The 72089-nt window shown below is 36.1% G+C and overlaps 2 protein-coding genes across 2 annotated transcripts; one reads left to right on the top strand and one right to left on the bottom strand.

Annotated features, from left to right (window-relative positions):
• The first annotated feature begins 4198 nt into the window (after positions 1-4198).
• TMEM207 (transmembrane protein 207) lies at positions 4199-25029 on the top strand. Its single transcript, XM_003256654.3, has 5 exons — positions 4199-4340; positions 6252-6289; positions 12607-12651; positions 13834-13976; positions 23957-25029. The coding sequence occupies exons 1-5, from the start codon at positions 4266-4268 to the stop codon at positions 24091-24093; spliced, it is 438 nt and encodes a 145-aa protein (XP_003256702.1). The 5' UTR covers positions 4199-4265; the 3' UTR covers positions 24094-25029.
• Positions 25030-36795: 11766 nt separating this feature from the next.
• On the bottom strand, positions 36796-62780 carry CLDN16 (claudin 16). The gene is made up of 5 exons (XM_012510779.2): positions 62211-62780; positions 47869-47971; positions 44066-44230; positions 40428-40619; positions 36796-39028 (listed from the first exon to the last, which is right to left on the bottom strand). Exons 1-5 carry the CDS (start codon positions 62322-62324, stop codon positions 38895-38897), a joined length of 708 nt encoding a protein of 235 aa, XP_012366233.2. The 5' UTR covers positions 62325-62780; the 3' UTR covers positions 36796-38894.
• Positions 62781-72089: the final 9309 nt, after the last annotated feature.

Below are 72089 nucleotides of genomic sequence, written 5' to 3'. Positions count from 1 at the left end.
TGTCTGAAATGCACCTCTCACATTTTCCACGTGGCTTACTTCCTCACTTCCTCAAGGTCATTGCTGAAATGCCACATTTTCAGTAATGTTTTCCTCAGCTGCTATATTAAATATCACAACAATCTCCTCCCCAGCCAACTGATATGGAGTTGACAGTTAATCACATGAGTTCAGGGGAAATATCTGGATTGAAGACACAAATCTCAGAGTTGTCACTTTATGGATGATAATCTGTAAGACTGACGGAGATTCTTGAGAGAGTGGATATATATGTAGAAGAAAAAGAGGTCTGGGAACTGAATCTCAGTGCATCCCTAACACGTCAGGTCTAGAGAGTTGAATAGAAATGGTCAGTAAACTGGGAGGCAAACAAAAACGATATTGTTCTGGAAGCCAAGTGAGGAAGGTAAAGGAGTAAGAAGTCATTAACTGTGTCAAATGTTGTCCGTTACTTAAAGTAAGATGACTAAAAGTTGACCATTGATTTGGCAATGTAATCAATATTTTCTTTCACTAGGGAGAAGAAGCAAATGGAGAAACTAGAGACTCCGACAGCTTGCTGCCTCATTTTATGTCCTCCTTATATTACTTCAACTCCTATTGTTTCCATGGATCTCTGAATTAATTTTGAAATTCTCATTTATTTTATTTTATTTTGTGGTGTTTTATGCTCCAGTAATCAACATCTTACATCTGTGCAATATCTGATTTCATGTTGATATTTTCAATGTGATCTTCAATGAAATTATTTGAGAAAGATAATTCAATATTCTTATTATTTTAGAAAATGCAGTTTTTAAAATAACTGTTTATTGTCATACTGCTGAATATTAGCAACCATGACTTCCTAACTCCTAGAACCTTAACTTGCGCCTTTAATTTTAATAAAGAGAGTAGCTCGTGATCCCTTGCTTGCTCTTTGGACCTTCCTTTATGCATGCCCACTTTTATTCATACCTTTTATTTATTCTCGCTTAATTCCTTGAATTTTGGTCCTCAATCCTTTCGAACAGCTGCATGCCATGACCTTTAAAGACAAATATTGATATGACTTCAGAGCTTCAGGGAATTTTGACTTATGTCAGGCTCCAAATCCAGAGGATAGTTTTCATATTTCTTGAACTCCAGCCATTTCGGGAGGATTAATTCCTTCTCACAAAGAAAAGAGATATGCCAATAACCAGAATTGTGAAGTTGAATATATGTGTGCCCATATGTAGATGTAGATAAAAGGTCCACCATCCAAGTACTGGGTGAATTTTATACACTATCACAGTGCATGTCCTCTTTCTTCTTCTACAGATTCTTTTCAAGTTTTGCTTACTTCTACTCTTATAATCAAACGTATAAAGACCCTAGAATCTTAGTGATCTAAGAGATCATATTGCTAGGTATAGCAGTCATCCAACTTCAGCTTGACTTTCCAGTGATGACAATTCACTACAAGTTCACATACATAAGGATGTAGTTGGACTTACAAAGTTAATCACACATTTTAAGTGATAAAATTTCACATGTACCCCATAAATATGAATGACTATTCTGTACATATAAATTTTTTTAAAATCATGCAGATGGTGGATTGTCTCCATGTCAATTTTCTGGTTGTGTTACTGTATAACAGTTATGTAAGATGATACCACTGGGGTAAACTAAATGAAGAGTATATGGGATCTCTGTAGTAGTTCTTAAGACTGTGTATGAATTTAAATTTATCACAAAACAAGCTCTTTTAATTTTAAGTATCTATTTAAAAAATTTTGCAGGTAAAATTGCGCTCATGGTCAGATTTTTGTATTCCACGACCACCAAATGGTCATGATGCTAGGAAGGAAATGTACTAGAAAAACTACTGTCTTAGAAACTATTATGCCGGACTTTGGAAGTGGCGTGGGAAAGTCACAGAAGTAAATGGATAAATGGCAATTTGGAAACGGCAAGGTGGAAATGAATATAAATTTTGATTTTAGAACCAAATATAATAGTGTGTTTGCGTTACTATTGTGATATTGTGACTATAGACTCCATCTCCATTCAGCTGCCATACTCCTAATCAGGCAGCTGCTGCAGAATCATGCCTTTTTTTTGACAATAATTACTCAATCCATGTATCTAGTTGGTCATTATTGCAGTTTCTGAAGCAAAACCAAATACGCTGCCCTTATTTCCATTTTATCTCTTTTCTAGTCATCTGGCCTCTTCCTTTCCCAGAAATTCTTAGGATCATTCACTCCACTGACAGAAGTCAGGCTTCTGACTGCCTAATAAATAAGTTCACCAGTGAAAAGCCTATTTTTCATTCTGTTTAATTACAGGCTTCAGAGACACTCAAAATGGAGGGTGTCTTAGGGATAAATAATACTGCAGGTTTGGTTTACTTTTCTCCTATTGGCATTGGCACCAAGCCCTTCCTCTGCTCTGAAATTCATGGCTGCGACTGTGGCTGCATACTAAACAGAGCGTGGGGACCACACAGACGGCTTCACCCATCCAGATGCAGCTCAACTAGTCCATATACCGTGATGGCCAACTCTGTGCAGTAGTTTAGATAACTAACACTGCTGGTTTGTTTCTAGAGCAATCTACAAGTGTGATCATAAATGGGTTCATATATTACAATTTGAATTGGATTTGGTGAACTACACTGGAGCTTGAATTATAATATTCTCATTCTGCATTGTGGATCATTGCCTTCAAAATTGGCTCTTAGAGGTGAATATATGTGTAAAATAATTAGATGACATATAGACATTGTAAAAAATATCAAAAATACAAGGAAGTAACAGTGAAAAGTAAATTTCCTTCCCACTCTGGTCTTCTTAGTTTGCAATTTCCCTTTTACAGTGGTTGCTCAGAGACATCGTATGCATATATAAGTATATATGCATAAGTTTTGTGTATGGAGAGAATACTATAGCTCTACCTTCCTATTTTTGCATACAAACGTAACATGATGTACACAGTATTCTGTGATTTTTGTTCCTTTTATTCAATAACTATTAGAGACCTCTCTATATCAGCATCTGTGATCTGTCTCTACATTTTAAAACAGATTCCTAGTATTCTGTTGAATTTATATAACCATTTTGTACTTAGTCTGTCCATTTTCACGAATATTTGCTGTTTCCAATATTTTGTTAACACCAACAATGCTTTGATGAACATCATTGCATATAATAATTTGTGCCATGTGTAAGGGGTACATTCCTATATCTTGCAAGGAGAATTCTTGCTCTAAGGGCATATTTATTTTTTATGTTGATGTATATTGCTTACTTGTTTTCCAAATAAGCTGTACAGTTTTCCCAACCATATATGAGAGTATTTGTTTCCCTGTATTTATCCCTTCTCCCTATATTATCAATTTTTTGAACTTGCCAATCTCGTTATAATTCTAAGGTATGTTTATCTAATTATGACTGAGGGTAAGCATCTTAACAATCGTTTGTTGCATTCCTTCCACATAACCATTTAGTTCATCATTATACCCTGAAATATATCCATCTTCTCTCCACTAGTTTCAAATGGAAGCTTAAATAAATTTGTTTATTTGAGTCGAAACTCTCCATTTCTAAACTCTCTATTCTTTTACATTTACCTTATTATTTACATGTATCAGTACTAATTTTTGTAAAATGCATAGATTAAGATATCTTCATGTACAATAGGTCAGTGCCTCTTCTTTTTCTCAGAATTTCCCTAGGTATTCTTGCTTTATTTTTCAGTGGTAGTGATGGAGTTGTTTCATAAAATAAACATTGAAATACACCTTGTTTAAAAGAGGGGTATTGTCACAATAAAACAGGGAAAGCTTTATGCCTAAGGTTGGGTTAGACCTGGAACTGAAAGTGGTGTGTAGGAGAACAAAGAGTACCAACAAAGGGAAGAAAATTGAATAAATGTTCCAAAAATGAGATACTATTAGAAACCCAGAAGTTCCCTGGAATAAAACATGCACTTGAATGTGGAAAGTTATTGAGTAGCCAGCTAGCTCTGTAGGTCAGCATTTATAACCCCTACTTTTAAAGGCCTTGACAAACAGTGCTAAAGTTCTGACCTTAAACTTAAATTCCTTGGGCTCTTAGTACCTGTAAACATGTACCCAACAGTCCTTCCCCTAGCATGCACTTCACCAGTCACAAGGAGCCATTATTAATGCACGTCCTGGTAGGAAGCATAACTTATAGAGAAGCTAGTAAGTTCTGAGAAAGAAGAAAATAAACACAGGCACCAAACCACTATCCTAAGCTGATTGTCCTTTAAATATGTCAAAATCCGGACTTTTCAGTGTCACTTCAGTGATCTCAACAATAGGAATCCTGTGTTTGCTGCTATTCCAGGTAACTACCTCTCTTTCTGGGTTAAGGTTTTCAGAGGTACTCTGAGGTACTCTGAGGACTTGATTTGCTATAGATTTATACGTGAGCAACTTAACTGCTTCTACATTTAAAAGATTTCCTTCAAGCGTTACTAGCGTCATATGATTTCTTGTATTCACCGGTCAGAGGGACAAAACAAAATGTCCATGGCATTAGTCTTATTTCTCCTTTAATTAGTTCTATTGCTACTGAAATAAAGTGATTGCAAAGTTAACCTTTGTTTAACTTTGCTATGCTGTTAATTTTTTTTTAATTCAAAATGCTATTGACACAGAACAAAATGCTATGGCTGGATTAATTTAAGACATGTTTACTATTGCCTGCAACCATACTTGATGCTTGACAGTTTTTCAATGCTGAGTGATGTAGACAGAACCATTTTTGGATTTATTTCAGTTCCTCTGCTCCAGCATCCCTTTCTGACTAATAACGTGCATCTCTATATCTGTGTGACTTCAATGCAAGGTATCTGAAAGATTTAGATCTAAAGTAAATTATAGCTTTTCTTACCTCTTCATAGTAACTGAAAGTTTGACAGCTAATGTGTTGGCAGTGAGGTGCTAATAATTTAATACTGTGTACTATTGCTAGGGTACAACACACAGAAAAGACATAGAAGTGACTTGAAAGTGAAATACTGGTTTTATTTGTTTATCTGTTAAGCTGGATCCCAAACGATTTCATCTACTCATAAATAAACTTTCTTTATGGACAAAATGTGAATGTTCATTTCCCTTTCACTTAGTATGCAAATCTATTTGCAGCATTCTAGCAAAATAATGCAACTCATTTTCTGTGCTTATAAATTGTTCATTACCATGCTCTCTGATGGCCAATTCATGGCTCCATCTGCAACTCCACCAATCTCTTTGCTCAGATAAACTTGGTGGAGTAAATACAAGGTGCTGAAGAAGATGCGTTTGGGATTAAGGGGGGAAAAGACATATCTCACACAGAACTCCCACGTCTATCACTTTACATTTTGTAACTTCTTACTTGTACTTTTATTTGCATGTTAGAGTCCAGGAAAATAAATACTTCAACTGACCTCATCAACTAAGTGTTTAGAGCTACATATAAATGCTGTTTAAAGACTTTCTCATTGTACAGGGAAGGAGTCCTGGTTCAAAGGATCAAGCAAGCAAATAGATAGTAAGATCTTTAGAAAGAAGTGCCTTTTTCCCTGTGATTTAGTGTATGAGATGTTGTAACCTATGACAGTGCAGAGAACTAAGAGCATTATTTTAGAATGTTTACAGTATTGGACTCTTCAAACAAAGCAACCAAGATGATTACTTTTTTTCTCTTCCCTGAAAAAGAGAAGACTGTAAATCTCAACTGGAATGTCATGTGTCATGTGATCTTAAATGGACCTTACCCTTAAAGCAGGTTAAAGTCACCCTTTCAAGAATATATATTTAATGCCCATTAATGCTAATAGGCTTAACTTCTGTTTCCATGTATGTACTTGGAACTTTTTTTTTTTTGCGTGAAAATAATACTCACTAATAATGAACCTCTGACCTCTAGCTAAAACATGAAAACAAAAAATGCAAGGTGCACAAAAGCTCTTTAGAGCAAGCAAAATCTGCTTATAGAAAAAGCAAAAATTGTTGTAAAATCCATTTATATTGGTATGTAGAAATGGAATCTGGTTCACAATGTATATCTTCTGCCACTGCTGAGCTTAAGAATCCACCCAGAGATTTTTTTCAATTAAAATTCTGTACCAACAATAAACTCCGCTACAGAGCTTTTAATTAAAAAAGCAAACGAAATGATATAAACCCACATTGTCTCTAGGCGCTGCTTGTATTAAAGGATTAGACTGATGAGATGTTTGGATTTTATTGTTCTAAACATGTATTTCAGTTGGTGCTCTCGGATCTACCATGTGAAGAAGATAAAATGTAAGTAAACAGCGAAAAACTCCATGTTTTTATTTAGCATTTAAAAAATTCAAAGTATAAAAAAGGCTCAAGCCATTAGAAAAAGCCCCGTTGAGTTTCAAATGATCATTATAATCAAAAGAAAAGTACATGGTTTGTAAATGCAGATGGCTCGATTTTTTTTTCTGAAAACAGGAAAGGTAATTTTCATTACGATCAGCTTTGTTAAATAAATAAGAGGCCTAGTTGATTTCTAGATATTTTTGCACACTGAATTTATCTCCCTCAAGTTTTCAAGGGTACTTTAAGTTCATAAAAGAATCACGATGTTATCTATGGCTGCATCCACACTCAGAAATCACAGTGACCAAAGGAGGCAGTTTTCTGTATAACTCAGTTTAAAATACAAGCAAACTAACCAAAGTTCTAACCTGCAATGTGTGTCTATTTCAAAGTGCTTGTGATATGAATTATGTGAACAATGGACTCAATTTTTTCACTTTTTGTGCTATAGACTTAATGGTTCTCAGAATTCTATTCAGCAGATGAAGAGAAGGTGCCATTAATAATGATACTGATAATTAATATCTGTAATTCATTGTGACTTAGTGTCAGAAAAGCACTTCCACCCAGCACTGTCTCCTCCTGGCTGCAGCCCTTACTGTTAGCCAGCTGTTTTCAGTTTTCATTGCCTGTTACCCTCAAAGCCATGCTGTCTGTATAGCAGGAAGCTATGATTGTATCGTACAGCAGGAATTGGGACCATTCACCTGTTTCTGGTGGATCATCTTATTGTTAACAATCTGCTTACTAAATTTGTGCTGCTCTTTCAGCTTTTGCATGGCTCTCGATTGCTATTTCTTTACGTTAATTTTGGAACTGCTTTTTCACTCTGTCATATGCTGCTTGTGATGTAACAGAGTATTTGATTGTTTGCACGCTTATCTGACTCAGGATTTCCTGGCTGCCCTTATCTTATCTCCTCATCTTCTGCCTTTGACCCAGACTAACAAAATAAAGAAGCTCAGAATTGGAAAGGATCTTAAATGCTGAATCTAACTCTAATCAACGTGACAGAAAAATATGGTATTAAGAAAGTTTTTATGCTGACTTTAGAGCTACTGAGGCTACCGCTCTCCCTTTTAGGTGAAGGGATTGAAACCTAAGAGAAATAGTAAATTAGTAGTAGGGTTTCAACTGGTACTTAGGTATCACATTCTTTGGCTACACCATTTTGCATCTAAGTGTCTATAATGGTTATCATTATTTAATACAATTGCTTTTGAGTAAAAACAAAAAAAAATAACCCTCAAATAAAATGTAAATTGGTAGAAAATAAAAACAAAAAAGAGAGTGGCTGGGAATGTAGGGTGGTCGTATAAGGTAAGTAAATGTATTGAAGATGTGCACAATATCTCAAGTCTTTTGTTATCACAAGACAGTGTCAGTGGAAAGTCATGCTGTTTTCTGAGGGAGTAAAAAGTCTCCTCCAACAAAATCCTCTTTCTCTTAAGTATATTTATAGAAGAGATTTCAGTTTCGAATCACTTCTTTGATCTGAGACATTATCTCCTGTTCAAATACACTACCCAGCCAAGAGACCATATTCATCCACTTGCCAGCACTGCTATAAGAGGGTAACACACAAACATGGCAGATTACAGTGAAAAGGACTGTAAAGCTGGCCTACTCCGAATGTCTTTTAGAAAATGAGAAACATAAAAGGACAGTAGCTTGTCCGAAGTTCACATGCAAAATGGACACAGGAAAGGGAGATTTTGACTGGAATGCAAGGAAGCAGCAAAGTAAAAACATGAAACATGGATCTCCTAGGTAGAGGCCCTGGTGGAGGAGGTGCTGATTAGCTAGAAATAAAAACATTTGTATTAATCAACTACTATGTTCCAAGGATTGTGCAAAACAATTTGCATATATTTTCCGTTAAAAACAAAACAAAACCAAACAAAAAACTGGTCAACCGGGCGCCGTGGCTAACTGTGTAATCCTAGCACTTTGGGAGCCAAAGTGGGCAAATCACCTGAGGTGGGGAGTTCGAGACCAGCCTGGCCAACATGGTGAAACCCCATCTCTACTGAAAATACAAAAATTAGCCGGGCGTGGTGGCACGCACCTGTAATCCCAGCTACTCAAGAGGCTGAGGCAGGAGTATCGCTTGAACCTGAGAGGTGGAGGTTGCAGTGAGCCGAGATTGCACCACTGCACTCCAGCCTGGGTAACAGAGCGAGACTCCATCTCAAACAGCGACAACAACACTGGTCTATTTTATTATTCCCTATTTAAATTTGTTTTCAAACACCAGGGTATGTTTTTCTGATCCAATCCAATTATTTTACTTTTCTAACTATATTTTTAACATAAACAAAACATTGCTGTGCTGTCTTTTCATAAAATTTAAATGCTATAAGTAATTTATTTTATGAAATAAAACATGACAGAGCCCCTCTTATCATACTTCTGACTTAGTCCTCTTTTGATTAATAGCCAAGGACACTGATGTGCATGAATGCACAAAAATAGATTGATTTATGAAACAAATATGACTATATGTATAAAAGATTCTGTAAATTAACTGCATTGATAGATTTTCTAATGATATACCACATCTTGCTTGGCTTGATAAAGTGAAATAGTTTACGCAAGAGTAGGAAAGCAAGTTAAAAGGCAGAGCTGGGACTTGGATACGGGACTGAATCCTGAGCCCAGAATTTCAACCATGAAGTTATATTGTATATCCAACATTTAATCAATTATACATCTGGTGAAATACCTGAGAGATACATAGTCCATTCATTCTTTGAGATACTATACAATTTACTACCAGTTTCTGGGTAATATGATTTGTGACTCATCCATCCCTCAAATTACTGTAGCTGAATTACACTTAGGCCTATGTTGAGGAATGACTTTTTAAAAATAAAAAAAAATCGTGAAATTTGTTATTGAATTTATTCTGAGAATACTATGGAAAACATTGTTCTTATGTTAACAGTGTTCTCTTTATGAGGCCTCATAGCTTGAATTTTTCTCTGGTTTCCATGCCAGGAATAGTTGTGCATCTGGTGAGTAATGCTGTTCATTTTGTTAATTTTAGAGGACACTATATAACCAATAGTCTCTCTCTTTATGTTAGCTGCTAGGAAGCTTAAGTCAGATCTACAGTTCAATTCAAATTTTATATATGGTATTCACTATATTCAGTTTACAAACCGATCTCACTATTGGCCTATTCTGTTTGTCTGATCCTCACCAGGCTCTCATTTCTATTTTTTTTTTAATTTTCAATATTTCCTTAAAGCATTTGGAACACGGGATATTGGATTCATTCAGGCAATACCCCACACAGTAATATGAGGTTAGAGCTGGCTATTACTGTTCCCAGTTGCACCACTACATGGTTCTAAGAGACATGGACTCTGCAGCCAGAACATTTGGGTTTAAAACCTACTTCTACCACTTCCAGCTATGCTAATTTGGGCAAGTTACTTAATGTCTCTGTGACTGAGTTTTCTCAGTTGTAAAAGGAGAATTATAATAGTATGACCCTACCGCATAGTGGTGTAAGTTTGAGAGTCCGTTGTTTCACATGAAGTTACGCATCTGGTTTTAGAAGAGTGTCTGCCCTAGAAAATGCTGAGTAATGTAACAGAGAAACCAATGAAGCAACTCTGCATATTTCTTCCTGAATTTATCAAATTCATAAATGTATAGTTAATCTAAGGTCCACAGATTCTCAGCACAGAGAAGAAGAATAAAGATCAACTCCTCTAACCATTTGTATAGCGCAGAAATCATCTCCACGACATCAAGGTAACAAAAGGAAATGGTTCTGATAAGGACAGAAATTATCTCCCTCAACAACGAATTCTAGATAGTTCTTATTCCAAATGTCTTTCTTACACATTATAGTCAGCTCTCACTTCCCCCGATGATTAATTTTCTTTTTAGCGTAATCATACCAATTTCACCAATCCCTGAGGAATAATTTCATTTTCAAAAATATAACCTTTCCTATACTGAATATCTTGGAAGTAATATTTGAGTAATTAGAATACTCTTACTTTTTTAGGAACTCAAAAAGTTTCTGTTTAAAACTTGAATTTGAGAGAGAAATGGAAATAATGGTTCGAGGAGGGGAGCATATGGAGCCAGAAGACACACGTTGCAGTGTAGTTCTCTGACTAGGTAGTGACCTCCCCTCTTCCTTTCTCCACCTTGAGTCTCAGTGGTACACTGTGCAAAATCCCAAAGGTCAATAAATGATCTCAAAGGTGCCTGCAGTTTGGAACTTACATGATTACTGCATTTCTCCAGCTAACTGCTTCCTAGCCATGTTATTTCTTATCAGAAGCTCCACCAGAGGGTGCACCAGCTCAGAAAAAAAAAGTGAAATAAAGTCGGTTTGGAAAATTGTTAGCCCAGGAAGGAAAAAAATAGAGGGCCTTAAAAATTAGATTTAAGAAACACAATGAGGTGGCTAATATTTAGAATTGAGTTCGACTATAAGTAAAGGGGCTATTTTAAAATAGAAAAAAAGTAAAAGAAGAGGAGGGAGATGAAATAATCCATACTCCTGACCATGAGCTTAGATGTCACAATTCAAAAAAAAAAACAACAACAACAACAACAACAACAAAAGCAGCAACAACAAAAACTTTCTGCTTTTTTAATTGGGTTAGGACACCAAGAGAATTTTCCCACATCTGCCTCTTAAAAAAATCTATATTTTTAAGGTTTTAATTTTTTAATATAATATTTTAAAGTTCTTTTTACTACAAAGTGATTCATGTACATTACAATAATTCAAACAATATGAAAGGGATAGAGTTCTTCATAATGCCATCTTCAAGAGAAGTGGGCACTTCAGTAGTCTGGTGTATATTTATGTCTGGTAGTAATTTTGGTGAAATCATTGTACTTGTGGAAAATAATATATACAAAGTAAGATTGAAGTCTCTATACTATTTTACTTAGCAAGACTTATTTATAAACATGTCTACATTATTTTTGATGATTGAATAATATTCCTTTGTAAGTAGGTCCCATTAATTATTTTTCACATCTTTTATTGATGGTCATTTGTCTTAGGATGCTTTTTAAAGTCACACTTCAGTTGCCATTTTTTTTTCCAGCCATACCTGTGAATTTTGCTGAACACTCTGGGCACTCAAAAGAACAAAGAGCAAACAAACAGAAAACAGACAGAAAAAAAAGACGCAGAGATTTATATGTGGAGGGGAATGAAATCATCTGTAGGCTGGGTGATTGGTTTTTGTCTTAAATGTTTGTGATAGAATTTTTAAATGGACACTTCACATATGTTAAAAGTCATTTCTGACTGGTATGATGAGGAGATGACACACTGCCTCCTCAGGGAAGCTAGATGCAATAAATTAACTGACATTTATGAATGTCTTCAAACTGAAATGAACTGAGTTATTTTAACAACAGCTGAAGAAGATATGATTAAGTATAGTGTCTTCCCAGAAGTGTATCTGACTGTGAATAACAGATTTCCACTGTTCAAGCTCAGCTCAGAATACCTTAAAAGTAGCTTGTATATTGAGGTAGGAAAAAAGTCCATCAGCTCACTTACATTTAGTGTGCCATGTTAGGCATAGTGAGGGACTCTATACCTACGGAGTTACACCTCCCAAAAATCACTCTGTGAACTTTGTCTGTCTGTGATCTTTTAAAACTTGTCTCAAGAAAGATTGAGTGTGGCCAGACACACACAGGAGGGTCAACTTCCTGACTGAAGGAGTCAACTTCTAACTCCTTGGTAAATGGTAGGTATGGCCACGTTCATTCATTTTCCTCCTAGCCTAATTTCTTTCCTCACCGATTGTATAACAAGAGGGCAAACAGTTGTCCAATGCCTCCTATTCTCTACCAAGATATTCTTCCCTGGAGAATTTGAGTTTTACGTGACTGTAGCTCTCTAGATGAACAGAATATAGCTGTAGTGGTTATCTACCTAATACCAAACACCTGTGATTTGTTGTTCCTGAAGAGTTAGTCACTGCCTTCTCAAAGCTTAACAGTATTTGTAACTGTAGAATCAAACCCATTATAATGCATTTATCTGTTTATATATCAGTCTGATAATTTCATATTTACTTGTATTCTTAGTGCCTTGAATTGAGTGGGCATAAACATTTGCATAATTGTGCTGGGTGAGGGAAGGTGTGGGCTGGTATGGGACTATGTAGGTGATTGTTCTGGAGAAACAGGTGTGATCAATGCCAATTTTATTGGGTGAAAGAAATAGGCTTTGGCTATCCAGAGTTCCAGGACTAACGCTCCTCCTTTATCACCAGGTGTGTAAATTATAATGACCAACAGCCTAATGGCTGGTATATCTGGTAAGGAATCTTCCATTTGTTTTATATGACAGTTGGTGGTATATACACTCTTTGTCCTAAATAATTTGAGATGGTACATGAAATCATACAGCTTAAGGAAAGATTAGGGGTCATGCAAATGAATATAGAAACATCACTTTCAGATTGTTGGCCAATGTTTACATAAACACTTCCTGTGACAAAGGGACTCACTATTTTAAAAAATAAGTTTATTTTAGAGTTGAAAATCTGTAACAGCAAAATAATTGTTATTTGTCTTGAAATCTCCCTAAATGACCCTCCACTGATATTAGTTCTGGCCTTAAAAGCCATTCCAAATGACCACTGTCTCTTCTATGAGATAATCCTTCAGATTTTTTTTTTTTCTGAGATACAGTTTTGCTCTGTCGCCAGGCTGCAGTGCAGTGGCGCAATCTCGGCTCACCGCAACCTCCGCCTCCTGGGTTCAAGAGATTCCCCTGCCTCAGCCTCCTGAGTAGCTGGGACTACAGGCGTGCACCACCACACCCAGCTAATTTTTTGTATTTTAGTAGAGACGGGGTTTCACCATGTTGGCCAGGATGGTCTCGATCTCCTGACCTAATGATCTGCCTGCCTCGGACTCCCAAAGTGTTGGGATTATAGGCGTGAGCCACCGCGCCCGGCCCCTTCAGAAATTTTAACCTCTTAAATCTTGACATTTGTATATTCTAAACTTAACATTGTCAGTTCACTCAGTTAGCTGGTTAGCTCCTTAAAGGCAAAGACCCTCTCTGCCTACTTTTGAATTTCTATCCCCAATATCTAAAGTGTGTGTAGCTGCTTAAATACTAACTGAATGGATGGATGGACGAATGGATGGATGGATGGATGCATGGATGGATGAATGGATGGATGGATGGATGTCTGAAAGGAAGAATGGATGAATGAATTAAGAAGCTGCCTTTTAGAATAACCCTCCAATTTCTAAGGAGAAAATGATCATTACCACCTGGAAAGATCAACCCTTTCTGAGGCCAAATAATATTTCCAGTTCAGTGGAAATGTATGGGTGGTGGTAGGAAATTGCTTAAGGAATTCAGTGTCCCACATTGCTTGCGGCCAGTCTAGCTGAGTCTTCACCCCACTTCTAGGTAGTAGTGGAAGCTCTTAACTTCCTTGCATGCTCTACCTCATTCTTTTCTCGGTTACTTTTGGAGTCAGGATCCTGCTGCTGGTTCTGGTGGCAGCTCTTCTCTGTGGAGCCGTGGTCCTCTGCCTCCAGTGCTGGCTGAGGAGACCCCGAATTGATTTTCACAGGCGCACCACGGCCGTCTTTGCTGTTGGAGACTTGGACTCCATTTATGGTGAGTTGTCTGCACACTTCTGGACTCTTTTTTGATACTTTGTGGTTTTGTGGTTAATTGAAAAACTGTTCTCCCAAAAGCAGATCTGGGAACTGTAGTCCCAGCTACTCGGAGAGGCTGAGGCAGGAGAATGGCGTGAACCCGGGAGGCGGAGCTTGCAGTGAGCCGAGATTGAGCCACTGCACTCCAGCCTGGGTGAAAAAGCGAGACTCCGTCTCAAAAAAAAAAAAAAAAAAAGAAAAAAGAAAAAGATGTGGCTTATTGCAGGCACCAAGGCCTGCATTGAGGAGAGTTTAAGGGAGAAAATTTCATAAGAAAGACAATCCCAGAAGAAAGAAAATGTGTCTCGGGAACTGACCCACAGTTAAGTATAAGGAAAGCAACTAAATATTTTGTTGTTCAATAAACAGAAGAGAAGAAGTATGCAGGGCTGGGCAGTCCAGGTGAATGGTAGGGTTTAGGGTACCGAAAAGCACCTCTGAGCTTTTATTGTCAACCTATCTTAACTTGTATTTATAATTTCATTTACTGAGCTTTCTATGCTTTACAGAACTCATCTGAAGTAACATTGAACGACACTTACCAGATTGTCTGCGGTCAATGCAGAATCTGAAATTCCATGGAATGGTCAGGGGAATGTCAATTTTCATGCCCTTTCCTCTCAGCGTTCTGATCCTGTCAGCTCCCAACCCCCCTCCCAAAACCATGCCCTTCCCTTCATTTTCTAGTTTGCATGAGGAAGTAAAGAAGGGAAGAAATTAAGGGCTTAGTTATTTGCAGCTGCCAGCCTTAGCCGTGAGTAGAAAAAAACAACCTACTGATTTCTGGGAGGCCATAATTGATAGCTATTTCTTCATCTTAAGTATCGTCTCAAGCAGGGACTGTTGTGAGACTTTATTCTAAGGTACTGCATTACACACTACAGTTACCTCGAGAGTGCTTAACAGAGATAATAGCCAAAGCCGTCTTTCAGAAACTGGGCCACCATGAAATTTGCAATAGATGGAGCAGGGTGTGCCCTGGGGAAAACTAACAGCAAGATGAAAAGTGGGGTAAAAATAAACAAAAATGTGTTAACATCAAACTTAGTTTTCTAAGATAATGATTATACTCACCTCCAGCTTTTTTTTTTTTCCTCCAAAGGGTATTACTTAACAGAGGCAATGCATTATCAGTTTGGGAAATGGTTCTTTTAGGAAGGATAATTAAAGTCACCAAAACAATAGTTCTTCCTCCTAAAATCAAAAGCACCTTCCACAGGACGTAGAGGGAAATAAGGTTATTGATCTTTTAACAAAATATGTTAGTCAAACGAGTCAACATGCTAACATTGGACTATTTTTCTTAACCTCGAGGTATTTAGTAAGTAAATGCAATTATGCTTCTTTTATCTGAACTTAAGTTTCTAAAAAGAAAAATGCAGCCTAGTATTTTCAGCTCTTCTTTCACTTTGAGAAAGACCTTTTACTCGACTATCTTGAATCTTAAAAGAATTTTGATTTTAATTTTAAGTATATTATTAAGCTAGACAGTTATACTGTTAAAAATTTTTAAAGCAGTTTATGTGCCATGGTTATACATTTCTTTATCTAATGCTTTTATATTTCTTGCATGGCAGTTTCCATATGTGCTCTTGAACTTGCCTGAACGTCATGGGTGTGAAGGAAGTGTCAAGGCTGATGTACTGCTTTAGCAATCTGCATGTGCTAGCACTGTGATGGGCAATAGACTCACATTCTCTGTTACTCTGAAACCATTCAGAACAGGCAAAAAAAAAAAAAAAAAAAATCCTTGGGGATAAATTCCTTTTTTTTTAAAAAAAAAAAAAAGAAGGTCACAATTTGTTTTACATCTGTCAAACGTTAAGCAGTAATTTGCGGATTTTCAGATATTATCTCTAATTCCTAAATATCAACTTGGTAAAGTGACTATTATTTATCTTAGAGGATGTTATTTACTTCTCTCGTTCTCAAAGGGAAACATACATGCATAGATGTTTACTGCAAGTCAACTAATCGAGTTTAAACTGCCCAGAATTGGGGCTAGGGAACCAGTGAAAATGTGGGTTGGTCACTCTCAGCCCCGCCCATCCCTGGACACTAAGTACAGCCTCACTATTTGAACACCTCAAGTTTTCGAAAGAGCAGCTTTTCAGTGGTAAGGTTTGTGCTCCAGGATCTTCATGCCCATCCTCACTCTATTCTTTCCTCCCAACTCCACTGCTTTAACTTCTGGATCTTATTTTGCTCAAGAAACATTTAAACTCTTCCATCCTGAGTTGCACTGCAGATCTCTCTACTATTGATTCCCATTAGTTACTCTGTCCTATTTATCTTTTTTTTTTGCCTATGCTGGATTGATTGTTAGGTTGTTCCACCCACTGCCCATGTTCCATCTTGTCCCAGGGATGCTCAGGACGGCAAGACAGGCAGGGAACAGCCATTCAGACAGTCTTTGATGTGGATAAGGTACCCAGAGCTGTACTTTTTGGCATTCCTGTTTCTCTTCTCCAAAACAAAATACAAAAGGGTAAATTAGGAAGGGGTGATCTCCCATCTCTAGTGACTTCTTACCTAGTAATTTCTGGAATTAAATTTCAGACAGTCAATATTTTAAGACAGTCTGAAACCTGGACCCATGCTAAATTTACGTTCCTCACTGGATCTTCATGATACCTTCACTTCTCCATACAAATGATTCTTCCTACCTAATATTTCTATAAAAAGAAGCTACTCTCCAAAAGGGAACTTAAAGAATCACTTGCTTTTGTGGCTACAGAAGGAGGTGAGGGTCAAAACCACAGCATCTACCTCCACAGCTCCCACAGAGTATATGCTCACAGCTGAGAACTGAGTCCAGCTGCCACAGGATTCATACGCCCACACCAAGGTTATGGGACTGTGCTTCTGAATTTCCCTCACAGTCCCTGTTCAGAAGAGAAAGAGAAAAATGAGAAATCTCTGGAATGACACTGGTGACATGTTAGAATATAAAATAAGCTTTCTGGACTCCCTGCCATTTCTTGAGCACAAAGGTGAAGATGGGATCTTCCCCACTGAATACAGAATGTGGGAAATGGGTCATTTGAAACATTTTAATAGAGACTACATTTGATATATTCACCTTGGGTTCCTCCCAGAACTTAATTTTTTAAATTTTTACCAAAGCTTATGTTACTTAATTATCACCATTTATTGAATATATTAATTGAAATAGCTCGGCTCTTCTGACCTGTGGGGCAAAGGTTTGACTCACAGGATCTCCGGGAAGCTGCCCTCAACTGAGCAGAACTCAGAGGAAACTTTTGACTGAGAAACTGAGGTGGACAAATTGTGCTAATGTTAAAATACATAAAATAGAGAATTTCTTTCAATCAGAACTACTGACACTATTACATGGTGCAGGTTGCCAGTTATTCTGATTAGAAATACGAAACAGAAAAAAGAAAACACTTGGCTTGGATCCTTATGAGAGGTATGTAAGGAGAGTGTTGCCAGCACAGCCCATCCCAGTGTCTGGTGGAATTTCCTGTCTGGGAGAGCTCTGTGGGTTCTCACCCAAACACCACAGGCCACAGTAGCGTTTCCTGGGCTAATGTTCCTGTCTTTTCACAGTACTCTGCTGATTCAGTCTTTTTTTTTTTTTTTTTTGAGACGGAGTCTGCTCTGTCGCCCAGGCTGGAGTGCAGTGGCAATCTCGGCTCACTGCAAGCTCCGCCTCCCGGGTTCACGCCATTCTCCTGCCTCAGCCTCTCTGAGTAGCTGGGACTACAGGCGCCCGCCACCACGCCTGGCTAATTTTTTGTATTTTTAGTAGAGACGGGGTTTCACCGCGGTCTCGATCGCCTGACCTCATGATCTGCCCACCTCGGCCTCCCAAAGTGCTGGGATTACAAGCGTTGATTCAGTCTTTAGATAACTGGTCTTCCTTCCTCTTCATAGGATCTATACCCCTGAAGTGCGGATCCCAGACTCAGGGGCTTCTCAAAAGTCTTTGCATTCAGTAGAAGAGACTCTGGCACTTACTGTGCACTCAAAGATCACTCTCCATGTCCACAATGTGTTAGGAAGATCTTTACCCTTCAGAAAGGGAAAAATATTCCCTCTGATGCCCACTGTTGTGGGCTGAACTGTGTCCCACTCAATTTCATATGTTCAAATTCTAACCCCAGTATCTCAGAATATGACTATATTTGAAGATAGAGCCTTTAAAAAGACAAAGGCAATGAAATTAAAATGAAGTAATTGGGATGAACCTTAATTCGATATGACCAGCTTTCTTATAAGAAGATATTAGCACACAGACAGACAGGCACAAACTAAAGACCATGTAGAGATACAAGGAGAAGTGTGGCCACCTGCAATCCAAGGAGAGAGACCTCAGAAGAAACCTACCCTGCTGACACCTTGGTCGTGGACGTCTAGACTCCACAATTGTGAGAAAATAAATTTATACACTTTGGTCGTGGACATCTAGACTCCACAATTGTGAGAAAATAAATTTATGTTATTTAAGTGATCCAGTCTGCGGTACTTTGTTATGACAGCCCTAATAAACTAATACAACTCCTCTCTTGGGGAGTGAGCGGGAGGAAGAGGGGCTGTCAGAGAAAGAAGAAGAGGAGAAGATCAGAAGAAAGTCAAGAAGGCAGAGAAGGAGAAGATGCAGAGCAAGAGAAAGAGGAAGAAGAGAAGAAACAGTATAAAATCAGAGATATTTTAAGGGCTAAAATTTAAACCTATTCATTTTATACAGACTCTAAATTCTTCTTTTTTTCTTCAGCCCCACTTCCTCTTCCTGGTCCCAGCTCCAGAATCTCCTCCTCTTTCTTCTCTCCTTATTATGCTCCCCTGAACTTCACTCATCTTCTGGATCCGGTTCTCCTTCCCCATCTCTGCTACAACCCAGAGAGCGTCCAATCAACGCCCTCATGTCTTCTCAAATGGCATCATCCATGCCATAGCTTCTGAGACCTTCTTAGTTCCTTCTGTAAATTGTCAAAGATGAATAATTCTAGTATTATGTGGGTGTGTTTTGTTCAGTATCTGTGTTGAGATAATTTTTTTTCATTCGTTTTGATGTTTTCCTATCTTAGTGTATTAGTCCAGTTTCATGCTGCTGATAAAGACATACCCGAAACTGAGCAATTTACAAAAGAAATAGGTTTAATTGGACTTACAGTTCCATGTGGCTGGGGAAGCCTCACAATCATGGTAGAAAGCAAGGAGGAGCAAGTCACATCTTAGATGGATGGCAGCAGGCAAAGAGAGAGTAAGGAAGATGCAAAAGTGGAAACCCCTGATAAAACCATTAGATCTTATGAGACCTATTCACTACCACAAGAACATGGGGGAAACCACCCCACCATTCAATTGTCTTCCACCAGATCCCTCCCACAACACGTGGGAATTATGGGAGTACAAGTCAAGATGAGATTTGGGTGGGGACACAGCCAAATCACGTCACTCAGTATCTTACCTAATTTAATAATGCCTTCAGAATATCTCCTAAGTGATAATACAACTGAAAACACAGGAGACTTCCTGTATTAGTCCATTCTCACATTACTATAAATAAATACCTGAGACTGGGTAAATTATGAAAAAAAAGTTTAAATTGGCTCATGGTTCTGCAAGCTGTACAGGAAGCATCATGCTGGCATCTGCTTGGCTTCTGGGGAGGCGTAAGGGAACTTAAATCATGGCAGAAGTCAAAAAAGGGAGCAAGCACTTCACATGGCTGGGCCAGGAGGAAGAGAGTGGGAGGCAGGAGGTGTTACACACTTTTATACAATCAGATCTCATGAGAACTCACTATCATGAGAACAGCACCAATGGTATGGTGCTAAATCATTCATGAGAAACCATTCCCATGATCCAGTCAACTTCCACCAGGCCCCATCTTCAACACTGGGGATTAGAATTCAACACTGGATTTGGGTGGGGACACAGATCCAACTCATATCAATCTGCAAAACCAGTTTTCTCCCCCTTCTCAAATGCAGAAATGGGAAGTGAAAACACACATTGAGCCATAGACAGTGGTTTTTTTAAAAGGAATGTATGCAAATTTTTAGTAAAGATTGAGAAAAAAGAAGAAAAAAATCATTAAAATCCTCACATGACCACCTGTATCCCAAATCTCTATTGTTTGTGATCATTGCTCAGCAGTTCATAAATCCAAGGACTATAATTATGATGGGGTAAAACAGATATTAAAAATAGTTTTTTTAAAAAAAGATAAGGATTTTTGTTTAGTTAATTAGGTGAATTGTTTTGTTTTATTTTTTAAATTTGTATATTAAAAGTAGGCAATGTCATAGGAGTTTTGGAGTTTATTAAAAATGAAAGATTGTTTTTATTTTAATTTACTAAAAATAAGGATGACAATAAGGTTTTATTAAAAATAAAGTTGTGATGCTGAATAAAAGCCCATCTTAATAAGGAAGCAAAATATTTAAAGATAATTAATGGAACATGGAGTTTTGGAGGTGAGAAAAGAACAAATAGAGCTTGAGGCAGAAATTGACTAGGCATTAGAAAAGAGAGAATTTGAGAGCATAGGAGAGGGACCCCCACGATTGTTTGTCCATGTTTTTAATAAAACATAATCAATTACATAACATTCAAATAAGGGTCCCTTTGCCTTTATGCCATGAGGTCTGTGGATTGGAGCTGGGTTCCCTCAGGCTTGACAAGGCTTCCTAATGAAGTTCCCTGCCTTTCCTGAGCTGATCTCAAGGTGAAGCTCGAGGTGACACCCCTCCTAGGGACACTCATCCTGGCTTAGCTTCTCATTGGGGCTGATCGCTTGATAATGCTGCCCTTCAACTATACAATCTCTCTGATCCCATTTCTTCTGCAGTTTCAGGGATAATCTTCCCTCTTTCTTATTTCTGGGAAAATAGAAATACCAGCATTCCAGCAGTGATTATATACAAGTGCTCTGGGCCGGGGAGAAAAAGGAGGGCTGCAGAGAGATGAACAAGAAGCAGGGTCTTACAGGCTCTGCTGTCTTCTCCCTCCAATCTCCCAGGATTCTTTTATTTTATGATTTTTCAGAAATCCCATTTCCCTATGTTTCATGTTCTAAGTGTAAATATTCTGTGACTTATTTTCAGTAATAAAAAAGGAAGTATTTCATTCACAGATTTTCATGGAAAGACATGATAACAGTAATGACTCATTCAGTGAGCATTTCTCAGGAGCCATGCTCTGTGCTAACACTTGACATCCCTAATCTCATTTATTCTTCCTTACCACTCTACGAACGTTCACTATCATTCTGACCACTCTACGAATGAGGGAACAAAGGCACTTAGAGATTAAGCACATAGCAAGTAGATGGCAGAACTGTGACTCAAATTCAGTCCTTCTGGCCACTCCCATAGAAGAGAAAGGAATGAGGTAAAGGAAAGAGAAGAAATAGGTAGAAAGAACATGAAGAAAGAGGTGAAGTCTATTTGAGTGATTCTTAAAAACATAGGAAATCTCAACTCTGGCTATAAAAACTAAGCAGTAATTGTATTGGTTTTACAAAATTAAACAATAAACTCTGATATCTTAGCAGTTCTGTAAACACTATAGGATTTTTGCTGGCATTTTTAATTCAGTTCTGTCAGCTTCTTAATTTGTCAAAAGATAAAAATGCCTGCTCTCCCCAGCATCCAATCACTTGATATTATATGTAAACATGCTTTGAAAAAAATGGAAAACTGATATAACACATATTTGGTTTTCAAAACTTCCTGAGCATATTGGCTTAATTATGTTTGCCAAACGCCTTGTGGTTTTAATAACAAGTTTAAGATCAACAGCAACATTTGTAGTAAGAAGATAATGAGTTTTCTACGAAAGCAACTGAGAAGACGCTATCACTGGGAGCACAATATTGACAGTGGCAATCGTACAAATAAATTGGAGCTAGTACAAATAATAGACGTGTCAAGTCAGTTTGGTTGACCATTTCTAGGCAGAAAGATAGTTATCCTTGACTTTGTACTGAATACACTAGGCGCAGTTCACCAAGAAAATAGCCATCATTCATTACAAGTATTCACAATGGAGGAAATTACTGGGGCAACTGTATTTTACCAATGTTAACTCTGATTGATCAAGTCCCACAGACTTATCTGACATCAACCCAAACTTACTAACTGCAAAAGGTTCTAACTCCTTGATACTTTTCATTTAATAACTTCTATATTATAATTAATAATAATAATGTTTAAATCATTATTTAACTAGGAAAAGAGGATGGATTGAAAAATAATATTGTAAATAAAAGAAGATGCATGCACCTTCCTAGCATTAGAACTGTTCTTGACATATTGTAATAATAATAGTAAACCATGATGCATAATTCCTGTGCCAGGCCTTGTTTTAAGTACTTTATGCTCATTTAGCCTTGCTTTTATAGAGGTAGACACTAGTATTATACCTTTATTGCCTAAGAGAAAACTGAGGTAAAGAAATATTATGTAATAGCCCAAAAGTAGACTATTTAATAAAATAGATAACGCTAAGAAAAGTGCTAAGCCAGAAGGTGAGACATGTATTCTAAATACAGCCCCACCCTTTACATACTTGAATTATTAGTCTTTGCTCTGGTACCAGTGAGATAAGACATAAGACAAACACAACTGTATGAAAATCCATTATTCTAAATTAGCATTATGCACTTCAAAGTAATCATTTTGAGTAATCTCCATATGGATCCTAGTGAAGCAGCCTAATATGCAACTACTCTTTGAATTCTTTTGATCATTGTGGCATGTTCTTTGGAATATTCCTAATGGCATCAAATCTTAATCCTTTAAGGAGGGTCAGCAAACTTTTTCCATTAAAGACAGATATAAAATGTTTTTGGCTTTGCAAAATATGTGGTCTAGGTGGGGACTACTCACCTCTGCCATTGTAGTGCAACAGCAGCCATAGACAATATGTAAATGTATGAATAAGATTGTGTTTCATAAATTCAATATACAAAAACAGAGGCCAGATTTAGTTCACGGGACTAGTTTCTTTTTAAAGATAAATTTTTGATGGTTGCTATTGTTTTGGCAGAAAGCAGTCAAAATCATTTAAAAGTAGGTAAAGATCCAGGTGAATATGTCCAGGTGAATACGTATTCTTTATATATAAGCATATATATAAAACAATCTTTATATATAGTCATATATTAATATAAAGATGGTTATAAAATAGCACTATTTTTTTTGTGTGTTACCCAAACACGGTCTTTCAAGGAAATACTAACAGACAATTTCCAAAAGAGCCATTAGAATAAGTGCATAGTCTTTCAAGGTTACCAGTTAGTGGAAGAAGAGGCCAGTTTGTAATAGTTAATGGCCTATATTATGCCTAATCTAGAAGTCAAGAACTTTGATTTCCAAGTATTTTTTTTAATTTTAGAATATATTCTCTTTATTGTGCGTGTATACTTTAAATGCATGCTTTCATCACTGAGCTTAACATTTTTACTATTTACTAAAGAGAAATAATTAATTATTTATATTAGTTGAAGTTTGCAACCATACATGTAAAATAATACAATTCAGAAAGTGATATTTTAATTTTTCTAATGCAACTTACATTTCCCATCTTGGGAGCATTAGCTGAAATGCCATTAGTGTTGAGGAATCCTGTTCTGTGATCTACAAAAGAGGATATTCCTTCTAGTTTCAGCTGCTAAATTGTAAATCCTTCGTGATGGGTTAGACAATGATGATTTCATCAGTTCAGGCAAGCAATTTTTTTTTTTTTTTTTTTTTTTTTTTTTTTTTTTTTTTTTTTTTTTTTTGCTGTGGTGACTAAACCTTCACTGCAAAGATCAAGATAGTTGTAATTTTTTTCCCATAGATACAGATAATTTTCTGTTGCTTCAGTGATCCAAGCGATGCCAGAGTTTATTGGGCAGTTCATGTACTTATGTTTTATGCTCACTAGAAAGATTACAAGTCTTCATCTTTCTCTTTCCAGGGACAGAAGCACCTGTGAGTCCAACTGTTGGAATTCACCTTCAGACTCAAACCCCTGACCTACATCCTGTTCCTACTCCATGTTTTGGCCCTTTAGGCTCCCCACCTCCATATGAAGAAATTGTAAAAACAGGCTGATTTTAGGTGTGGATTATCAATTTAAAGTATTAACGACATCTGTAATTCCAAAACATCAAATTTAGGAATAGTTATTTCAGTTGTTGGAAATGTCCAGAGATCTATTCATATAGTCTGAGGAAGGACAATTCGACAAAAGAATGGATGTTGGAAAAAATTTTGATCATGGAGACATTTAAATAGTAAAGTAGCAGGCTCTTGATGTGTCACTGCTGTATCATACTTTTATGCTACACAACCAAATTAATGCTTCTCCACTAGTACCCAAATAGGCAACAGTTAGGTGCTGGAAGTTGTTTCCATCACATTTAGGACTCCACTGCAGTATACATCACACCATTTTCTGCTTTAAACTCTTTCCTAGCATGGAGTCCATAAAAATTATTATAATTTAACAATAGCCCAAGCCGAGAATCCAACATGTCCAGAACCAGAACCAGAAAGATAATATTTGAATGAAGGTGAGGGGAGACAGTAGGAAAAAGAAAAGTTTGTAGTTGAAGGGTAAAGGATAAATGAAGAGGAAAAGGAAAAGATTACAAGTCTCAGTCCACGAGGTTTTATGCCTCAACCTGAAGGGGAAGAAATTGTAGATAGAAGGTGAAGGAGACTGCTGAAGATATGGAGCACATATAATGCCAATACGGGGAGAAAAGAAAAGTTCCCCGTTTACAGGAATGAAAGTGGCCTCCATAGTCCATAGCGTTTCTCTGGAGCCTCAAGGCTTGGCATTTACTGCAGCACCATGTTAAGAACCTTTGGCATAGGTATCTGTTCTCATGAGGACTGCAGAAGTAGCAATGAGACATCTTCAAGTGGCATTTTGGCAGTGGCTATCAGCAGGGGGAGGGAAAAATACATCCATTGCAGATGTCATATAATCTTCAGCTGACAAATTTGTTGAACAAAACAATAAACATCAGTAGATATCTAAAATTTAGCTTGACCAAACTTATTTCCTAATCTTCTTTTTCCAGATCTGTTTTATCCAAATCTTCCCCATCTCAGTTAACTGCAACTGTTGCTCAGGCCAAAAAATACTTGGAGCCATAGAAGCTAGGGTAATCCTTTTTAATAAACTGTTTTTAGAGCAGTTTTAGGTCCACAGGAATATTGAGCAGAAGGTAGAGAGATTTCTTATATACACCCTGCTTTGACACTTACATAACCTCCCCCATTACCAACATTTCTTGCCAGATTGATACACTTCTTACAATTGATGTGCCTATACTGACACCATTATCATCCAAAGTCCATAGTTTATATTATGATTTACTCTTGGTGTTGTATATTCTGTAGGTCTGACAAATTTAGAATGGCATGTACCTACCATTATAGTGTCACACAAAGTAATTTCACCACCCCTGAAAGTCATCTGTGCTCTGCCTATCTATCCATTCTTCCCTCCCTTCTAAATCCAAACAACCACTGATCTTTTTATTTTCTCCACAGCTTTGCATTTTTAGAATGCCCTATAGTTGGAATCATACAGTATGTAGCCTTTTCAGGTTAGCTTCTTTAACTTAGTAATATGCACGTAAGTTTCCTCTATGTCTTTTCATAGCTTGATAGCTCATTTGTTTTGAGGGTTAAATAAAATCCATTGTCTGGTTTACCAAAGTTTATGTATGCCTTCACCTGCTGAAGGATATCTTGGTTGCTTCCAAGTTTTGGCAATTATGCATAAAGCTACTGTCAATATCCATATGCAAGATTTTGTGGAGACGTAAGTTTGTAACTCCTTTGGGTAAAAACCAAGGGCATGTTTGTTGGATTGTATGTTTAGTTTTGCAACAAAACCACTAACCTGTCTTTCAAAGTGTCTGTACCATTTTGGAGTTCTAGCAGCAATGAATGAGAGTTCCTGTTGCTCCACATCCTCACCAGCATTTGATGTTGTCAGTCTTCTGAATTTTGGCCACTCTAATAGATGGCAGTGGTATTCCATTGTTGTTTTAATTTGCAATTCCCTAATGATATATGATGTAAAGAAACTTTCGATATGTGGAGTGATCTTTTTACAATATAAGGAGCATCATGTACTTTAACTAAACTCTAACTGAGGCACTCCACCTCAGTCAAGGAAAATGTCAAATTCCTTGACACATGGCTCTATATGATCTGTACTCCTTCCCCATCTCCATTCTTGTGACTTTCCCTTTTATTCATTTGTTCCAGAAACATTGTCCTCAAACATATCAGGTACTAGCCTAAACCCATATTGCAGTTATTTTTGTCCATAACATTCTTCCACCAGATATCAACATTGCTTCACCAACTCACCTACTTGAATTCTTTGTTCGAAAGTCACCTTCTCAATTAGGCCCAACCTTTCTATTCTACTTTAAATCGCAGCCTCTCCCAACCCTGACACTCTCAACCTCCTTATACTAGAAACACTTTTCACTTTTCCGTAGCACTTACCCTCTTCTACTGTGCTATACAGCTGAATTCTACTGGTAGTCTGGTACGTTTCTTCCAGGGCTAGAATGTAAATCCGCAGGTGAAGGAACTCATTGCCTGGTACTAAGACTAAGTTTTAAAGTAATGTTTCCTAGTTCTGGAAATTCCCAAAAAACTGGATGAGGATTTAATGGGGATAAGGCCTTATGAAAGTGAGGGTGAGTAAAAGCCAGAGACAGCTGACTTAGTGCTGTTAATATAATCTCACTTATATCTGCTGATGAAAAAGATCTGAAGAAGCATGTGTTTATGTACTGCAATAATCCCTGGTGTGTGTGTAGGGCTTTATAGTGAACAAACTGCTTTCATATACGCTATCAGATTTTATTCTAATGACAATTTTGTGACCTGGCTATTCCTAACTTCAAGTTAAACATGGTAGAATGAAGACATCTATTCTCTTCAGAAACCTACTAAGATTATAGGAAAGAAATTAAAATGTTTTTAATTCACAGAGACAGAGGTAAGAAGATGATAGTAAGAAGAAAGTTAATCATAAGATTTTAGTAGTTGGAAAGATGAATGAGATGGACACAGATGGTTGTCATGATTCACTGAGATTTTGAGTTTCTCCACTTTGCTAAGTTTCAGGGAAGAAACAGAGTGATTAAGCTAATATTTGCTACAGCAATCCAGAAATGTCCAAGAATTAGAGGCAAAAGAAGTGAATTCTGAAAATGATAATGAAGTTAGTCTATAGGAAGACAGCATTGCAGCAGCCCCAAGAAGAGCCAGTTCCAACCAGAACATAACAGCGATGAGCTACAGGAAACAAGAGGAATCATTAAAGAAAAATATATATGTAGCTTTAATGTTAATTTAGCAGTAAGTGGAAAACAGAAAAAGTGAAAAAAACAAGGCATTTATTAAATCCATGAAAAACAAAAATTGGATTAACTATAAAATGGTTAAGCTATGAAAATTACGAATAATTAGTACTGTTAAAAATGATTAAGCTATGAATAATGTAAATAATTAATATTTAAATTAATTAAAATTTTTAAATTAATATTTTAAATATGTATTATTTATATTAACAAGATAGGCAAAGGGAAAAGGTTTGTGAAGGAAGGTGGCAGGATACAGTAAGAAACCTAAATGCTAATCTCAGATTGTGAAAATTTAATTTATTAAAGGAAAAACCAAATGATGCCAAAACACATCATTTTAGAATTAGATCATAAATATTTGTAACAAAATACTTAAAGAGTTGAAAATTGTTGTCTCAAGAAATTGGACTCAGAGATAATGTGTGGATTAGGTATGGCAGAAAAGTACTGATTTCTATTACGATTCTATAGTACTACTTGACTTTTAAAATTAAGTTCATTTATTACTTAAATAGGAAGAAATATAAAATTAAACAAGTACATGATTTGGCAGTGTTATAGCTTGTAATTTCAAGCCAACAAAGGAAGTCATACTATAAAGAAGTAAAAAATGTGAAACATATCTTCAGATAATGGGGCTACAGGTGATTTTATTTTTTATGTTTCTCGATTTTCTAATTATTTAATTAGACTTCCAAAGTATATATATACTTTTAGAGTTGAAAAGCTCACAAATTCTGTTTTAAAAAATAGACAAAAAGTTATCTACCTATCATCTATCTATCTATCTATCTATCTATCTATCATCTATCTATCTATGCATGTATGTCTGCTTTCATTTAATAGATGAGAAAGTGTGGACCCTGGAAGAGGATTTGACTTGCCCAAGTTATATAGCTAATTAGCATAAGAAACAAAATTAGAGACTAGGTATTGTCATCTTTCAGTTCCTATTGCAGGTATTTTTCCACTATGATCTTCTAACTTTAAAAGTGACTATAATAAGTAAACATCAGAGAATGATCAATATAACTACATTGATCTCAAATGAGTGACTCTAAGAAAAAGTTTTTGTTTGTATCCTATGAGCTACGTATGCTACACCCCATTGCATTTACAGAGCAGGCAGTGGTTATAATTAACCCTTAGAAAAGCGTAAGCGCATCTAGAAACAGAGCTAATGATTTAGCAGCTAATTTGCCTAAGACAGTAGTGAAAGTCGGAGTTGCAGTAATTGGAATTTATTTTAAAGTTAATTGCGTTTATGAGTCAGTACACTTCAAACAAATGTACCTGTTTGGTGTTGATTTGCTGATTGGTTTATTTCTGTTTGTAATAGGATTGAATTGTTTTTCTTCCCATGTTAAAGAATGGTATTTATTTATTTATTTATTTTTGGAGACAGAGTCTCACTCTGTCGCCAGGGCTGCAGTGCACTGCAAACTCCGCCTTCCAGGTTCAAGCGATTCGCCTCCCTCAGACTCCGCGCCCGCCACAACGTCTGGCTAACTTTGTGTGTGTGTGTGTGTGTGTGTGTGTATTTTTAGTAGAGATGGGGTTTCACCAGGCTGGTCTCAAACTCCTGACCTCAGGTCATCCGCCCACATCGGCCTCCCTGGTATTACAGGCAGAGCCACAGCGCCAGGCCTATAATGTTTATTTTTTTAAATGAGGGTTTTTGGTTTTTTTTTGTTTGTTTTTACCAATGATTGTAGCAATTTCTCTGAGCATCCACCAGAGGGCATGAAAGCCAATCTATGATTCCGGCCCACTGGCTAGATTCGATTTAATGGCTAGATGAAACTATGAAGCTGAGTTACTACTGATATCAAATTTTTGACAGGCCCTAGTAGAATGAAATAATAATGAGGCTGACATTTGCAAAAAGGAATCTGGTTTCTTTCACAAAAAAAGCTGAGCATCAGGTGAGATGCCTGGCATCAGAATGCAGAAAATTTGAAATAGAAACCATCTTTCTGAGGATAAGGCCTATGAGTTTGAGGTGTCTACAAAGGTAGGCTAATTTGTGCATGTAATGCCCACGTGGTACGCAATATCTATAACACTGGCCTTATAGGTCTAGCATATATCATTTTTACCTGACTGCAAGCTCCTTTTTAATTTTCAGTTTTGTAGTTCCAAATTTGTTTCATTTACGTTAGGATCACAACATTATAAGAGACAACTTTAAAATTCAATGCCTTTCACAAAAATGAAATAGAGCTGGGATAGAGTTAAAATAGCATTCGTGTGGACAATAAAATGAAACTCACCCAGAATATTATATTTAAGGCAAAATGTGAAATTCTTCAGAATTGTCTAAGAGAAAATGAAATAATGAAAATGTGTTGGCTATAAAACCATTCCGTCGAGAGTGATTTAAAAAAAAAAAGGAGAAAAGAAATAGACTACACATTCCAAGGGAATCTTTTACTTTCAAATTAATTTTGCTTTGTGATTTTGTGCAAAATAATCCTAAGCAGGCATTTTTGAATGTTTAATATTAATGCTAATAAAAAGTACCATTTTTGTTATTCACAGAACTATAGCTAATTCTGTGAAAATGAAATAAAAGTAATGCCTCCTTCACAAAATGGAATAGGTTAATAATAAACAAAATGAAATTTGTATTTGTGCATTTGGAAAATAGTAATTTATTCTCTGAAATTATGCCAATTTATACCTGTGATCTAACTCATGAAGAAAATAATCTGTATCAATCATAATGCTAGATTTTTATATTATTAAGATAAAAATGGCACTGCTCAGAATTACTGACACTTGATGAATGCAGTTTGCTTAATTTTACTATTATGTGTGTTTGGGAGGGTTTCCTCTTTGGAAAATCTGTTTTGGGACATAATAAGAAAAAGTAATATGAGTTCCCTTTTTCTAATAATTAATGTAATAATGTCTCTCTTTATATTTAAAAAATAGCCAACTTTTTTCCATAAGATAGGAAAACTGGCCATACAAAATGAAGTCATATCAACTTAGATTATTCTCTCTTTTATATACCTAAATCCAGGTAAACTTATAATGTTAGAAGAATCTTGGGTACTACTAATTGTCTTCTACATTTAGAAGAGCTAGAGCTATTATCTTGTTTTGAAGAGTATTGAAAGGTGCAAAGAAATTTTTAAAAAGCCTAGATATTTATTAGAAATAATCAGTGGACAATTGCATACTTATCTAATATTCTGTGGACTGCTTTGCCACCTGTGACATGGTCAAAAGCTATATTAATGCTATATGAAGAGAGTTGAAGTAAGAGATGTAATGCCAATCTCTTAAGAGTGGCAAAGCATTGCTGGAATGTTAAGTATCTCCAATAATGCAAAATTTCTTCCATCTTTATTTTTTCTGCTTTTAGCAATGTTTATTGGCTGCTTCAGTTTCTGCTATATTAACTAAATTAACTTATATGGTTCCTATTTACAAAATTTGAAGATTTCCCTTTCTCCTGCAGAGATCCTCTCTAACACCCTCCTCTAATCAATACTTCCCATTCAATAGCTTTTAAAAAAACACACAGTATAATATTTATTTTAATTTACAAAAAGGAAAACTACCATTTGAAACTAAGGGATTCCTCAATCCCTTTTCCCAATTCGCTTAGTTACATGGGCTTAACTTTGCACACAATAACCTAATTTAGAAAACAGCAGAAAAATTTGATGATTTTAACAACTATTTTCTATGTATTTTTTCTAGCTGACTTAGGATGACAATTAAAGGGATCAAGGTTACTTTGCTTAGTCTCACTTCATCCGTACTTTATTAAATATAAAGTCTTCCTTACAAAAGCATCCCCTTTATTTTTGCTTCTATTTTTCTTTTCAACTCCAATTTTGTTTTTTTCCCCCAATTATCGTCAACAAATATTTAAGCTGCCGGTTTTGTGAAGGCAGTCTAATTTCTGTGAAAGAAATCTTATAGTATTTCACATCTTTCAAAAATCTCCCAAGCCCTGGTGCAAATAAAAGCTACAGAAATTAAAATTACAGTACTTAGGCATGACATCAACCCCAAAGTGTGAAACATTTTCGTTGTTGAATTTTGGATCCAGTTGAAATGGAGATCTTACAGACAGCTGCAACAAAATAAACACTGAGAAAATTCATATTAAGGAATTGTTCATTGTTAATCTTGTTGAATGTGATACTGTATTGTGGCTACGTTGATAAAGTCTTTATTATATAACTATAATGAAGTTCTTATGAGTGGAATTATATGACTTCTAAGATGTTTTAAACAAACAAGTATTTTTACTTTCTTATTTTTTGGTTGTCGATAAAGCCTATACATTGAATGTAAACATATATCAATTTATATTTGCTAACTCTGATACTATACTATTCTATTTATACTTGCTAACTCTGATACTATTACGGCTATGCTTTGCATAAGCAATGAAACTTAATAAACTATCTTTCCTCTTGCTTACAGTATATTTAATGGTGAGAATAATACATTGATTAACCCAGTGTGTACCAAAATTCAGTTACTCACATACAGACTGAAAAATATTTCTACTTATTTTATTTAATGTATTTTAAAGTCAAATTAGTTTCGAACTGAAAGGTTTTTTAAATTGAATCTTTAAATTATATTACAAATAGAAAAGTGACTTTTTTCCAGGTCGACATAAATATAAATAATGACTATAAAATAAAAATATTCCATGTACCACCTAAATATGTTTCAAATGCCATTTGTAGTAAGTATGGCACCCTTTGAGAAATTCATTAATATATGCTACCAAATTGGAGACACAACATAGGATGAACTAGGAACAAGAATAATATATTTACAATTCCCCATTTTCAGAAATACACGTCCAAACAATTAGTGAAAATAGAAAAAGTTGCTCAATTGGTTCCATTTTGCTCAATCTAATTAAATAAATGTATATCAAAACAGCAATATAATATTATTGTTTATCCATAAGATTGGAAATATTAAAGATGGTTAATATCTTGTTTTGGCAAGAGTATGGGGAAGCAAGCACTTTTATACAGTGTTAGTGGATGTATAACATAGTGCATGCAGCCTTTTTTAAAGGCCAATTTGGCTATGTGTACCTAAAATTTTGATGGATACTAACATGCTGTCAACATTTCTACTTTCAGACACAGTCAGATATTAATTCTACAGCTATAATGATATAAGAAGGCAAAGATGTTTCTAAAAGTATATTCACTGCAACATTGTTTATAGTAGCAAAATCTATCAATAACGATGATGCTTAAAGGGACATTTTAGACAAATATTGGTACATTGGTACAATGAACTATGTAGCTATTAAAAAAAAAGGGGTCATATAGAACAAATATCAATGAATAATTAACTCTAGTCATCTTGCTTTACAGTACATCTCTTAAATTTATTCTTTCTATCTACATGTAATTATGCATCCTTTGACCAAGATCTCCCTACCCTTCTTCCAACTAACCAAGGATCCAGGCTCTGGTGACAACCACTCCACTCTCTATTTTTTTTGTGTTTTTTAATTTTTTTTTTTTAGACGGAGTTTCGCTCTTATTGCCCAGACTGGAGTGCAGTGGGGCGATCTCGGCTCACTGCAACCTCTGCCTCCCAGGTTCAAGTGATTCTCCTGCCTCAGCCTCCCAAGTAGCTGGAATTACAGGTATGCATCATCACGCCTGGGTAATTTTTGTATTTTTAGTAGAGATGGGGTTTCTCCATGTTGGTCAGGCTGGTCTCGAACTCCTGACCTCAGGTGATCTGCCCGCCTCGGCCTCCCAAAGTGCACAATTTTAGACTCCACATAAGTGAGACCATGTGGTATGTGTCTTTCTGTGCCTGGCTTATTTCACTTAATGTAATGTCCTCCAGGTTCATCCATATTGTCATAAATGACAGAATTTCCTTTTTTATGGCTGAATAGTATTTATTGTGTATAGATTCTTATAGACTTAGACATAGGATTATTGCATATGATACCATTATTTTTAAAGCCTCTATATTTTTATTACATTATTATAAAAATGATTGAAAGTAAGCACCTTTGTAGAAAGAAGTGGTTAAACATAACCTCAAAAACTTGTCCTAGGGCTAAATAGGTATTATTATATACATCTAAATCACTAATATAGTGATTTTCTCCTAGCTTTAAATTTTTTCTTTTACATTTAAAAATTTTGAAAGAAAATAGCTATATTCATTAATGTCACAGCATCAGTGTATAAATTTCTAGTTCTGTGAAGAATTAGCTAAGACACTCTGCGGCAATTAGAGTTCCATTTCTGTATTTCTCTCTTTTTAAAGTTAGATTTAAATGAAAGTAAATTGATTTGGATAATTAAACCAGTAAATGTCACCATAGAAGACTGCTTTGTAAATAAAGCAATAATCTAGATAAAATCTCTTCTTTCTATACTGTTTTAAGCATGTTTTGCATTTTTAGAAAATTTTCTAGAATATCTTTATCATCGTCTATTTCTTTCTATATTTTATATTTTATATAGTATCAAATTTTCAATAAGAGGCACTGAAAAGAAGTTAGTTATCTTAACATTTACTGGTTGGGGTAATTGTCAAATCAAAACTACTTTTTCAGGACCCCAGTTGAGTTTTCTGTGAAAAAAAAATGCTAAATAAACTACTTTTATAAGAAGTATGTTAAAGCCAATACATCTTCTTATAGGAGGCATGTATAGATAATTTTTTAATGACTCTTTTATTGGCAAATAAAATGACGGCTATTGCAATCATTCATTTTATTTCTTAAAATATATTTCTTCAAAAATATTTAGATTCATATTTAAATTGAGCAGCAATTTCTAAAGTGAGTAAGTGGTAGAGATTTCTACTGTACTTAAAAAGAAACAGTTGTTCCTGCTTTCAAACAAATTAAATTTTGAGCCTTTATGACATCTCAAGCACTCATAAAATAAAACTTATGTTTAGAGGAAATCAAAGAAATACTCCTTGACTTCATAGTCTAAATAGACTACTTGATTTTAATCCCAATAAGGATCGTGTGTGTGTGTGTGTGTTACCTTTGGATGTGTGTATAGTCAATCAATTATTTTTAGTAATGTGTCTATATGTAAGCTAATATTGATCATTATGTTTTAATTCAATATATTTAATAAGTTTAAAGTTTGTGGTACTATAAACAAGAAAATTGGCCGGGCGCGGTGGCTCACACCTGTAATCCCAGCACGTTGGGAGGCTGAGGAGGGTGGATCATGAGGTCAAGAGATCAAGGCCATCCTGGCCAACATGGTGAAACCCCATCTCTACTATTTCGTAACATAATATTGATTGTATAGGTATATTCACATTGTAAGAATCTATCTAGCTATAAACTTGTAATATTCTACATATACTTCAACATTAAGATCACTGAAAAAAATATTAATAGGCCTGTGTCAAGAACACATAGGAGCTAGCTTAAGAAGTCTCTATTGATCAAAAATTTAATAATTTGAGTATCAAAACAATAATGATTAGAGTGGATTAAACATTGAATTAAAGAAAACCTATAATTCTATAATGATACTCAGAAATGGAAAACTAGTAAAAAATTGTACACATAACTCTTACTAAGAGAGTGACTGTATGGCCCTGCTTTCTGAGGAACATCCTGACTTCATGATTAATGGCACTCACTTTTGTTCTCAAAAGTGTACCAATTTGGAAAATAAATTATATATCATATCACTAACAAGCTCCTTGGTTTATTAGTAAATTGGTGAATAGAGGGAAAGAACTGAATATTCATCCTACCCTTTCAGGCTAACTTGAACAGACTCCAATGAAGGGGCAAAGGCTTATTTTACAGAAGAATTTCTACGAAAGATGCAGATGCAATAGAATTAGAAAGTTCTGTTTCTACAAATCTTTATGAAAGCATTAGCTCAGATAAGAATTATCAACTGTTAAAACTATCACGTATATGGTTGATGAGGACTATGGTATTCCCATAGTTTCACAATAACACTACATTGATTACTTCTTTTTATTAATGAAATGTATATATATATATATGTATTTCTTTACTATAGATTAATATATGAATATATAAAATACTGCCATTTGAAATGGTAGATCCACTGACAGCTTGCACCCATGTGCCTGGAAAAGCTGCAGACAATGTTACCCTGGATATATAAACTCCACCTATTAATCCATATTAAATCCATATATTATATATCCATATATTATATATATATCCATTTATATATATTCCATATATATGTGTATATATTCTCTGTGTGTGTATATATACATACACACACACAGAAAAATTGAGGGGTCAGCTCACCAACTTTCTAATCCAGTGAACAATTTTAGCATTTAAACTAAGAGCAAATCAAACACGTATTAGGTCTCCAGGTATGCTGTCACGTCATCTATGGTGTATTCTACAAACTATTTAGCTTGATTCCATCTAGTCTTTAGATTTAAACTTCAATTACGGAAAATATAAGGCATTGAGAAATTAAGCTGAATGACATCCCCAGACAAATCCAGAAGGTGGAACAAAGTGTACAAAAATTGGTCCTGCTGTTTTAACAGGTCGAGATCAGTGGGAAAAAAATGTAACTTGATTAAGAGTGACTTAAGGGACATAACAAAATGAAAGGCAGATCCTTGTTTTGACAAAGTAGCTGTGTACAATGTTTTTAAATGTTTGAGGAAATTTAAACATAGACCAGGTATTAAATATGAAATGTATTGATACCGTAAATCAGAGGTAGTTAAATAAGAAAAAAAGTAAATATAAAGCAACATATTAAATGATCTCTTCAAAGAGGAGATACATATTTATGTGAATGTCTTTATGGGTATGTGCATAAATGGAGAATACCTGGGAAGCTGTGTGTAGATTCAATAAAAATTTTAGGAGTAGTGATGTCCCGGGTAGAGAGAATATGGTGATAATGTTGCCTTGGTATTTAAAAAAGATATATTTTTGAATCTTTGTGTTTTTTACACAAAGATTTTACAATGCACATATACAGATTTTATATTAATGAAAGGCTAATTTTAATTTAAAAATTTGATCTTAGGAAGTAGTTAATGAAGGGGTGAATAAATAGCATTGCCCAATTTTTAAAATTTTTTATTTTCTTATATTGCAATTAATAGGCAGGCCTAAATAGTAGTACCCAGTATTTAGTGAGCTATTTTAATGTTTCAGTCTAATAATCTTACTTGTATATGCTTTTGGATTATGTCTTTTTTTCTTTCTTGCCATGTTACATCACAACCTGTCAATTATTGCAGCTTCATCATTTCATATTTGTTTTGTTGTTCACTAGTTGCCATACAAAGCATAGTCTTCTTTACGCTTTATTTTGGGAAGCGTCATTGCATTACAATGAATTAGAAACGAATGTTTCAAATAAATTAAAAAAACAAATCTTGACATTCCTCCCATACATACAAAATGTTTTAGTTGAGAAAAAAGTTCAAAACAGTCACACATATCCATTATCATCATGGTTCTCTGAAATATTTTCTTATACAAACAAAATATTTAAAATGAAAAAATTACATTTTTAAAATCTCATTAACTAATGATTTTTGTCCTGCCTTTCCCCACAGGGATTTCAAGAGACTTATTGGAATATATAAAGCATGACAGACAAGAGAGTATAAAATAAAAATGGGAATAGATGTTAAAAACAAATATTGAGGGGAACAACACAAATTAATTTTCAAATGCATAGAATAATGACCAAATAACTAGTGAGTATGATTTACAAATATTGTTAATGTCAATAACACAGTTAATAAAAATGAGATAGTTAAATCAATTGCTGTTAATTCTCCAACTAGATTGGAACTGCTTCATAGAATACTGTTAAAGATACTGTGGGAAGTAATAAACAGCAATCTCGAAACGTTAATTCATGTAGTAGGAATCAGAATCTCATTTTCACATCATTCTTTGTTCTTTAAATTTGAAACACTTATTTTAAGGTCTTTAGAAATTCACAACTTAATTTCTTTTTTTTCAAAGAACTAATTTCTGGGTGAGTTGATATTCTTTTCAGGTATTGCAAGGGTACCGTAAGGGTACTAATGTTATTAATGTGAATGACAAGTAATTAGAAAACTGGAAATTAAATTTTACAAACATTTTTAAGAACGCTATGATTAAAAAAATTCAAGATGATTATGTTATGAATATGAATGAAATTTCATTAGCGACTTCTTTAAATGTATATGTAATTCTATATTTTCCCCCAAACCCACATTTTATGAGGAATATTAATTAATTAATTAGTTTATTTATTTATTTTTGTTTTTTGAGATGGAGTCTCACTCTGTTGCCAGGCTGGAGTGCAATGGCGCGATCTCCGCTCACCGCAACCTCCACCTCCCAGGTTCAAACCATTCTCCTGCGTCAGCCTCCCGAGTAGCTGGGATTACAGGAGCCGCCACCATGCCTGGCTAATTTTTGTATTTTTAGTAGAGACGGGGTTTCACCATGTTAGCCAGGATGGTCTGGGTCTCTTGACCTCGTGATCCACCCGCCTTGGCCTCCCAAAGCGCGGGGATTACAGGCGCGAGCTACTGTGCCCAGCCGCAGCACTGATTTTTTTAGTAAAGCCGTGAACTTTTATTTATTTAAATCAACGTATATTTGTTGAATTTGGCCATATGTCTAATATTTTGCTTGGTGCTGATGATTCAGTGGTGTGTGGGCACTTGAATTGGTGAATTCTAACATAGTGCATTGCAATAGTATTTGGATGTTTAATCAATAAATGAGTAAATTCTCTCGTCGAGCTATTCTGTAGTCTAATCATCTGGCAATATATCAGCAAAGCTAGAATAGTGGTGAAATAATACACAGATCCCTTATGTTGTTAGTGAGGTAGAAAGTCACCACGAGCTCCAGTATCAATTTAGCATTTGCCTTCGACATTTGGGGGCGGGGGGCAGCTATTGTCTTTAACTCTCACCAGTGGCTGCTATGCAAAGTTGTTATTTCCTTTTTCTGTTTTAATACAATCAGAGTAATGGTAGGCATTGATAGACTAGTTTGAATTTAAAAGAATAATCTTCTCAAAATTATCAAATAATTCACCCACTTGTTAAAAGTACAAAAAGTGAACCAAAAGCCATGGAGAAAAGTAAGTTTGTCCATCTTTTTAAAGATTAGGGTTCCTGGCCTCTTTTGAAATTGCTTCCTGTTTAAGTATCATTTCATTTTAATATTACTATGTCATAATCTCTAATAGCTATATAGAAATCACAAACAAACATTTCTATATCCTAGCAGACTTATCTTAAAATATAGGGAAAGTGTGTGCATAAGGAGGAAGGTTAGCAGAGAGAATGAGAGAAAAATATGAGAGTAATAGAAAAAGTATAGGAGAATCAAACATTTTGATTAAGCTAGCAATTAATTTAATTCAATATGAATTCTAAATAACTGTTCCTGGATTGACTTACTATTTTATCAATGTAACCATATTGATTGATTAAATCATATGCAAGCACACACTGAGATGGTGCATTTTACACCCTTGTGTCTACAGCATACATTTTGGCCGTCTCTGTGCGAGGGGCTGAGTATGACTTGGCCATGGAAACACCCGCGGTTGAATAGGCTTTCCTCAAGGAATAAGGATAGTTTCTCTCAGGTCCAACATCTGTTTGAAAGAGATATAAAAATAAGTAGGACTCAGTGAACTTGGGAAAATTATAAAACACCATTTTATATGTTCTTCCTCAAAAGGAGCAAGAATATACATAGTCAAAGAAGGTATCATTTTGGAACTCTAAGAAGAATCCTAGAAAACAATCTAAGATTTTCATTCTGAAAGTTACTTCTAGGTTTAAAATTCAGGCAAGTAGATTTCCTGTTATTTTTTTTTTCTTCATCAGGAGAGGTATTCCCTTAGTTTTTTAGGTGGTATTTTTAGAAACCCAACATAACACATTAAATTCTTTAAAAAGAAATATTTGGCTGGATCTTAGTCCACTTCTCCATTTAACACTAAATATACATTTAGTTGAGTGGGTGAAGATACATATGTATGTATAATTGTAATACATCAAAATATATATACATATATATGCATGCATATATAGAAAATTCACAACTACAACCATGTCCCATATTCAAATGTATAATAGTTATTTTAATGTATTATGATTATATGTATATCTACATATATGCATACAATTATAAAGGTATAATTGTATATATACATATATACACATATATGTATAGTTCTAATATACATACACATGTGTGTATATACATACATATACATATACATGTGTGTATATATGCATACATATACATACACGTGTGTATATACATACATATACATATACGTGTGTATATATGCATACATATACGTGTGTATATACATACATATACATATACATGTGTGTGTATACATACATATACATATACATGTGTATATATACATACATATACATATATGTATTCCTACCTGTTACCATTAAAAATTCCAATTACCATTAAAAATTCCAATTGTTCAAGGACAAATGAATTATAATACTCAAACATTATTACCAAGTTAGTGTTATATTAATTGAAAAAATACACAACCACAACTATGTCCAATATTCAAATGTATAATAGTTATTTTGATGTATTACAATTATACATATACATATACATATATGTATACATATGTGTATACATATATGTATATATACCTATACGTACGTGTATATGTGTATATATACATAATATGTATACATATATACATGGGTATATATACAGTATGTATATATATGTGTATATATGTATAATTGTAATGCATCAAGATAACTATTATGCATTTGAATATTGGACATGCTTGTAGTTGTGGATTTTTTCAATTAATATAGCACTAACTGGGTAATAACATTTGAGTATTACAATTCAGTTGCCCTTGAACAATTGGAATTTTTCATGGTAATAGGTAGGAATTCAAATAAGTAGCATTTTTTTTTCTTGTGAAATTTGTTTCCACTGGATTGGGAAAAATGAGAGTGGAGGCAAGGAAGTTTGCTATTTTATTTTATTCTTACCTTTAAAAAGATATAAGCAGCAGGTGAGAACAGCTCCAGCCAAAAAGCAACCCAGAGACCCAGCCATTCCGAGCCAACAGGACCAACCAAATTTATACTGGATACCAAGAAATATATTGTGCAAAACCAAAGTAGAACGTTCCACATAGACATCAACAGCATACCACACAGAGCCAATGATTCCTGGGGTGCCTGAAAGAAAGGGAGGATGCGACAAATAATAGGGGACATTTTCTAAATTTAAATCCAAAAATACCTGCTTAATACCCAAAATGGCTGGTATTATTCAGAGAGGTAAAAACAGTAACATGGATTCATGGGCGACCCAAACTTTGGACACTTCTTCTGTCTCTTCCTTTTGCCTTCCATCTTGTATCTTTTTAAAATTTTATCTCAGTTTATACATAAAGAAAATGCAAAAATGAAATAATGCAGTGCTCATCTGTTTGTGTAAATCGAAATTCATCGTTATGGTTTTCTTTGATTTTCCTGTCTTTCCAATACCATGTTAGTATTGTATAGAGGAAAATACTAAAACAAAACCAAAAAAACAGAAAAAGAATGTAGTCTAACACAAACAACATAGAGCATATGTTCATTCCATAATGATTTTTAAATTGTGAGTAAATATCATTATGAGTAATGCTCCCTGTACCCCCTTTTAAAGCTATGCCAGCTACATAATCAGCACCCATGTGAAAACTGTTTTTAAAGTCACTGATTTCAGTGTCTTGAGGTCAAACACAAATAATTGAAGTAAAAAATATTTTTATTTTCAAATGAATCTTTATCTACTACCCCCACACCATATAAGAATGGACCAAAAAATGTTATTCCCTTCAAATACATCTCCACAGATTAGCCTCTCTGACAATTAACTGGTTTAAATGACGCCACTAGAGTCCTGTTATTTTAAAAGTATCAATTGCATGTTGAAGCCTAGATGCAATGAAGAAATGTGGTGAGTTGGAGGACAAAACACTGCATTAAGAGAGTATTTTTAAAATATGTAGTCTCCACACGCTCGATGCCTAGCAGAAGGCAATTAGAAGAAATCGGTAATCTATATGTTGTCTAAGTCGGCTTGAGTTGGATTTTCAGTTATTTACTTCTAAATGTATGCTTACTGATATCCTGAAGCTGTATCCACATTAGTGCCAAGATCAAGATCTTGCCCACCAACACCCAAACAACTGGATCCTGCTTTTCCTTCATTTCAAAGTTCTGCTACACTGTGCTAAATTAGATGCATGTGTTCACAAAGAATCTCTTCAGATTACTTTCCAGGGTTGTTTTACTGTCTAATGAGATAAATATTTGTCTTTCCCAAACCTAAAAAATTAAATAAAATATGTAGTCTCCAAAAAATTTTACATTTTTTCCCCTAGAGAGTCTGTGATATCTAAATCACTATTTAACTGTATTCTTCTCCTAATTGTTTAATGTAAGAACTTTAAGAAGGACCAGATAGGCCGGGCGCTGTGGCTCACGCCTAATCCCAGCACTTTGGGAGGCCGAGGCGGGAGGATCACGAGGTCAAGAGATCGAGACCATCCTGGCCAACATGGTGAAACCCCATCTCTACTAAAAATACAAAAAGTAGCCGGGCGTGGTGGTGGGCGCCTGTAGTCCCAGCTATTCGAGAGGCTGAGACAGGAGAATGGCGTGAACCCAGGAGGTGGAGCTTGCATTGAGCCGAGATCCCACCACTGCACTCCAGCCTGGGCGACAGAGCGAGACTCCGTCTCGAAAAAAAAAAAAAAAGCCAGATAATAAACACATAACCTTTAGAAAACACAGTATATATTGCGATAGCATTGCTATAATTCCATTATCTGCAGTTTTCAGTTAGAAATTCCTTTTCTAAAACTTCAAAACAGATTATAGACTTTAAAAAATAAATTTTATAGCACACTAATTCCAAATAATGTTTCCAAAGCTTAGGACATGCTTTGTCTTTCAATTTAGTTATTTCTTCAGTCATTCCTATCAGGATTTTCTTCAGTGACTTATTTTTTAAATATTATTTGTTTTGTTGTTTTACGTAAGATGGATTATTTACTGTTGATGCCTCAAAAATATTCTGGAACACTGTTGTATAACTGTAAATAATTAGATTAAATAATATTTAAATCTGTAAAATGAAATACATTGTATATTAAAAAGTTCTATGCTGTCAGTAGGTGGGATAATGAAATAAATGACTTACAGAAGGGAAGAATTCTAAATTTTTGTAACTTTATAATACAATCTGAGGATTATTAGGAAGTTGACTTAACATTTCTGTGTCAAAAATCAGGGAGGCCCAAGTTCTGAGCATATAAAGGTTTAGGCAGTCAGCTAAGAGTTTGCTGTGACCACATTGCATCTTCACCATAGCAATTAAGGCCACGTGTTACTACCTTAGCTTCATACTCCTTTGCCAGATCAGGAAACAGAGACATGGGTGAAGATATCACACATACGTATCTCCAAGTGTTTTTAGTTCCAAACTCCATACCGATTTACTACCCCACACGGCCTGGTCAGGCTCCCACTTATATCCGCTTTGTTAGCAGACAAGATTTTTCCTGCTAACAGACAAGAAGAAGACATTATGTTGTAAAAGAAGAGGACTAAGCTTTGAAGTTGAAGACAGACCTGAAGGAAGTATCATTTTGCTGTCTCACTAATAAATACTACTTAAAGTGCTTTTTGATGCGTTGTTTATTAGTCAAGCTTGACTAATAAGTATGCTTGACTAGTCTTCAGAACTTCAATTCTTTATCTGCGTCTTAAGTGGGGATAACAATATGATCTGTTTATTGTTACATTTATGAATAAATGGGTTAGCACATGGGACAAGCTTAACATAGGACTTGGCACAATTGTTAGTTTATTGTTAAAAAGAATTGGTGGAGTTGGTGGTGGTGGGTACAGGCAAGGAGGTAGAAGTTTGAGGCTTACTTTAGGATTTTAACCTTAGTAATAATCACAAGATACATTATTTTAAAAATTGAAGTTATGTAACTTTTTAAATGCCTAAAACATCGCTCTTTCTTTCTCTCTCTCTCTCTCCCTCTCTTTCTTTCTTTCCTTCCTTCCTTCCTTCCTTCTCTTTCTTTTCTTTTTTCTTTTCTTTTCTTTCTTCTTTTTTCCCCTGAGACGGAATCTTGCTCTGTTGTCCAGGCTGGAGTGCAGTGGTGTGATCTCTGCTCCCTGCAACCTCCGCCTCCTGGGTTCAAGCGATTCTCCTGCCTCAGCCCCCCGAGTAGCTGGAACTACAGGCATGCACCACCATGCCTGGATTTGTATTTTTTGTGGAGATGGGGTTTCACCATGATGGCCAGCTGGTTTCGAACTCCTGGCCTCAAGTGATCTGCCTGCCTTGGCCTCCCAAAGTGCTGGGATTATAGGCATGAGCCACCACACCCGGCCTGAGAGCTTCATATTTTGTTCTGAGATATTAACAAAAGACTAATTACCTGACTTCAAAGCTAAAGTAAGCAGGGCTGGTAGATGTGACCTTTAGTTTTTCAATCTAGAAAAGGAAGCCACCTATAATCCAAAAATGAGCAGCTTCAGCACAACACTCTCCTTCACCTCAAGTCTTTAGCAGAGTCTCCCTACCCCTGTTGCTAGTCCAGCCAGACCAGTACCTGCTATTAGTAATGTGGTTCCAGCAACAAAGCAGATGCGGACTTTAATGTACGGCTCATCAGGGAGGAATTTCACGCAGTGAAGACCAAGGAGCAGGGTGAGAAATCCAAACCCAGCTAGAATATCTGCAGTAATCATCAACGCTCGAGTTACCACCAGCTTCACTGGAAGACCAGGGCATATGGTTAAAGCAGCGTCAGAGGAAGGAACCATATTAACTCACAGACATAGCAAAAAAACCAGACAAGTAGGTAACATTCACACACCCCGCTGGTAAAAGTCAGACTTTGTATGAACTTGAACGTGAGTACCCCTAATGTTTTCATAAAACTAAAAAATACGAGATGATTCACATTATTGCTTGTTTAACCACAGTTCACTACTTAGTTTTGTTGTTGGTATACTAGCAGAGAGCATCCTGGTAGATAGTGGAGACTAAAGAAATGTTTTCCTTTTTGCCTGCTGCCCTGGAAAATGTCTCATTCACAAATATCGTAGCCGATTGTCGAATCGAAGGTAACATATCTGTCCTACAAAAATTTCTTAATAAATATTGAATAAAGAATCACTTTAATTGCTTAAAATTTTATTAAAAAATAATAATTGGCTAAAATTTGACACAGGGAAGAAGAAGAAAACATTTCAAGATTTCTTTTTGCCAGTTCAGGATAGAAGAAGCCGTAAGGAGAGCTTTAGAAGAAGGAGAGTTAGTTTGTGCTATTAAGTAGAAGGTAATTTCTGGAAATTAGATCATTTGCTCTTTCAGCTATTTAAATCATGACTCTTTTTGGCCAATATTACATATTAAGCCTTCAATCTTGCATTGTCAAATGACCATATTTTAAAGCTACAGACAATAAGAATATATGGTAGACAGTCCAGGAAAGAAAAGATCAGGAAGATGAAAGTGGAATAGTAGCAATCATCTTCTGCAGTAGAAGCATCTTCAACTGTGAAAGCCTCCAGAACTCTGAGTTATAGTTATGCTGAGCTCAACTTAGGGAAATCAGATCTCAAATAGAAGACTAATTAACTGAAATCAGAACTATTACTGTTCTAGCTGGCTGATGGATAACAGTAATAAAATTTATTCCTTTTATGGTACAGCAATTACGTTTTATCTTCATATTGATCTGGGGTTTCCTTGTATTTTAAGTAATTTTTATCCAATGGTAGGTAACCTTAGGGCTTATTTGGAAATATGTTGCTTGCAAAAATGCAGCCAATATTCCTTAACTTAAAATAAAAATATTATGACTCATCTGAGAGAGAAAATGAATGCATAAAATCAGCCCCTACCTCATTAGTAGGTAAACATACTATCTGTAATTATCTTAATATATATGAATATTTGTCTCTAAAACGCAATTCATCAGATCTCAAAATTTAGCATTATTTCAGAAAATTTAAATGTTCCAAATCTAAGACTCGTTTTTCTCAAAATTTAGGAAAGATAAAAATAGGTAACCTATTAGATAGTACCACTATTTCAAGATCTCTTCTTGATCACTAAATAGCACATACAAGTAGGCCTGCTACTCAGGGCCCTAAGCCAAAAAGTTCTTGTTCTTTGGATGACCTCCCTTGAAATTTTCCAAGTACCCTTTTGAAACCTAGGACTACCTGGGACCAGCTATACCATCAGGATAGGGTGGTCTGAACTCATTCAAACTCTCATGGGCCTAAACCTTCTTCCATTTGGAACTCTCCAACTCCTATCCTAGATGTAGGGTCTCTGAAGAGCCCATGGGGTAGACCAGGGACCCCATGGCCAGCCTGGCTCCGGGAGGGGAGTTCTGAAAGCAGAAAGGTCATGCTGGCCAGTGAGAAATTTCTTTTTCTGGGATCATGTGAGATTTGACTGCCAGAATGGTGTTAATATGCTGATTTGTGGGGACTCAAATTATCTATATCAACTGGAGCCATGACAAACATATTTGTCTGGATTAAACACCCTAAGTATACAGGCCAGTGGGAAGAGTTATCTAATTGTAGTTGTATGAAAGATAGCAAAAAGTAAAAATAAAATCCTACTTCCTCATATGTAACATTCTAACCAAGAGGGTATAGATATGTCATTTTCCTAGAGTACATTTTTATCTCTGCTGTCTTTAAACATGATAGGATTTTTTAAAGAAAAATAATGGGTCTTTAGTGTATTATTTGAAAGTAATAAGGGAAAAATGTGATAACACAAGTCAAAGATGAAAAAGGAATATATTAAATATAAACAGTGGTTTTCTCTATGTAGTGAGCTTATGAGTGATTATATTTTCTTCTTGCATGAATGTATATAACAGTATTTAAAAGTTTGAAATATTTAATTTTTCATTTTCTTATCAGCTTATGAATTAAAATCCATTTTAATGAATTTTTAGAATAGACTAAATGTCCATTCCTATTCAGCAAATAGTGTTTCTTTGTAGGTAGAACTAGGTTAGCATAGAGAGGGGAAAAGAAAAAGAACTAAGAAAATCCTTTTTAACAAAAATAAAACAAAGGTCTTATGACTATGTTTTAAAAAGTGTTCCAGGCACCCAACTTTTAAATAGCAGATGAAGAATTTTAGAGCGCTGCTGTTTTTAAGTGCTTTCCTCTGGACTAAAATAGAGGTTCAGGGGAAAAGTCACATTCCAAGGGTTTAATTTTTTATTTATCTTGAGTAAAGAAGTTGCTTTATGGTGCCATCACCCATCATTTGCTTTGAAAGAGACTAAAACCTCTTTGCTTTCATAACAGAACAGATGTTTCTTAGCAGGGTTCAATGTTCTTATAAATAAACAAATAAACACTGTGGAGAAGGATTGAGAGAATCAACAATAAGATTTTTAAATTTAAGAGATTTCTTTATTCATAGCAACATGGGCTCTGCTAACACGTAACTATAATTTATTTATTTATTATTTTATTTTTGAGATGGAGTCTTGCTCTGTCTCCCAGGCTGGAGTGCAGTGGTGCAGTCTCGGCTCACTGTAACCTCTGCCTTCCGGGTTCAAGTGATTCTCCTGCCTCAGTCTCCCGACTAGCTGGAACTTCAGGCTCCCACCACCATGACGAGCTAACTTTTTTTTGGTAATTTTATTAGGGATGGGGTTTCACCATGTTGGCCAGGCTGGTTTCGAACCCCTGACCTCAAGTGACGCACCCGCTTCGGCCTCCCAAAGTGCTAGGATTACAAGTATGAGCCACTGCACCTGGCTTTTACTATAATTTAAAGCTGAAAGTAAGGAAGATAAGGGAGTCAGCTTTAATATTGCCTGTAACGGTGTGTCACGTGTTGGTTTTTTCTTCCACTGATCCCCATAGCCTATGTGTCTCTCTCTGGCTGTCTACCTCTTTCCGCCTCTGCCACTCTCTCTTTCTTAGCAAACCTTCAATTGCAATAACTGTAAACTTTCTATTTGAACTAAGTCATAGCTTAAAACATCTCTGAAATGCTTTCCACTTAACCTGTCCAATCTAATAACGAAACTACAGCACCCCAAAGAATTCATTTCGATTAAAAAACCATTTACGGTAAGCCTACTGCGTATGAAGCACTATGCCTGGCCTTTGAGGGACAGCAGAGATGAATAAGATAATATTTTTCCCTCAAGGAATTTACAAATATAGAGAAAAGAGAAAATGTGCTGAAGTATATATTTCAATTCACATTTCCGAGATGAGCTCAATTTCTAACCATTTCAAACTGGACCGAGCCTTAATATAGTACAATAGAAAACAAAGCACAAAATGGAAACCTGAACTCAGTTTTCTGTCCCTTTCCCTTCCTGGCATGCAGTGAGATTTAAGGCATACGTACAGGGATGTTCCGCAAGAATGGAATCGTACTCATCACAGGTGCGAATCCCATCAAAAGCATTTGTGACACATTCCCACCAGAGGCCTCGGCATTTTGTGCTCACCTAGATGTCAGAGAAGACACTGTGTGAAACAATTCATGCAGGCACAGTTCAGTTCCCCTTGATCAAAAAGAGAAGTTGGTGGTTGTGTTTGATAGCAAAGTAAGCGGTTACACGCATAATCAGAATTTCATTTACAACAAACAATGCATATTAGAATATTTTCCCTTAAGCACTGACAGTTGAAGCCTTTCTGGGCCAGGAAATGAATCCACTTCCTCATGTAGGGTGGGGGTAGGGAAATAAGTCATGTCTAGAAGAGATAAAAACAGAACTAAATATATTTAAATATCTATGGCTGCTTCCACCATTGAGTTATGGTTATGGAAAAACATCATTTCATGTCTCTGTGCTGACATTTACTCACCAAAAAAAAAAAAAAAAACATATAACAATAGATGATAACTGTTGACACCTTGAGTCTATTAAAAATATATATTATTTCTTTATCACAAATACTGAGTTCCATGAAGAAAAATATTATCTTTATATATGAAGTTTATAAATGTAAAGTAATCAGCAAAGAAAACCAATAAATGAAAAGATGCCAATAAATAAAATATATAAAGGCCCCAAGTCTTATTTGTTGCTCCAATGATGTATTATAAATGCTTAAGCTATGTAATGGATGTAAGCAAATTGAGCATTAATTTTGTATAACTTGACAACTGTAAACCATTTTTACTTGGAAATGATGTGCAGATGACTCTAAGAATCCACTTAGAGCTAAAAGGTACCAGTTCCCTGAACCTTCTCATGCTTTATCAACAAACTGTAAGTCACAATAGATTTCTTAGAATCATAAACATGCCAACAGAAAATAGTTTCAGGTGTTCTTGATAGAGCTCACGCATATGGAACAGAGCTAATACAGTTGTTTCCTCTGACTTGGTTATGTATTCAAATTACCATGTGTATCTGGGAATAGTTTAGTAAAGTTTAACTATGAATTATCTTGGAAAATAAAAACTTAATTTTTTCCCCAAGAAAGAATAAATAACAGAGCAGGGTGGGATGAGGAATGCAAAGGAAGGGAGTTAAATTGCTGTGGAGAGAAAAAAAAAACATAAAAACACTTTGATTTGGAAAATAAAATAATATTCAGGAATACATGCACTATGAAACTCTCTGCACCATGCTATTTTTTGAGGCCATGTTATGTGCCAAATAAAATTCTACTGCTTGCAACTTCATTGCAATTCTGAATGTTTTACCTCTATTACTGCTCTATATGTAAAATACTTATAATTGGTAATAATTATTCAGTACAGTCTATACCATAAAGCAGTTACTATTTAGCATATTATTATTTTTCTTATTTCTTAAGGGACCTTAAGAGATATTATTTATCATCCATTTTACAAATGAGGAAATTGGGGCACAGGAAAGTTAAGTGATAACCCCAAGAAAGCATAGTTAATGGAGGAGACAGGACTCAAACACAGCAGTGTGTGGGTGTGCTCCTAAGCATTGCAGTGTATTTAAAACCCATTCTTTATGATCCAACAAATCTCACTACTGGGCACTTATTCAAAGGAAAGGAAATCAGTATGTGTGCACCTCCATGCTCTTTGTGGCACTATTCACAATAGCCAAGACATGGAATCAACCTAGATACCCAACAACAGAGCAATGGATAAATACAATATGGTATATATACACAATGGAGTACTATTTAGCAATTTAAAAAATGAAATTCTTTTATTCAAGTCAGCATGGATGGAACTGAAGGACACAATGTTAAATGAAATAAGCCAGGAATAGAAAGTTAAACATTACATAAACATTTATTCATATATGGAAGCTATAAAAAGTTGATCTTGGCCGGGCGCGGTGGCTCACGCCTGTAATCCCAGCACTTTGGGAGGCTGAGGCGGATGGATCACGAGGTCAGGAGATCGGGATCATCCTGGCCAACATGGTGAAACCCCGTCTCTACTAAAAATACAAAAATTAGCTAGGCGTGGTGGTGTGCGCCCGTAATCCCAGCCACTCTGGAGGCTGAGGCAGGAGCATCGCTTGAACTAGGGAGTTGGATGTTGCACTGAGCCGAGATCGCGCCACTGCACTGCAGCCTGGCGACAGAGCAAGATTCCGTCTAAACAAACAAACAGAAAAAAAAAAAACAAAAAAAACAGGAGGTAAAAAGTAAGACAGAGGATACCGAAGGCTGGGAAGGGTAGGGGCCAGGGAGCAAGGAGAGATTTGTTAAGAGATACAAAATTGCAGCTAGATAAGAGGAATAAGTTCTAGTGTTCTATACCAGTGGTCCTCAACCTTTCTGGCACCAGGGACAGGTTTCATGCAAGACAATTTTTCCATGGAACCAGTGGGTAGGGGGTTGGAGATGCTCTTGGATGAAACTGTTCCAGCTCAGATCATCAGGCATTAGGTGCTTACAAGGAGCATGCAACCTAGACCCCTTTCAGGTGCAGTTCACAACAGGGTTTGCACTCCTATGAGAATCGAATACTGCCGCTGATCTGACAGAAGGTGGAGCTTTTGCCCACCCTTAGGCGATAATGCTCGCTTGCCCACTGCTCACCTCCCACTGCACAGCCCAGTTACTAACAGGCCACGGACTAGTACTGGTCCGTGGCCTGGGGGTTGTGGACCCCTGTTCTATAGCACTCTAGGATGGCTATTGTTAATAATGATACAATTTCAAATAGTTAGAAAAAGGATATTTAATATTTCCAACAAAAAAATATAAATGTTTGAGATGATGGGTATGCTAATTACCCTAATCTGATCACTATACATTATATGTATCAAAACATTACTATGTACCCCATTTAAAAAGATGCGTATGTGCTAAAAAATTGTTTAAACAGTTACAAATGTTTAAAAACAATTTTTTTTGAGGCGGAGTCTCACTGTTTTCCCCAGGCTGGAGTGCAATGGTGCGATCGGCTCACGGCAACCTCCACCTTCCGGTTTCAAGTGATTCTCCTGCCTCAGCCTCCCGAGTAGCTGGGCTAACAGGCATGCGCCACCATGCCAGGCTAATTTTTTTTTTTTTTTTTTTTTAGTATTTTTAGTAGAGACAGGGTTTCCCCATGTTGGTCAGGCTGGTCTCGAACTCCTGACCTCAGGTGATCCGCCCACCTCAGCCTCCCAAAGTGCTGGGATTACAGGCGTGAGGCACCGTGCCCAGCCTAAAACCATTTTTTTAAAAAGAATTCCAAATCCATTTTAAGATAAAGTAATCCAGAATTGGGTATTGGATGATAGCTTTGGGTGAAGTAAGCCCTAACTTGGATCTCATCCCAAGGCTATTATTCTGCGAACTTCACCTTGGCATGCTCCTCCTTAGGTTTAAGTTGGAAACAATTCTTGGACTTCCTGGAGGATTATCTGACCCTGTGTAACACAGAGATAAAAAAAATCTAACGATAAACAGCTATCTTGTGAAATTCAATACATAAATTTCTAAATAATGTGGACATCTAAATTTATATGTGCATTACACAGAAATTACATTTATATATGCATTAAATATTAAATATAGATTGACACTCTTACTATCTATGTTGTAACCTTGGGGAAGATCTTACCTTTTTTGATCCTCAATCTCCTTATCTGTATATGGGAGATAATGATAGGATGGTTAAAAGAATTAAAAATTACAAATACACATACAATATACATGATATGCTCAATAAATAAAAACAGTGGTAGTAAAGTGCTTAAACATCATAATGACTTGAGTAGTGGCTGTGTCAGGCTTTACTAACTAACCACAGTGAAGGTGGAGAAAGATGGTGGCCCTCAGAAAGATATGTCCACATTCTTACCACCAGTATATGGCCTTATTTGGAAAAAGGATCCTTGAAAATGCAACTGAGGACCTTGAGATCATATTGGGTTATACAGGTGGGCTGACAAATTTCATTATAAGAGACACATGCAGGAGAGAAACAGACAGAAAAGAAAGATGCAATGTGACCTCTGAGGCAGAGACATTGGAGGGATACAGCCACAAGTCAAGGAATGCCTACAGCCACCAGAAGCTGGAAGAGGCTAAGAACGGATTCTTCCAGAACTTTCAGGGGCAGCGCAGCCTTGCCAACTTCTTGACTGTAAGCTTCCAGCCTCCAGAACTGTGAGAGAATAAAGTTATCTTTTGTTAAGCCACCAAGTTTATGGTCATTTGTTAAGGCAGCTGTAGGAAACTAGCATATTAGAGACAGTTTGTACAGAACTGCCATATCATAACAGAAAACAGATCTTCTCAAAGCTGACTGCCCCGCAGTGTCTTAATTAACAGGAACACGCTGCATCCAGTTCACTTTAGCTGGAGCTAGGTGATACAAGTTTGAAGCCACTGTGCTGTAAATCAGACAGCGACCGTCCACGATTTCTTACTGTCTAAGCCAGCCACTGAAACAAACTAGCCTCCTGTGGTCATTCCTGTCATACATGACATTATTTAGAAAGTGATCTGAAATGCATATTCAAAAATTCCTATTTTACACTAATAAGAGTATTTCCATCTTGCCAAAATAATTCAGTAGTGGTATCAGTTTCAAGGCTATTGATCATTTACCTGCAATGACCATATTTAGAAAAGCAATGAGCTCATTAGAGAAAACAAGGAATCCAATTTCATTAGGTATTAATGCTCAGGGGCACACTATTAGATGGCTTGGCATTCACACTCAGTTAAGGTACGTGAGAATAGTGGCTGTAATTAACTAAACTTCTGTGTTAATATAGCACTTACTGGAGACACCCTTAAAGGTGCCTTTGTGCACAAAAGACAAGGTTAAAATTTTTCATGTTTTTTATTATATTTAGGGATGCTCTCTGGTATAATTTATCATCTTCATTTACTTATTCCTCTGTTGTAAAATGGCTTATTAGAAACTAAAAAGCAAGCAAATCTAAATTCTTGAAAATTTTAAGACGGGGTTCTTAAAAAGCAGGCTGATGTTTAAAATATTTTAGTTAACCTCTCTTAAAGGGTAAAAAATGCAAATGTTAAGTAATAACTTTTAATCTGACAGAGTTGTCTGTAATAGAGGATTCTAAATTTAAAATTTCTCCTTCTAACATGCAACTTATATATTAATAAATAACATTAAAACAATGCTAATTTGTATATTATTTCAATGAATATCTATTGTTTCTAAAAGTGAGGAATGGGTTATCTCCTAAATGGAGAGAAGTAGGTTTACTTAAAGTATGACAATAAAGCAGAAGTCACAAGCATGAGGAAAGCGAAAAAATCTCTTAATTAGTTGCCAACAATGTGTACAGACTTTACAGAACAGTTGAGATTTCAGGGTTCCCTTAGAAACTTGGTCAGTCTGGGTACCTGAACTCACCAGTCTCACAAAGCAGCAATTGGCAAGAAAGGAGTGGCTGCTCCCATTTACGTGGGGCTTGGGCTCACCAGGTTCCCCACAGATCCTACCCAACCTGCCTCTCTCATGAACTTTGGCTACTTGGTTCCTTAAGGCATTTGAGTTTTCTCTTCCTGGTATATACTAATTATACTAATGAGACTAACTCTCCTTGCTCTCAACCTGTCAAACTTCTACTTATTATTCAAGCCCCATTTTAAAGACTTCTGTTTTTTCATTAGCCTCCCCACCACCCAAGTCTCTCTAGCTGGCATTTATCACTTTCTACCCTGAAATCGCACAGGAATTTGTCCATATTATTATAGGACTTAAAATATTGCATTATCTTTTGTATGTGCAATTATAGGCCATCTGTCATTCTTCAAACTATATTTATTAAATGCCTGTCATTTACTAGTCAACATGCTGACTATATTAATTCTGGAGATAACAGCGATGATAAAGACAAACATGGCAGCTGGCTTCAAGGAGCATACAGTCTCTTACTCTTGGTACATAATAGGTGCTTAATAAATGTTTATTGAGGATAAGAAAATCTCAATTTTTCAATCAATTCATATACTCTCATTGGAAGTTTGGAGCAGAAAATGGTTATTATATGCACAGTTGCTACTTAATACATGCAATTTCTACTCGACTAAATAACAAAAACAGCTAAATCCAGAAGCCAAAGAATTATGATTTAGACTGAAGAGCTTACATTGATTCGGTGTCATTCTGGACCTGTTTACTCAACTGGCTCTGGAAAGGGTTTACTACAGTACTAAAAATGAGTAGGATGTCACTTAAAAGTGTTAGGAAACCATAGAGATGATGACTCTTCCCAGTTGAGTTACAGTGGCATAAATTAGTTCCTTAGTCCTGGGATTTCTTATTCTGGACTCTATAGCAGTCTCCCATTAAGACTTCTCTATCCTAGTCTTTCCCAGTTTCTCTTTTCTTATCAGTCTTGAAATATAAGCAGCAACAATTTTGTCTGCCTTGTCTTTTTATGTATCTTTTGAGAATTAGAAACACTAAAAAATACTTGAGAATTAGAGACATTCAACAATGTTCGGCATTTATCTCTTCTCTAGTAACATAGGAAATTATGTCTGTGTATGTATGTATGTATCTATCTGTCTATCTATCTATCTATCTATCTATCTACCTACCTACCTACCTACCTATAGAGAGAGTAAATATACACAGTAGATTTTGTAAATGTTTATTGTTGGTTAACCACTATCAAACAAGATTATTTTTTGTCAATATGCATTAAGATTATAAATGTACGGACAACTAAAAGAAAATAAGCTATTAAGATATATTATTTTAAAAAACCACCCTGAATATACAAATTATAAGAATTTATAATTTTCACACCACTTTACCATCCATGTGTTAATATATTTTAACATTGAAGATGTGACTTTCCTACTTAGATAGCTACTTAGTACTTACTTAGGTATATTTATTAAGATGCAAAAGTTTTATCAATATTGTAGTAAATAACATTTGACTACTAAAACTGGAAACATTTTCAATTTTAACATAAAATGCATTTAAATTTTTCAATCAAGATTCTGAACATTTTACTTTTACATTTTATTTTATATTTTCTACTATCCCAGGGCCTAAATACAGGCCTTAATAAAGATGAGGGAGCAAGACTAAAATAATCATAATCAATGTTGCCTTTTCTTTTTACTTTATATCCCATATTTATAAGATACGAAAGAAAAACATGACTTTATTTGCTAAAATTTATTTGTTTTAGTCCGGGTTATTTGTGGAGCACTGGGTAAAGGTATAAATCATAAGAAATGGGGTAACGCCAACTTAGGAGAAAAATAAAATTTTGTGTTCTTCGCAGGTATATGACCTATGTTATGTGTCTGAACTTTCTAAGTATTTTCATTTTAACATTTTTAAATGGTTACATACATTAAAATGTTTTCCTTTTAAAAGTATGGCATTACAACTTTGTAATGATTATTGCCCAGTGATAAAGATCACAATTTATGTTGAGTAAATTATTACAAACTATCAATTTCTTTTTTCTTTCTTTTTTTTATTTCTCTCTTTAAAGCACCAAGCAAAAAGCCACATTCTCTAGCCCAGAATATACTCTTCATCAACTTTATTAGATATCCCAAGAATCAGATTTTTATTCCAATTTTATTTTTAAAAATGAACCAAATACATATCCTGAAAATATTTAAATTGTAGCATGATATAAAATCTTGCTTTAAAAAAATCATCATTTCATTACAGACATACTTCTTATTTAAGGTTCAATGTGAGATTTTCAATAATCACTTCATATTACAGGTATGCTAAGTATGTTACTAGGTGCTCTATCAACTCATGTGAGCAAATGCATCATGAGTTCACATTAATGTACATCAGTGCTAGGTACTTAGGAAACCATGAGATAAATAAGAGAATATTTGTAGCCTCAAACATCTGCTGAAAGAGTTTGAAATCAATTGGAAAGTTACAAAAATGTATATAATCAAAGGGCATGCTGGATATAATAATTTTATTATTTACTTTATGTTTAAAAGAATTGTAATATTAATGCAAATAGAAATCCCAGAAGAGAACCTGATTATACAGATAAAATAAATACTAATGTGAGCAACTTTGTTTTGAGGTAATAAAATTTTAATCATCCTAGTGCTCAGTATATAGCAGGTTCTCAGTAATTAACAAAGATGAACTGAAAATGAAATCTTCTTGTGAAAACACTTTTTCCTTTTTATAATTGAGAGATCAGTAACTACTGTGTGAGGAAACTACCTATTTCAGTGTAAATAATTAAGAGTTACGTATCTTGTAGTTAACATATTAACAATGTTATTATCTCATAATTTATTTTCTTTGTCAAATGTGAGCATTTGATAAATAATCTTCACTATTTGACTTATTGTCTGTCTTATTTCCCTGGTCAGACAGAAAGGAAATAGACGTAAATCTAAAAATGGGCGGCCAGGCGTGTTGGCTCACACCTGTAATCCCAGCACTTTGGGAGGATGAGGTGGGCAGATCTCCTGAGGTCAGGAGTTCAAGACCAGCCTGACCAACATGGTGAAACCCTGTCTCTACAAAAAATACAAAAAAATTAGCCAGGCATGGTGGCGCTTTCCTGTAGTCCCAGCTACTCGGGAGGCTGAGGCAGGAGCATTGCTTGAACTCAGGAGGTGGAGGCTGCAGTGACCCAAGATCATGCCACTGCACTCCAGCTTGGGCGGCAGAAAGAGATTCTGATATATATATATTAAAAAAGGCAAATGACAGCTTTAGAGAAGTAAACAAAATTTCTCCAAGAGAAGCAATACCAAAAATAGGAATAGAATTTAAATCTTATATTTCTCTGTTCAGCAAACATTATGCAAAATGTCCTCTCCTTCTCCAGAACAAAAACAAACCAATAAACTGCAAATAGACAATAATATATCTAATATTTATTGGCTGATTCATATCTGCCTGCTACTGTGGCAAATGCTTTAGCTACACAAGCTCATTTAATTCTCACAAGAAACTTACGATGTGTGTATTATTATTCTCTCATTACCGAACAGGAAATGTGGTTTATAGCTATTTAAGAGTCTGTCTAAATTCATACAGCCACTGCCTGGTAACGTAGGATTTAACCTCAGGTCCCTCTGATATAAAGTTAAATCTATAAACTTCTCCACTGTAAAGAACTGTGTTCCTGGCCGGGCGCAGTGGCTCACGCTTGTAATCCCAGCACTTTGGGAGGCCGAGGCAGGCGGATCACGAGGTCAGGAGATCGAGACCACGGTGAAACCCCGTCTCTACTAAAAATACAAAAAATTAGCCGGGCGTGGTGGCGGGCGCCTGTAGTCCCAGCTACTCGGGAGGCTGAGGCAGGAGAATGGCGTGAACCCGGAAGGCGGAGCTTGCAGTGAGCCGAGATTGCGCCACTGCACTCCAGCCTGGGCGACAGAGTGAGACTCCGTCTCAAAAAAAAAAAAAAAAAAAAAAGAATTGTGTTCCTACCTCTAAGTATTATGTAATAAGCTAAGCAGAAAAAAACAGTAGGATGGTTCGGGGACATTGCTCCATGAAGATTTCTGTATAGATACTAATTTTCATTCATTTAAATTCTTGGCGAGTAACATCACCACCCCTCCAATCGCCCCAGATCAGAAAGGCAGATTTCAACTTTGACTGTGTCTCTTCATCACCTGCTTCCCCACATGCAGTCAGTTATAACTCTCATCAATTTGACATTTTTAGAGTCTCCCATATTTCCTATTTCTTCATGCTTGCTGCCACTCAAGTTCAGGCCACTATTGTTTCCCTTCTGGTCTATAACAAAAGTCTCCTAGTTGTTCTCCCCATACCTCATTTTACCCTTCCAATCTCTCCCCACAGATAGCCAGAATGATTCATCTTTCTAAAGTACATGTACATATTGCTTACAGTGACAAACACTTGCCTACAGTATAAGATCTATATTTTACATGCTATGCAAAACTCTTAATGACCCAACCCCTGTATTCTTTTCTCTAAACTGGAAATTCTTACTATGATGAAATATACAAAATACCGCAAACATACAATGCGCTTGTACCTTGATCTCAGTTCCTGCCATTTCCTGAGCTTGGAATACTCCCTACTTCTCCGCTTCACTCACCTGTTCTTCAAGTCCTAGTTTAGATATTTCTTCTTTTGGGTAGCTTTCACTAGTTATTCAAGACTGAGTGAGCCACCCGCTTACGGTTTTCATTATCGTAGTGTGTGCTGCATGGTGCTATTACTGTCGGTTCACCTATTTGTCCCACTCACTACACTGGGAGCAGCCTAGGGGAGGCTCCAGGTCTCATCCTACTTCATAACCCTGAACCCGCCATGGTGCCAAGTATACAGAAGTTGTCAAAGATGATTTGTGAAATGACAAAAGGTAGAAAGAAAAGGGAGAGAAACGAAGGGATAAAGAGATGAAGGAGAAATGGAAAGAAAGAAAAAGAAGGATATAGGAGGGAAAGAGAAGGAGGTAAGAAAAGGGAGGAAAAGAGAGAGGGGAAATAAAGAAGAGGAAGAAAAGAACAAGGAAATGAAGCAAAAAGAGAAAAAAGTTGGAATGAAGGAAGGGAGAGTGTATGAAGTTACAGAAAAATGGAGTATACTCCCACTAGATTCCCAATGGAAATGCCTGGAGAAGCACCAGATACCACCAGTCCATTAGTGAGTGTCCAACTCTCTGAAGTTTCAGACAGACATGGAGACCTGATGTTAAAAAAAAAGACTGAAAAGGATCTTAGAAACAACTGAGTTCAACTATATAATTGAAAAAACTGAGCCAAAGACAAGAAATGTGACTTGCTTAATAGAAGGCAGTTAATAAGGGTTAAGATGCAAACACACGCTTGAAAAATCTCAAAACCCAAATTCTCTTCTCCCCATCAGTCTTCTCAGAGACACAAATCAATCAATAATGACAAGAGCAGGATGGTAGCTGAGGGCCTCTAGTCACGGATTTAGGGTTGTGCACATCGTAATTCTGTGTGCTATTTTCTTTCCTAACATTTTTACCTAATACAAAGAACTTCATTCGAGATAGGTAGTGTGGTAGGCAAAAAGAATATCTGAGCTTTCTCTACCTCCTCTTTTGTGTTACCCACTTTACTCCTCTAACAAGTGCTGAACTTTTCCTCACTTTGCACTTTTGCCACTTTGTCCCCTTATCTGAAAGGCCCCTGCTGCCATTTCTACAATTTGAAATGCTTTACATTGTTTCAAGGCTTTGCTCAAATGCCTTTTCTTTCATAAGACCTGCTTCGATGTCCCTGATAGGAAGTAATCATTGCATATTTTCTTCCCCAATGATACTTCGCTTATTTCTTGCTCAAAATATGAATTTATTTATGCTTTTTATTATAGTTTCATGTGTATCTTTGTTTTCCCCTCATTAAATGTGCACTCCTGAGAGGCAGGAGCAATTTTTGCTTTATCTTTGTCTCTTCTAGTAGGAGTAGCATCATTCCTTTTATATGATATAATTGTATATATTTTTTATACTGAATGGAACCATAAAACTCTTCTAACTCCCGTGCCAACATCATCCAAAAATACTAAAAAAAAAAATAAATAAATAAATGAAAAAAACTGGAAAAGTATAATACTCCTTCTTATTTAAATTATCTATTGGTATTCCTTTTTTTTTTTCTTAAAAAATCAAAACAAAACAAAACACTGGTTTCGTTGACTTTTGTCTAACAATTGATTAAAGTGAACTGTTGTGGTGGTTCACTCCTATAATCCCAGTACTTTAGGAGGCCGAGGCAAGAGGATCACTTGGGGCCTGGAGTTGGAGACCAGCCTAGAGAGCAGAGAAAGTCCTTGTTCTTACAAAAAATTTTTAAAATTAGCCAGTTGGGACATGCACCTGCAGTCCTAGCTACTAGGGAGGCTGAGGTGGTAGGATGACTTGAGCCTAGAAGTTTGAATCTGCAGTGAGATATGATTGCACCAGTACACTCTATCCTGGGTGACAGCGTGAGACCATATCTATAAAAAAATAAAATAAAGACATAAAGTGAGTTGTTATATGGACCAAAGGTGATATATAAATGAGGATGGGGGCAAGAAAAGAGCAATTGAGCTAGTATCAGAACCTTCAAATTTGTGGATAATATAACTTTTTATCCTGGCCTGTTGAAGTAGCAATTATTATAAGAGATTTTTAAAAATATTGACAACTAAAGAGATTGTTGAAAGAGAAGGGGGCCGGATTTGTTACAGGGTTCTTCTTCTTCTTCTTTTTTTTTTTTAGACGGAGTCTCGCTCTGTCACCAGGCTGGAGTGCAGTGGCACAATCTCGGCTCAGTGCAACCTCCTCCTCCCTAGTTCAAGCGATTCTCTTGCCTCAGCCTTCTGAGTAGCTGGGACTACAGGTGCCTGCCACCACGACCAGCTAATTTTTGTATTTTTGTTAGAGATGGGGTTTCACTACGTTGGCCAGGATGGTCTCAATCTCTTGACCTTGTGATCCGCCCGCCTCGGCCTCCCAAAGTATTGGGATTACAGGCATGAGCCACCATGCCCAGCCTCTTCCTTTAAATGTGAAGGCTTCTTGGGAATATTATAGCAATACATTTTAAGTATGGGAAATAAGAAGGAAGCTAAGAAATATTAACTATTTTTCAAGGTTAGCAAGGGTTTACTTGAGGTGTGTAACCTGAACTGCTCATTCCATTTGTTTTAACTAGAAGTATTATTTCATGGGACAGATGGCAAATTGGTTGGTTATACTAAAATGAAAGAAGATATTTTAAATTCCAGGACTCTCAATCTCTCTCTCAGCAAGGTTTGGCCCTTTCTAAAACTATTTCTTATCAAATGAAGTTAGCAATTATGTCAGCTTAAGCAGAAAGACTTTTAAATTGTTTTAGAAAATATTTTAACAATGCCCCTAGATGAGATTTTACATTGTTTTGCATTTTAAAAAACATAATTATAATTATGCTCAAGTTCAACATATTTCTGTATTCATCACCTACCACTGGCCGTCTAGATAATGGCAAACTAATGACAGCAGAGCGTTGTATCTGCACTTTTCCCTGAGCACTGTTCAAAAGGCATTTATTTCATTCTCTCCGTATCTTCATGGCCAGATAAAATGCATCACTGGGCTCACTTATAGCAGACATCCTTTACAGTAGTTCAATTCTATCACAATTTTTGGAAATGTAATTTTCTAGCATTAAAGAGGTATTCATAACTCCATTGGTTTTGAAATGCCATGTTCAAGTCAGAGGAAAATTAAAAGCAAGAAAAAGTGAGCAGCAAAAATAATGCACAGCAAAATAGAATGATTATTACTTTCCACTTGGAACTCCAATTTGAGAGTTTAATAAAGAAAATTAGAAGAAAAATATATAAACTCACTTGAGTATCTTTCCTAAACTTTATAGAGGTGACATTATAGCATTTGCCAGGGTAAATTGTTCCCTTCAGGATGCACATTAAAAGGCAAATTGTTTTGCTATACACTCTTTTTTTTTTGAGCTCTTGAAATATTGTTTGTTTTTCTTACCTGTATTTTCCTAAGCCTCATTAATGAACAGCAGCTAATTCTGAAGATTTGATATTTTACTCAATTCTGCCTCTCTCAGATTCCTATGGCCACAGGTAATGCTTTTGAACTTCAAAATTACTTCTTTCTGAGCTTCTCCAGTGACAAACATAAAATCCTCAAATGTGAACCCACTCACTCATCTTTTGCATAGCAGTCAGTTTCCTAGAGCAACTCATTTTAAGGGGGGATTTAAGTCCATGCCTGTCCCGTGTACATTGGGATGCACTGGAAAGACGTTTTCTCCTTCAAAATATTTTCTTTTACTTGGAAATCATTAAGATAATGTTTTTCCTATTGCATGTTAATTGGGTAGGTTTTGCATGCCTTGCATTTTCTTCCTCAATGTTTTAGATTATTAATACTCCTTAAAAAAAGTTATCACACTATTCTTGATGCTGTCATCAAGAGTAACAAATTTATCTTAGAAAAAAGGGTGGTACTGAAATGTTCTTCAATTTGATATGTGCAGCAGTGGAAGATGTGAATTTCTGAAGGTCTCAGTAGCAGAGATCACTTAATTACCCTTGTGTAAATTTATCCTTATGAAAAAAAGAGGAACTATTTAGTAACTTCATCTGTTTAATGGGATAACAACACCTACCTCATAAATTAGCTGTGAGGATTAAATGAGCTGATAATGTAAAGACTCAATAAATAGTCCATGTTGCCTATTTTTGCTATCATTAGCTTTAGTGAAGATACTGAATGTTGTATATGGCAGTTAGAACTTAGCGAGAATTTGGGCTGGCCTGGTCACGAAAAGAGTTTGCTATCTTCTTACCTCCAGAGAGTCATCAGCATTCACCATCCAACAGTCAGTCCAGGTGGCCACAATCAAAAACCCAGTAGAGAAAAAGGCAAAGAAGCAAGCCATGTATTGAAGAAGATCCCTCATTGTGGCAAGCAGCTCGTCCAGATGGCAACATGGGCAGACACCAGCCCCGGCCCCACTTAGGTGGCGGCCGTCAGTCTTCTGTGTTGCTGCTACCTGGCAACGTGAAAATACTGGTCTTTTACTTTTTCTCACACCCTGCTGCAGGTGTCTTGAGTTGCGGTCAGAATAATACAAACAGGCTGTAACCAACAGTGGGGTCCTGGAGGTTATTATCCGAAGCAACCAGCCTCCAATCAGAAGGCAGGTCAGTGCAAGGGCTGAGTGTGTTTCGGGTGGGGGAGAGAGGAGTTCTGTAACGTTTTCTGACCCAACTGTGGGCTAGTGGTGGTCACCAGACCAAGTGCCAGTGCCAAGACGGGGGAAGGAGGAAGGGTCCCACCCCATGCTGGAACCTGTAAACTGATCTTTCTTAGGCCCTCTAGGGAGAGTGAGCTATTCTCCTCCCCCTCAGAAGAAAGCTACACGGTTGACTGAGTGTTATTTTATTGTTAGGACTATTTTAATATTCGCCGACTACCTTAGACAGACAGGCCAGTGGCGAAACTATGCTAAACGAGTGCTTGCTCAAGGGAGTCTGCATTCCAAAGTGTTGCGTAGAACAGCCCCATGAAGGACTTGTAGCACCTGGGCAGTAGGGACAGCCAAGGCTCCTAACCTTTCAGCATCGTAGAATGGGAACAAGTGTGCATTTTAATGCAGACAGCTCTGGGTGGAAATCCTTGCTCTGAATTTACGGTCTGAGAGCCCTTGGGCTGTAGTTTCTGAAAATGCATGTATTAATATTTTCTTTATGTAATGTTTGTTCTTCATATGAGGAATAAAAGATACTGTGCCTGTAAGTCACTTAGAATAGCGTCTGTCAGTAATAGCTAAATGGAAAATATTCACATGACTAAGAATTGCCTATATTATTACTTTTCCCTCATGGACCAATGTTTGAAAACGTGTCTAATGAAGAAAAAAAAAACTGTTATATTAGGAAGAAAGTTTGTTTCTTTTTAAAAAAAAAAAAGTTTTTAATATATAACAGGGGAAACTGGAATTTTACCTGTGTCTGCATAGGTATCCTTAATGGGTCTAAAAATTGCATAACTAATACTCTTTAATATGCTTTAAAAAGCACACATATCAACATTTTCTCTTCATCAGGTAGACTTCTATATACTAAAATAAAAATTTGGAATGAGAACCGTAAAAACAAAGTGGTGATTCTTAATGTAGGATAGAATGTCAAAGGGGAGACAAAATGAGAGAAAGAAATTGGGAGGGAGAGAAAGAAAGGAGCAGAGAAAAGGCCAGAAATAGGTAATTACTCTGGAATGAATCAGCTACTAAGATACTTATTTTACCAACAGCTCATAAAAGTATTACTTTTTTCCATCTGAAAATTATTTGATCACAATATACAGTATAAAGGGCTAAAATCAGTATTGATAAACCATTTTTCAAAAATATATTACAATAATAAACTTTTTGTGACTAATCTTTGTTTTTTCTAATTTTAATTCATTTTATTCAAGTATATAAAATGTAAATTTAAATGTAAAAGCTGCATGGAAAACCATAGGTGGAATATAAGCTTAATTATTTCTATACATAGGGTCTACAGTACCACCCCTGCTACCCAGAGTTTCCCTTTTGAGGTTTCAGTTATCAGTGGTTAATCACGGTCTGCAAAAATTACATGGAAAATTTCATAGATAAACAATTCATCAGCGGTAAATTGAGCACTGTTCTGAATAGCGTGATGAAATCTCAAGCCATCCCACTTCACATGGGATATGAATCAGCCCTTTGGCCAGCATTTCCACATTGTATGCACTACCCACCCCTTAGTCACTTAATAGCTGCCTTGGTGATCTGACCTACTGTTGCGTATAGAGTGTGTAGGATCCAGTACTGTCCTTCGTTTCTGACATCCACTGAGGGTCTTTGAAAATATTCCTCAAGGAGAAGGGGTGATTACTGTACACATTAGCAATCGTTATAACTAGTCTGTGAGGTACATTACAGAGGCTTTTATTTTACTTATTTCGTTTAACAGTTGGAAAAAAACTACCTGTTTTTTAAGTGCTCATTCAAAGAATGTCATTGCACATGGAATACACACATCCACACATGCTGCTTTGGTGAGTCACAGAGAATCTTTCCCTGTGCCCTAAAATCTGAAATGCTATTAAGATTTACTCTGTTGATCTGGGAGAGCAAACCAATTCCAAAAGCACATGCCCTTTGCAGGAAAGTCCTGGACTTGTTGCTGGCATTTCACGCAGGGACTTTTCACAGTGTACTTTACCTGCTAACAGTGCACTCCAAGGCAGTAGTTCTTCAACCTGAGAGTACACTGGACTCTGTAAGGCCACTTGTTATAAATGCAGACCCAGGAATTCCACTCCCAGACATTTGGATTCAGGAAATTGGGAGTGGAAGCCAGGAATTCATATTTTACATGTGTTTTGTATAAAATTCTGATTTTGAAACAGATGGCCATACTTTGAGAGATGAGTTTAGAACAACAAAAGAAAAACATTTTTTTTAGAGTTATATACTACAAATCATAGACAAAGTTTTAGCAAAGAGGGTATCAGAATTCCATCTTGGCTACAAAGTCTTCCCTAACTAGCACCAATAGGTCCCAAATCCAAATATCAGAACTTAATGGAGAGAAATAAAGACCAAACAATGCTGAGCATATGCATTCTCATACGCAAACACACACAGCTGCATACATATCTCTGGAAATCATAGATTCTTTCACACAAAAAAATCTAGACTATAACATTCATTCGCTCCTAATGGTCACTGAACATTGTATGTGATAGGCCGTGGGGAATTATTCAGGTGGCTATAGAATTGTTCCTGAATTTAAGTTGACTACTCTTAGAGAATAACATAAAACATTCAGGCTTGCATGTTAATTTCTGTGAGTGAGGCCATAATATAACAGGAGATACAAGAAAGGAGAGTCATGCAGACTGATAGAGCAGTAAACACTTCATGGATGGGAGGTGAGTGCACTTCTAAGAAATGTGTAGGGAGTTGTGAGGATGGAAGGCACAGATGCAGAATAAACTGCTCACCAATCTATATAGACACATCTCTTTTGCATTCTGACCCTCCCCAGGCTTCAACATTTTGGCTTATCAACTCTTTTATAGTTTAATTCCATTCCATCCAGTACACATTTATGAACAGTGTACTCTGACTCTAGTACTTTTTCTTGGGACACAGAGAAAATAAACTGTTGGAAGAATTCATCCTAGTCCTTGAGAGGTTTACTCTTCAGTGAGTGGATCAGAAGCAGGAAGCAAAGAACTCCATTCAGGTAATTCTGACAACAGTCTTAAGCTATAATACCACTCCCAGTTAGAGTACATAGGCATATTAGTTAGAAATATGATGCTTTTTCCAATTTATTATAAACATGAAGAAAAGTTATTACTGTGTGTTGCTCAATAAGGTTTACAAAATATTTTCAGATATATTATCTCATCTAAGCTCCATGAAGACGGACATCTTTTGTTCACCAGTGCATCCCACATGCTTAAAATTCTACCTGGCACATGGTAGGCTCTCAACAAATGTGTAATAATTTAATTCTCAGAGCCCCCACATTTTACAGAAGAGGGAGTGATATTGGGCTTTCCCCTTCTGAAACATTCAGGGTCCTCCAGGATGGATACTAGGCTGGCAAAAGTGTCCTAATCATCTTTGCAGCTCCAGGGCTATTCATTCTGCAAGATCTCTAAGATCAACATTTTGGTCAATTCACTATGCACCATGTCCCTACTCACCCAGTGCTTGCACTACTCCTGGATGAGGCTTTAGAGCCACCCGGTGACCAGTCGAGTGACACCCTTAATCTAGCACCCTGGCTGTTGGTCTATTAAAGGAAGTAATTGTAGAACTGGAAGTATTGCAATTGTCCTTTTGGTCTGCAGGTGGAAGCAGCCTTGCATTTTCAGTTGAACAGAACAGCATGTTTTTGTGTTAGTTCTGTTGTTTCCATTAATGTCACAAAATGTTCCCTCTATATTTATTATGATAATGAGTTCTTAGAAGGAGTAAACTGACTTATACCATATCCTATAAATAGTCTTCTCACTCCCTTTGAAATTTCCAGTGCTCATTGGAAAAATCTAAACAATAAAATCAGTTGCTGTTCTCAAATGCCATGCTAGCTATAACTAAGTAAAATAAAGCGGTGGTTAAAAGCTTAGACCTCAGAGTCAGGCAGACTCGAGTTTAGGCTAAGCCCATTTATATATGACAGATCTTGAGCAAGCTAGTTAACATTTCTGAGGCTGCCTTCTTGTCAATAAAATGAGAATTATGAATTTTGTCCCATAAAATGGCTGTGAGAAATGAATAACGTTTGTAAAGGTCTTAATGCAGTGCATAGAACTCAATAAACAAGCAATAAATTGTAGCTAGTATGATTTTTATAAGTTTGTTGTTTTACATATGTGCCATGCATATACATATGTATGTATGTTTGTGTGTACATACATGTATGTGTGTGTATGTATATCTATATTTATCCATCTATATCTATATATAAAACAACTTAGTAAATTGAAGACACAGGAAAGAAAAAGTATAATCATAAAACAATTTCATTTTTGTCTCCTATGGTGCTTTCAAATCTGTTCGGTCTAGGCCTATTCTTCCCCTTCCCCTTGAATAAAATATAGGGCAAGTTTTATGACATTTATGTCATTTTCAGGTAACATAATGTATTTTAGTCATTTCAAAGCACAAAGATAATGCTTCATTCCAGTGATATGAATATCTGTACCCCTGTACACAGGCCAAATCTCTTTATAGCCACTCCTCCATCATGCAGTCATCCTCCATCATGTAGGCAATCTGTCTGCTGGAACTTTTGTTCCTTAGATTTCTTAGCTGGAGAAGTGCAGAGGTTTACTGTGTTTCTCTAGATCCAGGGAGCAAATACCAAGTGTTCAGAGTAGATGAACTGAAGCCTTGTTCTTTACGCTTAAAATGAGATTCAAGAACTCCCAGTGTCTGCCCCCTCAATGGTGACATAAAAGTGGTACTCAGTACATATCAATAGCTCCCTCCAAAAATTATCTCCTAATCTCTAACTCCTTTCTTGGGGTTAATTTTATTTGTTTGTTTGCTTGTTTTGAAAGGGAGAGAGATAGCTGGTCCACTAGGGGCTGCAAAACTGCTTCTCAGACACCATTTTTGCAACTCCGTTCTGGGTCTCCTGTTTCATTTTGGAACTTTGTCTTTATTGTCTAGTGGATTCAGTAAAAACTGAGTCAGAAATGATTCTAATTTAAAATCCTATTACACTGGCTTATGTGATGTTGTAATGGAAGTCCAGTGTTCATTTTGGGCAGACCACACCTGGATTTGCTGTGTTTATTCTTGGGTACCACCATTTAACATAAAACCCAACTAGAGAAGGTTCCAGTTGGTGAGATTAATGAGGAGATCGGCAACTATCTGGCAAATATCTCACATGAGGCATGACTGAAGGAAATTGGGACTAAAAGAGTATTTTGAATTTTTTTAAAAAGGGAGCAGAGCAAACGTGACAGTGGGTTTTAAATAATGGGTGGATGGCCCAAAGGAATTATGATCTTTCCAGCAGGCTTCAGAGAACATAACTAGAAAATATTGTAAAAGCACAGAGAAGCAGAATTATGCTCAATTAAGAAGGGACTTTCTAACAATTAGAACTGACTGAAAGGGAAATGGTTTGGTTTGGTGGGGGTTCAAATAGTGGTAGGATCACCATTGGTACAAATGTTACCTAAAAGATTCATGAATCAGTTCATGATGGGAATAATTGACATCTCTAATGTGGAGAATGCTTGGGCAAGCATGGATCCCTGAAAATAGTATGCTCTTTATGTATCTGTTTTCTTACATAGAATTTGAGTTTTCCTTAAGCCAAAACTCAGCAATGACCCAGTGAGTCATTCATCAAAAATCAACCTCAAATTCAGTAGCAAGGCATATGTTGTTACTCATTCTGTAACTTATTTCAGCTGGAAAAACAAGATGTTCATCATTGTACAGAATGATTAAGCAATGAGGGGTGTTTTGAGTGAACCAGGTTGGAATAAACCTAATGTGAAAGGTTAACATTTTACTCCCTTTGAGTTAGTAGGTAACCCATGAAGTCATTCTGGCATAAAAGCTTTCTCTTGAATGCCCTACACCCTTCCACATATATCCTATGTTCATTATGAAATAGGACATAAAATGAATCCATCTGAATTGGGCTTAATCTCACAAGTTGAGGCTTTTTTTTTCTTTTGACTCAAACACATTCAATTGGTCATTATTAGTATCCTTTCCTCATTTTGTATTTCCTTCTTCTTGTTTTCTCTCCAAATATTTAAGTATTCTCTCATGAAGAGCTCTCAATGTCAGCTCTTCTTTGTAAATCAAAAAGACTATGCAAATGGTAAGATTTCAGTGTGTACTTAATACATGGTGGGCAAGGAAACACTGAAATTGCTAGGAAATGTGGGATACTCTCTATAAACTGTTAGGTTGAGTCCTTATCACTGCACTCATGCCAACCTTCCCAGTTCAGTTAGCTTAACTGGTGTGTGCTTAACTCAGCACATCTGTTCTCACTTAAACATTCTGGAGTGACAAATATACAAAAGGAGTCCCTACCTAACACAGTAGATGACTAACTTTCTATTTTATTCCAATACACTGGTGCTAAATCACATCAGGGATAGAAATAATGTTATCAAGGGCCTAGAGGCAGTAGGACAAAGTATCAAATTAAGAAGCAGTGAGTGAGTACTTTGGTATGTCCAGAGTTTAGCATATGTTCAGGCCAGCATAAGAAAATGAAGCTGAAGTGGCAAGTTATGGTAACCTTGTGGAAGATCTTCAGTTCCAGATGAAGGAGCATGAATAAATTTGAACTTATCTTTGAGAGTAACTGATGGTTTTAGACAAGAGAGTAACAGTGATCAAGCAACAGACAGATTAGGTAGCATCCTTTTTTACTGCTACCTGTAAACTTAAGCTTCTATCTACTTACACTTTTAAACCAGAGTGAACTCCCGCCAACCAGGTATGCAGAAGCTAATAAAAACAAGTTCTAATCAATTGTATTTTAGGAAATTACCAAGAGTTATCTGCCTTTACTCTTTTTTTTTGCTGTTTGCACTGCACCTGCATCACCTCCCTATCTTCTAATGGCTTCCTGAATCTGCAGCCTTTGTAGTTTATTTGTCATTTATATTCCAGTGATGACCTTTGGACTTGAGAATTGACCTTGGGTTCCCCATCTTTTACACTTAGTATTCCTTAGGGTGCAACTTGTACTCACACTCGTTCATCTGAATAACCTCCATTCTGTCCTATTTAGCTCTGGTACCTGGAACCCTACCTTGCATCAGTTAATTTTATAGAACCATTTCCATTGCCTTTTTCTCAACAAGGGGAAGCAACTTCAGGCTTTGATTGTCCTGATTTCTTGACATACAACTAAAAATTCTACTTATTTATTTATTTATTTATTTATTTTTCTTTTTTTTGAGATGGAGTTTTACTCTTGTCACCCAGGCTGGAGTGCAATGGCGTGATCTCAGCTCACTGCAACCTCTGCCTCCTGGGTTCAGGCAATTCTCAACCTTTGTCAGATGCATAATAAATTGTAAAAATTTTCTCCTGTCCTGTAGGTTGTCTGTGTACTCTGTTGATGGTTTCTTTTGTTGTTCAAAAGCCCTTTAGTTTAATTAGATCTCATTTGTCAATTTTATGCTTTCTTCTTAACCCATGAATACTTCAGTTTCTCAACACGTTTATGCAATTTCTTTTGCCTAAAATGCTTTTTTATTTTCCCTACCATTTATCATAATCCTAACCATCCCTCAGGAATAAATATTAACTTTGTGAAGCCCAAATTGATATCTTCAGTTCACTCTCCTTTCTTTTTGTTGAAGTTAGAATCAGTAACTGGATAGTTTAGTATGTCACAATTAAGCTTTCTATATATTTGACGCCTCTAGATGATGTTTATTAGTCTATAACCAAAAAACAGAAGGAAGGAAGGAAGGAAAGATGGAAGGGAGGAAGGAAGGGAGGAAGGAAGGAAGGAAGGAAGGAAGGAAGGAAGGAAGGAAGGAAGGAAAGATGGAAGGAAGGAAGGAAGGAAGGAAGGAAGGAAGGAAGGACGGAAGGAAGGAAGGGAGGGAGGAGGGAGGGAGGGAAGGAAGAAAAGGGAAGGAAGGGAGGAAGGAAGGAAGGAAGGAAAGGGAAGGAAGGGAGGGAGTGAGGGAGGGAAGGAAGAAAAGGAAGAAAAGGAAGGAAGGAAGGGGATTTCACCAAGTAGCAAATATGTCAGGCTCAGGTCAGGTACTTAGTAACTGTAGATTAATAGAATGCCTTTCAAGAAGCTTGCAGGCAAATAGAAGTTTAGATAGATAGATAGATAGATAGATAGATAGATAGATAGATAGATAGATAGATAGATAGATTTGATAGATGTAGATAGATCAATCTAGATCTACAATGTTGAAATATATGTTTCCACAAAATGTTATAGGACCGTAAATGAGGAAATGATTAATGCCTCTGGAAACTCATTACAAAAGGCTTCATGGAAAAGATAATGGTCGATGTAGTTCTGAAATAAGAATTTGTTAGAAAAGAAGGGAGTGTTCCTAAAGGGAAATATCTTGAACAAAGACAAAGACTTGTGAATGTGCATCACTTTATTAAGAAATGTGTTTGTGAGAAGCATCTTATAAACAACTTAGGAGCACAGATGCTTTCTTTTGCCTGTGCTTGTAAATGCACAACAATACCAAGTGCAGTAAATAGATCATTGTAGATGACCACGTGATGACGTTGTTTGTTTGTTTGTTGAAGCCCAATGAGAATAAAGATTGTGTGACTAGCTTTATTAAATTCTGGGTCTTAATACATATATGTTGAGTGAATTAATAAATGAACAAATGAATTCTATGTACCATACATTGTGCTAGGCACTAGAAATTAATCAGTGAACAAGATATTCTAGTCAGGGGAGGGTATCCAATAGTATTTAGGCTCTCGATAGGTTTTTGCTATCTTTCTATCAGATGAGATATTTTACTGTGAGCATTCTAAAGAGATCCTTCTAAGGTGACTCTGTAATAGTGTAGTTTATTTTGGAATACATTTTACATTCAAGAGGCTAATTATTTTAACAGAAAAATGAACTGGAATTACAGAAACTTGGTTTCAGTCCAAGGTACACTTCAGAATTTTTTAGCTTATATTATATTGAAATGAAGGAGGTGAAATTATGAAAATTGTTCAGTCAATCTGACCATCATAGAAAGCCAATCTATGTAATCGAGGCTCAACAACAACAAATCAAGTACATTTCTTTGCTTATGCCTCAAATTAGCAAAGGTCTACAGCCCAGTTTTTGAAGAATTAATGGAAATAACTATCATTATTCGTCATTTTAGTCATATTCAATTGGAGTATATAAACATTTGTGTTTATTTTTATTTCGTACTACAAGGCATCATATCACCATTTTATAGATGATGAAAATGAGGACTATATATTAAGTGACTTATTCAACCTGACACAGCTAGACAGTGGCAGAATTAGAGTTTGGATCCAAGACAAGCAAAGTAGAAGACAGGCAAACGTCCACTGGAAATTATGAAAGCCAAGTAGATGAGTCAGGGAGATGGAAGTCCTCCCGAGGAGAGTGAGGCCTACTCAAAACTGGCACTTATTCAGGAACAAGCTTCCATTTTA

Source organism: Nomascus leucogenys, chromosome 11, assembly GCF_006542625.1.
Source record: "Nomascus leucogenys isolate Asia chromosome 11, Asia_NLE_v1, whole genome shotgun sequence".
In the NCBI taxonomy this organism is placed as follows: domain Eukaryota; kingdom Metazoa; phylum Chordata; class Mammalia; order Primates; family Hylobatidae; genus Nomascus; species Nomascus leucogenys.
Note: the sequence above shows the minus strand (reverse complement) of the source record. Positions and strands in the feature narration are given on the sequence as shown.

Bases quoted from the DNA above. Each gene is read 5' to 3' on its own strand.
- TMEM207 (XM_003256654.3), top strand. From the start codon at position 4,266: ATGTCAAAATCCGGACTTTTCAGTGTCACTTCAGTGATCTCAACAATA. The intron at 6,290-12,606 runs GTAAGTAAACAG...CTTTATCACCAG, and splicing joins CCATGTGAAGAAGATAAAAT to GTGTGTAAATTATAATGACC. The intron at 12,652-13,833 runs GTAAGGAATCTT...TTTTGGAGTCAG, and splicing joins CCTAATGGCTGGTATATCTG to GATCCTGCTGCTGGTTCTGG.
- CLDN16 (XM_012510779.2), bottom strand. From the start codon at position 62,324: ATGAGGGATCTTCTTCAATACATGGCTTGCTTCTTTGCCTTTTTCTCT. The intron at 44,231-47,868 runs GTACGTATGCCT...CTGGTCTTCCAG, and splicing joins CATTCTTGCGGAACATCCCT to TGAAGCTGGTGGTAACTCGA. The intron at 40,620-44,065 runs GTACTGGTCTGG...CCTTTCTTTCAG, and splicing joins AACCACATTACTAATAGCAG to GCACCCCAGGAATCATTGGC.